Genomic DNA, 72,089 nt, shown 5'->3' with positions numbered 1-72,089 from the left:
TTTTTGTCCATCCCACATGGACACCAGTCTGTACATACTGGCTTCTAAACATCACCATTTTCCGGTCTTTTTGTCCATCCCACATGGACACCAGTCTGTACATACTGGTTTCTATCTCCATCATCATCATCGTTAAGGCTAAGACATACGCGGCGATCGGCTAGGGTTACGATAAACGTCTGTCCTCCCAATGGTGGGGCTTCTACCAAAGGTTCACGCAATTGTGCTGTTCTTACCTGTGGCTGCGATTCGAAACACTTATATACTACCTATTTGAGTAAGGCGAAGCAATAGGCCTTTACAGAAAGTTCGAAAGGAATTATGGGTACTTGGCCCCTCTTGTAGTTCAAATTGAGTCAGTTCAGTTCAGTCAGTTTTGTGTTATAAAAAACACGAACTGGAGGCAAGATTTGGAGAGATAAAGCAGACTGATAAAATGGTGGGCTTTTTTTAACGCGTTTGTTCCTCTAATTAGTTAATATTTAAAATAACTTACTCGTTCTCCTGTGTATCCATCGCTTAAAATGGGCTATGGAAGCCTAGGCTTAACGGTTAAGGTTAGTGACGTCACGTCAGAGAGAATTTTGGTGACGTATGGCTGTTATAATGCGCAGGCGCGGCGGGACAAATCAACAAGGTGCGCAAGCCGTAAAAACTTTCTATAAAGGCCTATAGGCGTATGCTTCATTTCAAACGTCAATATTAGTCAAGTCTGTCGAGAATGATTAATTATTCTTTTTTAAAACGATGTAACGCTCAATAAGGCGAATAACTAACGAAGAAAATGTTTAAAATTAATTATATTAATTTTAGTATTTAAGATAATCTTGTTTCTCAAATCAAAATTAATACGAAAAGGGTTAAAAAGCAGTCTATTTGTTTGTCTGTGTGTGTCCGTCCGTTGTTACACTATTGCGCTGAGTTATCAGTTTGCCTTGTGTTTATGTGTAAAGAAATCCTACCAAAGCTTAATATTCCCTTTTTCCATAATATAAAGTGAATATGTTGAAACATTTTTCGTAATTACGATGCCTTTAGTTGTTTTGTAGCTATAAAGCTCTGTTTCATTTTGATATTCCAAGGATATTTTTAATATTATTATTTGAAATGGCTGTGTATATATTACTTAAAGGGATACTTTCTTTTAATTTCATTGCAATAAATCCTTATAAGGTTAATTTATTTCGATAGATAGACAAATAATGATTTTGAAAATATAGATGTTTTTATATTTTAGTTTAATTAAGAACTTTTAAATTACGATTAAAAGATCCAAAATGCTATTGTTTTGCGATCATGAGGACACCTGGTGAATACAGAGTCGAACCACCGAAAAACGTTACTAGTTCGTCTCTACCAATTTCGACGTCATAAGTCTCTTAGGCTCCGTAGTGTTTTTCCTACTGGTAGGGGGATTCATTCTGTGAGCGCAGTATGATACAGATTGACGGGAGTTCCGTCACTACGCAGGGTAACCCTTGCCGAAATCGCGGTTCGAATTTCAAGACTTATTTAAGTACCGTAAAAAGTCCCCATTAGGTACACCGGCAGTCCAAAAACGAGACTTAATTATTTGAGTTTGGATTTCTAAATTTACAAGACTTGTAGCAGTACCCTTCGAGTCTCTTAATTGGACATTCCATTAAGTCTCTTTTTTGGACACTATAGTAAGATTCTCTCGAATCTCTATTTTGGATACTATTGTAAGTTTCCATCGGGTGTTCATATTTTGATGCTAGAGTAATACTCCCACGAGTCTCTTTTTGGACACTGTAGTAAGATTCCCTCGAGTCCCTTATTTGGACATTATAGTAAGACTCCCCGAGTCACATTTTCGGACACTATAGTAAGATTCCCAGGAGTGTCTTATTGGGATACTATAGTAAGCTTCCCTCGAGTTTATTTTTTTGACACTATAGTAAGATTTCCTCTAGTCTCTATTTCGGATACAGTAGTAAGACTTCTAGGAGTGTCGTATTTGAATGCTAATGTAACCCGTACAAAAATTTTAAGCTGTAATTCATCTGCATACGCGCTTTTTTATCGCTACCACGCTGTAATATGTATACATTAAGGCTACATTTTCTGCAGGTCAAAAAACGCGAAAATTTCACAGCAATTCCAGAACTGCAAATTGTCTGCCGTTTCTACATTTTCTGTTTATTAACTGTTAATTGTCTGTACTGGCAGAAATGTGCAGCGCGATTCTGCAAACGTGATGCAAAAGTAGAAATAACAGCTGCTAGTTTAAAACTGTAATTTGACCACAGTTATAGACGTGTTACAGGTCTGCAAAAGTGATGAAAAGTAGAAATACCAGCTGCTAGTTTAAAACTGCAACTTGACCACATTTATAGACATGTTACAGGCCTGCAAATGTGATGGAGAAGTAGAAATCCAGCTGCCAATTTAAAACTGTAATTTGACCATATTTATAGACAGGTAACAGGTCTGCAATAGTGATGGAAAAGTAGAAATCCAGCTGCCAATTTAAAACTGTAATTTGACCATATTTATAGACATGTTACAGGTCTGCAAAACTTATGGAAAGGTAGAAATACCAGATGCTAGTTTGAATCTGTAATTTGACTACATTTATAGACATGTTACAGGCCTGAAAAAGAGATGGAAAAGTAGAAATGCAACTGCAAATTTAGAACTGTAATTTGACCATATTTATAGACAGGTAACAGTTCTGCAAATGTGATGGAAAAGTAGAAATCCAGCTGCCAATTTAAAACTGCAATTTGACTATATTAATTGACATGTTACAGGTCTGCAAAAGTGATGAAAAAGTAGAAATACCAACTGCTAGTTTAAAACTGTAATTTGACCAAATTTATAGACAGGTAACAGGTCTGCAAAAGTGATGGAAAAGTAGAAATCCAGCTGCCAATTTAAAACTGTAATTCGACCATATTTATAGACATGTTGCAGGTCTGCAAAACTTGTGGAAAAGTAGAAATACCAGATGCTAGTTTAAAACTGTAATTTGACTACATTTATAGACATGTTACAGGCCTGAAAAAGAGATGGAAAAGTAGAAATGCAACTGCAAATTTAGAACTGTAATTTGACCATATTTATAGACAGGTAACAGTTCTGCAAATGTGATGGAAAAGTAGAAATCCAGCTGCCAATTTAAAACTGCAATTTGACTATATTAATTGACATGTTACAGGTCTGCAAAAGTGATGAAAAAGTAGAAATACCAACTGCTAGTTTAAAACTGTAATTTGACCAAATTTATAGACAGGTTACAGGTCTGCAAAAGTGATGGAAAAGTAGAAATCCAGCTGCCAATTTAAAACTGTAATTCGACCATATTTATAGACATGTTGCAGGTCTGCAAAACTTGTGGAAAAGTAGAAATACCAGATGCTAGTTTAAAACTGTAATTTGACTACATTTATAGACATGTTACAAGTCTGAAAAAGTGATGCAAAAGTAGAATTCCAGCTACCAATTTAAAACTGTAATTTGACCATATTTAAAGACATGTTTCAAGTCTGAAAAAGTGATGGAAAAGTAGAAATCCAGCTGCCAATTTAAAACTGTAATTTGACCATTTTTATAGACATGTTACAGGCCTGCAAATGTGATGGAAAAGTAGAAATCCAGCTGCCAATTTAAAACTGTAATTTGACCATATTTATAGACATGTTACAGGTCTGCAAAAGTGATGGAAAAGTTGAAATCTAGCTTAAAATTTAAAACTGTAGCTATTCCACATTTATAGACATATTGCAGGTATTCAATTCAAGTAAAATGTCCTACTTTTGAATACCTGCAATATGGCTCTAAATGTGGTCAAATTACAGTTTTAAATTAACAGCTGGATTTCTTCTTTTCCATCACTTTTTCAGACCTGTAACATGTCTATAAATGTGGTCAAATTGCAGTTTTAAATTAGCAGCTGGATTTCTACTTTTCTATCACTTTTGCAGACCTGTAACATGTCTAAAAAAATGGTCAAATTACAGTTTTAAATTAGCAGCTGGATTTCTACTTTTCTATCACTTTTGCAGACCTGTAACATATCTATAAAAATGGTCAAATTACAGTTCTAAATTTGCAGTTGCATTTCTACTTTTCCATCACTTTTTCAGGCCTGTAACATGTCTATAAAAATGGTCAAATTACAGTTCTAAATTAGCAGTTGCATTTCTACTTTTCCATCACTTTTGCAGACCTGTAACATGTCTATTAAAATGGTCAAATTACAGTTCTAAATTAGCAGCTGGATTTCTACATTTCCATCACTTTTGCAGACCTGTAACTTGTCTATAAAAACGGACAAATTACAGTTTTAAACTAGCAGCTGGTATTTCTAATTTTGCATAGCGTTTGCAGAATTGCGCTACATATTTCTGCCAGGCTAGACAGTTAACAGTTAACAAGCAGAAAATGTAAAAACGGCAGTCAATTTGCAGTTCTAGAAATGCTGTGAATTTTTCCCGTTTTTTGAGCTGCAGAAAATGTAGCCTTAATGTATACATATTACAGCGTGGTAGCGATAAAAAAGCGTGTATGCAGATGAATTACAGCTTAATATTTTTGTAAGGGATGAGCACAAGTTGGGAATCCAAAATAAACCTCTCCAAGTCGAGACGCAATTTAGAGGCTATTTTTAAATATTTAAATAAATATAATTGATATTTATTAATTTAATCGTCATTAATTTACCTTAATTCTAGTTAAATCGTTTTAAGAAGTTTTATACCTAAAATCATTTTAAACATAGCTATTGTTGATGTTTGAACTCAAGCGTAAGCTTCTTTAGCAATTTTTAGAAAGTTGGTATATAAGGCGACTGATTAACAATAATAAATTAGAAAACACGCAATTGCGTGAATCTTTGGTGGAAGCCTTGCCATTTGGAAGCTATCGTTTCTCTTAGCCTTAGGCGATCGTCGCATACACCTCAACCCTAACGACGATAGTGGAGTAGAAACCAATGTATCTCCCTACGAACACGCTTGCTCCGATTTGTCAACTGCAAACGCGGTGACAGCCACACAAAAATACACGTACAGTGTTATACCTCTCCGTGACGACATCGTCACTCGGAGAGGTAAAAACTTTATTAATTTTACAAATTGAAAATCCAAAATTTCAGCACTACAAAGTATCTGAAACGCGCCTGCAATGACCCTGCAAAGTATCTGAAACGCGCCTGCCATGGTCCTGCAAAGTATCTGATACGAGCCTCCAATTATCCTTAAAATATCTGAAAAGCACCTGCAATTATCCTACAAAGTTTATGAAAAGCGCCTGCAATTATCCTACAAAGTATCTGAAAAGCACCTGCCATTATCCTAAAAAGTATCTGAAACGCGCCTGCAATGATCCTGAAAAGTATCTGAAACGCGCCTGCAATGATCCTGAAAAGTATCTGAAACGCGTCTGCAATTTTCCTACAAAGTATATGAAACGCGCCTGCAATGATCCTAAAAATTATCTGAAAAGCACCTGCCCTTATCCTAAAAAGTATCTGAAACGCGCCTGCAATGATCCTGAAAAGTATCTGAAACGCGCCTGCAATGAATCTGAAAAGTATCTGAAACGCACCTGCAAAGATCCTAAAAAGTATCTGAAAAGCACCTGCAATTATTGTAGAAATTAAAGTATCTGAAACGCGCCTGTAATGGTCCTTAAAAGTATCTGAAACGCGCCTGCAATGACCCTGCAAAGTATCTGAAACGAGCCTGCAATTATCCTAAAAATATCTGAAAAGCACCTGCAATTATCCTACAAAGCATCTGAAATTCGCCTGTAATTATCCTACAAAGCATCTGAAATTCGCCTGTAATTATCCTACAAAGCATCTGAAACTCGCCTGTAATTATCCTACAAAGTATATGAAAAGCGCCTGCAATTATCATACAAAGTATATGAAACGCGCCTGCAATGATCCTAAAAATTATCTGAAAAGCACCTGCCCTTATCCTAAAAAGTATCTGAAACGCGCCTGCAATGATCCTGAAAAGTATCTGAAACGCGGCTTCAATGATCCTGAAAAGTATCTGAAACGCGCCTGCAATGATCCTGAAAAGTATCTGAAACGCACCTGCAATGATCCTAAAATGTATCTGAAAAGCACCTGCAATTATTGTAGAAATTAAAGTACCTGAAACGCGCCTGTAATGGTCCTTAAAAGTATCTGAAACGCGCCTGCAAGGACCCTGCAAAGTATCTGAAACGAGCCTGCAATTATCCTAAAAATATCTGAAAAGCACCTGCAATTATCCTAAAAATATCTGAAAAGCACCTGCAATTATCCTACAAAGCATCTGAAACTCGCCTGTAATTATCCTACAAAGCATCTGAAACTCGCCTGTAATTATCCTACAAAGTATATGAAACGCGCCTGCAATTTTCCTACAAAGTATCTGATACGCGCCAGCAATGATCCTAAAAAGTATCTGAAAAGCACCTGCAATTATTGTAGAAATTAAAGTATCTGAAACGCGCCTGTAATGGTCCTTAAAAGTATCTGAAACGCGCCAGTAATGATCCTGAAAAGTATCTGAAACGCGCCTGCAATGACCCTGAAAAGAATCTGAAACGCGCCTGCCATGGTCCTGCAAAGTATCTGATACGAGCCTGCAATTATCCTAAAAATATCTGAAAAGCACCTGCAATTATCCTACAAAGCATCTGAAACGCGCCTGTAATTATCCTACAAAGTAAATGAAAAGCGCCTGCAATTATCCTACAAAGTATATGAAAAGCGCCTGCAATTATCCTACAAAGTATCCGAAAAGCACCTGCCATTATCCTAAAAATTATCTGAAACGCGCCTGCAATGATCCTGAAAAGTATCTGAAACGCGCCTGCAATGATCCTGAAAAGTATCTGAAACGCGTCTGCAATTTTCCTACAAAGTATATGAAACGCGTCTGCAATTTTCCTACAAAGTATATGAAACGCGCCTGCAATGATCCTAAAAATTATCTGAAAAGCACCTGCCCTTATCCTAAAAAGTATCTGAAACGCGCCTGCAATGATCCTGAAAAGTATCTGAAACGCACCTGCAAAGATCCTAAAAAGTATCTGAAAAGCACCTGCAGTTATTGTAGAAATTAAAGTATCTGAAACGCGCCTGTAATGGTCCTTAAAAGTATCTGAAACGCGCCTGCAATGACCCTGCAAAGTATCTGAAACGAGCCTGCAATTATCCTAAAAATATCTGAAAAGCACCTGCAATTATCCTACAAAGCATCTGAAATTCGCCTGTAATTATCCTACAAAGCATCTGAAACTCGCCTGTAATTATCCTACAAAGTATATGAAACGCGCCTGCAATGATCCTAAAAATTATCTGAAAAGCACCTGACCTTATCCTAAAAAGTATCTGAAACGCGCCTGCAATGATCCTAAAAATTATCTGAAAAGCACCTGCCCTTATCCTAAAAAGTATCTGAAACGCGCCTGCAATGATCCTGAAAAGTATCTGAAACGCGCCTGCAATTTTCCTACAAAGTATATGAAACGCGCCTGCAATGATCCTAAAAATTATCTGAAAAGCACCTGCCCTTATCCTAAAACGTATCTGAAACGCGCCTGCAATGATCCTGAAAAGTATCTGAAACGCGCCTGCAATGATCCTGAAAAGTATCTGAAACGCACCTGCAATGATCCTAAAATGTATCTGAAAAGCACCTGCAATTATTGTAGAAATTAAAGTATCTGAAACGCGCCTGTAATGGTCCTTAAAAGTATCTGAAACGCGCCTGCAAGGACCCTGCAAAGTATCTGAAACGAGCCTGCAATTATCCTAAAAATATCTGAAAAGCACCTGCAATTATCCTAAAAATATCTGAAAAGCACCTGCAATTATCCTACAAAGCATCTGAAACTCGCCTGTAATTATCCTACAAAGCATCTGAAACTCGCCTGTAATTATCCTACAAAGTATATGAAACGCGCCTGCAATTTTCCTACAAAGTATCTTATACGCGCCTGCAATTTTCCTACAAAGTATCTTATACGCGCCAGCAATGATCCTAAAAAGTATCTGAAAAGCACCTGCAATTATTGTAGAAATTAAAGTATCTGAAACGCGCCTGTAATGGTCCTTAAAAGTATCTGAAACGCGCCAGTAATGATCCTGAAAAGTATCTGAAACGCGCCTGCAATGACCCTGAAAAGAATCTGAAACGCGCCTGCCATGGTCCTGCAAAGTATCTGATACGAGCCTGCAATTATCCTAAAAATATCTGAAAAGCACCTGCAATTATCCTACAAAGCATCTGAAACGCGCCTGTAATTATCCTACAAAGTAAATGAAAAGCGCCTGCAATTATCCTACAAAGTATATGAAAAGCGCCTGCAATTATCCTACAAAGTATCTGAAAAGCACCTGCCATTATCCTAAAAATTATCTGAAACGCGCCTGCAATGATCCTGAAAAGTATCTGAAACGCGCCTGCAATGATCCTGAAAAGTATCTGAAACGCGTCTGCAATTTTCCTACAAAGTATATGAAACGCGCCTGCAATGATCCTAAAAATTATCTGAAAAGCACCTGCCCTTATCCTAAAAAGTATCTGAAACGCGCCTGCAATTATCCTGAAAAGTATCTGAAACGCGCCTGCAATGATCCTGAAAAGTATCTGAAACGCACCTGCAAAGATCCTAAAAAGTATCTGAAAAGCACCTGCAGTTATTGTAGAAATTAAAGTATCTGAAACGCGCCTGTAATGGTCCTTAAAAGTATCTGAAACGCGCCTGCAATGACCCCGCAAAGTATCTGAAACGAGCCTGCAATTATCCTAAAAATATCTGAAAAGCACCTGCAATTATCCTACAAAGCATCTGAAATTCGCCTGTAATTATCCTACAAAGCATCTGAAACTCGCCTGTAATTATCCTACAAAGTATATGAAAAGCGCCTGCAATTATCATACAAAGTATATGAAACGCGCCTGCAATGATCCTAAAAATTATCTGAAAAGCACCTGACCTTATCCTAAAAGTATCTGAAACGCGCCTGCAATGATCCTAAAAATTATCTGAAAAGCACCTGCCCTTATCCTAAAAAGTATCTGAAACGCGCCTGCAATGATCCTGAAAAGTATCTGAAACGCGCCTGCAATTTTCCTACAAAGTATATGAAACGCGCCTGCAATGATCCTAAAAATTATCTGAAAAGCACCTGCCCTTATCCTAAAACGTATCTGAAACGCGCCTGCAATGATCCTGAAAAGTATCTGAAACGCGCCTGCAATGATCCTGAAAAGTATCTGAAACGCACCTGCAATGATCCTAAAATGTATCTGAAAAGCACCTGCAATTATTGTAGAAATTAAAGTATCTGAAACGCGCCTGTAATGGTCCTTAAAAGTATCTGAAACGCGCCTGCAATGACCCTGCAAAGTATCTGAAACGAGCCTGCAATTATCCTAAAAATATCTGAAAAGCACCTGCAATTATCCTAAAAATATCTGAAAAGCACCTGCAATTATCCTACAAAGCATCTGAAACTCGCCTGTAATTATCCTACAAAGCATCTGAAACTCGCCTGTAATTATCCTACAAAGTATATGAAACGCGCCTGCAATTTTCCTACAAAGTATCTGATACGCGCCAGCAATGATCCTAAAAAGTATCTGAAAAGCACCTGCAATGACCCTGCAAAGTATCTGAAACGAGCCTGCAATTATCCTAAAAATATCTGAAAAGCACCTGCAATTATCCTAAAAATATCTGAAAAGCACCTGCAATTATCCTACAAAGCATCTGAAACTCGCCTGTAATTATCCTACAAAGCATCTGAAACTCGCCTGTAATTATCCTACAAAAAATATGAAACGCGCCTGCAATTTTCCTACAAAGTATCTGATACGCGCCAGCAATGATCCTAAAAAGTATCTGAAAAGCACCTGCAATTATTGTAGAAATTAAAGTATCTGAAACGCGCCTGTAATGGTCCTTAAAAGTATCTGAAACGCGCCAGTAATGATCCTGAAAAGTATCTGAAACGCGCCTGCAATGACCCTGAAAAGAATCTGAAACGCGCCTGCCATGGTCCTGCAAAGTATCTGATACGAGCCTACAATTATCCTAAAAATATCTGAAAAGCACCTGCAATTATCCTACAAAGCATCTGAAACGCGCCTGTAATTATCCTACAAAGTAAATGAAAAGCGCCTGCAATTATCCTACAAAGTATATGAAAAGCGCCTGCAATTATCCTACAAAGTATCTGAAAAGCACCTGCCATTATCCTAAAAATTATCTGAAACGCGCCTGCAATGATCCTGAAAAGTATCTGAAACGCGCCTGCAATGATCCTGAAAAGTATCTGAAACGCGTCTGCAATTTTCCTACAAAGTATATGAAACGCGCCTGCAATTTTCCTACAAAGTATCTTATACGCGCCTGCAATTTTCCTACAAAGTATCTTATACGCGCCAGCAATGATCCTAAAAAGTATCTGAAAAGCACCTGCAATTATTGTAGAAATTAAAGTATCTGAAACGCGCCTGTAATGGTCCTTAAAAGTATCTGAAACGCGCCAGTAATGATCCTGAAAAGTATCTGAAACGCGCCTGCAATGACCCTGAAAAGAATCTGAAACGCGCCTGCCATGGTCCTGCAAAGTATCTGATACGAGCCTGCAATTATCCTAAAAATATCTGAAAAGCACCTGCAATTATCCTACAAAGCATCTGAAACGCGCCTGTAATTATCCTACAAAGTAAATGAAAAGCGCCTGCAATTATCCTACAAAGTATATGAAAAGCGCCTGCAATTATCCTACAAAGTATCTGAAAAGCACCTGCCATTATCCTAAAAATTATCTGAAACGCGCCTGCAATGATCCTGAAAAGTATCTGAAACGCGCCTGCAATGATCCTGAAAAGTATCTGAAACGCGTCTGCAATTTTCCTACAAAGTATATGAAACGCGCCTGCAATGATCCTAAAAATTATCTGAAAAGCACCTGCCCTTATCCTAAAAAGTATCTGAAACGCGCCTGCAATTATCCTGAAAAGTATCTGAAACGCGCCTGCAATGATCCTGAAAAGTATCTGAAACGCACCTGCAAAGATCCTAAAAAGTATCTGAAAAGCACCTGCAGTTATTGTAGAAATTAAAGTATCTGAAACGCGCCTGTAATGGTCCTTAAAAGTATCTGAAACGCGCCTGCAATGACCCTGCAAAGTATCTGAAACGAGCCTGCAATTATCCTAAAAATATCTGAAAAGCACCTGCAATTATCCTACAAAGCATCTGAAATTCGCCTGTAATTATCCTACAAAGCATCTGAAACTCGCCTGTAATTATCCTACAAAGTATATGAAAAGCGCCTGCAATTATCATACAAAGTATATGAAACGCGCCTGCAATGATCCTAAAAATTATCTGAAAAGCACCTGACCTTATCCTAAAAGTATCTGAAACGCGCCTGCAATGATCCTAAAAATTATCTGAAAAGCACCTGCCCTTATCCTAAAAAGTATCTGAAACGCGCCTGCAATGATCCTGAAAAGTATCTGAAACGCGCCTGCAATTTTCCTACAAAGTATATGAAACGCGCCTGCAATGATCCTAAAAATTATCTGAAAAGCACCTGCCCTTATCCTAAAACGTATCTGAAACGCGCCTGCAATGATCCTGAAAAGTATCTGAAACGCGCCTGCAATGATCCTGAAAAGTATCTGAAACGCACCTGCAATGATCCTAAAATGTATCTGAAAAGCACCTGCAATTATTGTAGAAATTAAAGTATCTGAAACGCGCCTGTAATGGTCCTTAAAAGTATCTGAAACGCGCCTGCAATGACCCTGCAAAGTATCTGAAACGAGCCTGCAATTATCCTAAAAATATCTGAAAAGCACCTGCAATTATCCTAAAAATATCTGAAAAGCACCTGCAATTATCCTACAAAGCATCTGAAACTCGCCTGTAATTATCCTACAAAGCATCTGAAACTCGCCTGTAATTATCCTACAAAGTATATGAAACGCGCCTGCAATTTTCCTACAAAGTATCTGATACGCGCCAGCAATGATCCTAAAAAGTATCTGAGAAGCACCTGCAATGACCCTGCAAAGTATCTGAAACGAGCCTGCAATTATCCTAAAAATATCTGAAAAGCACCTGCAATTATCCTAAAAATATCTGAAAAGCACCTGCAATTATCCTACAAAGCATCTGAAACTCGCCTGTAATTATCCTACAAAGCATCTGAAACTCGCCTGTAATTATCCTACAAAAAATATGAAACGCGCCTGCAATTTTCCTACAAAGTATCTGATACGCGCCAGCAATGATCCTAAAAAGTATCTGAAAAGCACCTGCAATTATTGTAGAAATTAAAGTATCTGAAACGCGCCTGTAATGGTCCTTAAAAGTATCTGAAACGCGCCAGTAATGATCCTGAAAAGTATCTGAAACGCGCCTGCAATGACCCTGAAAAGAATCTGAAACGCGCCTGCCATGGTCCTGCAAAGTATCTGATACGAGCCTACAATTATCCTAAAAATATCTGAAAAGCACCTGCAATTATCCTACAAAGCATCTGAAACGCGCCTGTAATTATCCTACAAAGTAAATGAAAAGCGCCTGCAATTATCCTACAAAGTATATGAAAAGCGCCTGCAATTATCCTACAAAGTATCTGAAAAGCACCTGCCATTATCCTAAAAATTATCTGAAACGCGCCTGCAATGATCCTGAAAAGTATCTGAAACGCGCCTGCAATGATCCTGAAAAGTATCTGAAACGCGTCTGCAATTTTCCTACAAAGTATATGAAACGCGCCTGCAATGATCCTAAAAATTATCTGAAAAGCACCTGCCCTTATCCTAAAAAGTATCTGAAACGCGCCTGCAATGATCCTGAAAAGTATCTGAAACGCGCCTGCAATGATCCTGAAAAGTATCTGAAACGCACCTGCAAAGATCCTAAAAAGTATCTGAAAAGCACCTGCAGTTATTGTAGAAATTAAAGTATCTGAGACGCGCCTGTAATGGTCCTTAAAAGTATCTGAAACGCGCCTGCAATGACCCTGCAAAGTATCTGAAACGAGCCTGCAATTATCCTAAAAATATCTGAAAAGCACCTGCAATTATCCTACAAAGCATCTGAAATTCGCCTGTAATTATCCTACAAAGCATCTGAAACTCGCCTGTAATTATCCTACAAAGTATATGAAAAGCGCCTGCAATTATCATACAAAGTATATGAAACGCGCCTGCAATGATCCTAAAAATTATCTGAAAAGCACCTGACCTTATCCTAAAAAGTATCTGAAACGCGCCTGCAATGATCCTAAAAATTATCTGAAAAGCACCTGCCCTTATCCTAAAAAGTATCTGAAACGCGCCTGCAATGATCCTGAAAAGTATCTGAAACGCGCCTGCAATTTTCCTACAAAGTATCTGAAACGCACCTGCAATGATCCTAAAATGTATCTGAAAAGCACCTGCAATTATTGTAGAAATTAAAGTATCTGAAACGCGCCTGTAATGGTCCTTAAAAGTATCTGAAACGCGCCTGCAATGACCCTGCAAAGTATCTGAAACGAGCCTGCAATTATCCTAAAAATATCTGAAAAGCACCTGCAATTATCCTAAAAATATCTGAAAAGCACCTGCAATTATCCTACAAAGCATCTGAAACTCGCTTGTAATTATCCTACAAAGCATCTGAAACTCGCCTGTAATTATCCTACAAAGTATATGAAACGCGCCTGCAATTTTCCTACAAAGTATCTGATACGCGCCTGCAATTTTCCTACAAAGTATCTGATACGCGCCAGCAATGATCCTAAAAAGTATCTGAAAAGCACCTGCAATGACCCTGCAAAGTATCTGAAACGAGCCTGCAATTATCCTAAAAATATCTGAAAAGCACCTGCAATTATCCTAAAAATATCTGAAAAGCACCTGCAATTATCCTACAAAGCATCTGAAACTCGCCTGTAATTATCCTACAAAGCATCTGAAACTCGCCTGTAATTATCCTACAAAGTATATGAAACGCGCCTGCAATTTTCCTACAAAGTATCTGATACGCGCCAGCAATGATCCTAAAAAGTATCTGAAAAGCACCTGCAATTATTGTAGAAATTAAAGTATCTGAAACGCGCCTGTAATGGTCCTTAAAAGTATCTGAAACGCGCCAGTAATGATCCTGAAAAGTATCTGAAACGCGCCTGCAATGACCCTGAAAAGAATCTGAAACGCGCCTGCCATGGTCCTGCAAAGTATCTGATACGAGCCTGCAATTATCCTAAAAATATCTGAAAAGCACCTGCAATTATCCTACAAAGCATCTGAAACGCGCCTGTAATTATCCTACAAAGTATATGAAAAGCGCCTGCAATTATCCTACAAAGTATATGAAAAGCGCCTGCAATTATCCTACAAAGTATCTGAAAAGCACCTGCCATTATCCTAAAAATTATCTGAAACGCGCCTGCAATGACCCTGAAAAGTATCTGGAAAGCACCTGCAATTATCGTACAAATTAAAGTATCTGAAACGCGCCTGTATTGGTCCTTAAAAGCATCGGAAACGCGCCTGTATTGGTCCTTAAAAGTATCTGAAACTCGCCAGTAATGATCCTGAAAAGTATCTGAAACGCGACTGCTATTTTCCTACAAAGTATATGAAATGCGCCTGCAATTATCCTAAAAATTATCTGAAACGCGCCAGTAATGATCCTGAAGTGTATCTGAAACGCGCCAGTAATGATCCTGAAGTGTATCTGAAACACGCCTGCAATTGCAATTATCCTACAAAGTATCTGAAACGCGCCTGCAATGATCCTGAAAAGTATATGAAACGCTCCTGCAATTATCCTAAAAATATCTGAAAAGCACCTGCAATTATTCTCTAATGTATCTGAAACGCGCCTGTAATTATCCTACAAAGTATCTGAAATGCGCCTGCAATGATCCTAAAAACTATCTCAAAAGCACCTGCCCTTATCCTAAAAAAGTATCTGAAACGCGCCTGCAATGATCTTGAAAAGTATCTGACAAGCACCTGCAATTATTGTACAAATTAAAGTCTCTGAAACGCGCTTGTAATGGTCCTTAAAAGTATCTGAAACGCCCCAGTATTGATCCTGAAATTATCTGAAACGCGCCTGCAAATTTCCTACAAAGTACATGAAAAGCGCCTGCATTTATCCTGCAAAGTATCTGACATGCGCCTGCAACTATCCTAAAAATTATCTGACAAGCGCCTGCAGCTATCCTAAAAATTATCTGAAAAGCACCTGCAATTATCCTACAATGTATCTGAAACGCGCCTGTAATTATTGTACAAAATATCTGAAACGCGCCTGCAATGATCCTGAAAAGTATCTGAAACGCGCCTGCAATTTTTCTACAAAGTATATGAAACGCGCCTGCAATTATCCTACAAAGTATCTGAAACGCGCCTGCAATGATCCTACAAAGTATCTGAAACGCGCCTGCAATGATCCTACAAAGTATCTGAAACGCGCCTGCAATGATCCCGAAAAGAATATGAAACGCGCCTGTAATGGTCCTGAAAATTATATGAAACGCTCTTGCAATTATCCTACAAATTATCTGAAACGCGCCTGTGATGGTCCTAAAAAGTATATGAAACGCGCCTGCAATTATCCTAAAAAGTATCCGAAACACGCCTGCAATTATCCTACAAACTTAGCAATTACCGACTGTAACATGCATACAAAATATCTGGAAGGTACCTGTAATGAGCCTACAAACATCCTGATTTCTTACGGTAGTTACTATTTCCCCTTTGTTTTCTAGCTGTAAGGTAGCTCTTTTATGACTCTAGAGTAGCTAAATTTTGTATACTGCTGTACTGAGTTTTCCAACGGAAGATATTTTTTCTGCAAAACGTCTAATATGTTCTGCATTGCTCTCTGGAATGCATCTTAATTTTGTCTGAAATTGAACCTTTTTCAGGTTTATTCCAGTATTATTCCAGAATATTCTAGTTTAATTGCAATATATTGCAGATTCGAAATAATCTACTTAACAGCAAAATGCAGCCGTAAATTTTTGTACGGGAAGATTTCCTGCAGTCTTTTTTTTTTGGACACTATTGTAAGATTTCATAGAGTCTTTCATTTGGACACTATAGCAAGATTCCCTCTAGTCTCTACTTCGGACACTGTAGTAAGACTCCCTGGAGTGTCGTATTTGGATGCTATTGTAAGATTGCAGATTTGTGTTCTCAATCAAGTCTAGAAAGAATCGCTTTCCAATCTCAAAAACTAAGCCTTATTTGGTGAGATTAAAATGTGTCTTATAGAAGTCCTATAATAAGTCGCAGATTTGTGTTCTCAATCAAGTCTAGAAGCAATCCTTTTACAGTCTCTAAAACTGAGCCCTTTTATGTAAGACTAAATTTAGTCTCAAAGGAGTCCAATATGAAACCATTATATTTTTTAACAATTTTTGAGACAAGTTTGGTACCCAAATATCCTTGATCCTTGTTTTAGACTTACTTTATACTAAAATAAGACTCTCATTTTGGTAAGGGAACGCTGCCGACTTTCGGCAGGGCATCGGCGATCCCATACGTTCGCCGAGGCTTAGTGAGTTTAAACCAATTATTATCATTGCACCGTTTCCGTTAGAACTTAAACACTGTTTATTTCTTAACGTGGTTTTAATTTTATTCTCTCGGTTTAAATACTAGGCATTTTATTTTAATAATAAATCACAAAATATTCTAAAACTCGTCAATCGTAGTTTATTTTACACGTTAACTCCATAGAAGCGTAAAACTCAAGGCGCCAAACATTACAACTGCTCATGCGCGGCCATAAGTGTGAAAAGGCTAATTCTCGTTCCTACTACTTTTTACTCCTAAAACGACAGTTTTCATTCCAACTACTAGCAACCAATCAGAGGCCGAACTTTGAAGATGGCGACCGATTTTAAATCTGGCGTTCAAAATTTTAATTTTTATTCACGTTTATTTTAAATAATAAATGTTTCTCGCGATTTCTACTGACCCCCATGTTTTTAGGGGTGGTTAATTTATAGAAAACCAATGTTAGTTTGACCAACTCAGATAAATTCGATTCTATCCCTTTAAGCTATACTACAGCTTATATAGAACAATCCTTTGCTTTAGTGGTTACAAGAAGAACGCTAAGGCTTAGACTTTGTCGGTTAAACGGTATTATCCGTAACAGGCTTGTTGATCTAAAGGACTCAGTAAACTATTGAGGCCCCAGGTGAAAGTGAAGTAAACTATGGGTTGTTATTTTCGTGTCTGAAATGAAGAGACATTAACGGTTCAGAGGGATCCGAAAGTTAAATACACGTCAAAATAATAAGGTTCAGATTTTATAATAGAAGAAAGCATCATGGTGGCTATTAGATCAGTGAAAGGGCTAATCGGTTTGTAGCTACGGAGTTTTCATTCTTGTTTTGGTGCGCTTTGACTTTCATTCGGTCTAACCACAAGTCTGTTTTTGTGATAGTTTGAACGTTAACACTCATGTTGGCAAACTAAGAATATCGTTGAGGTGAATCGAGACAATGGTGTTTATGCTGCAAGCCAGTTGTGAATGTAGCTATGAGAATATAGGGTTAACAGTTGAGACGTAGACAATTGGGGCTTTTTAAACAGATGAAGATTATATATCTTTCCCAAAGCTATACGCTTCCTTTAATTTTTTTCCACGGACTGATTTCCATGTGTCCAAGACATACCTTTATCGGAATTAAAATGTCGTCTACTTTACTGTATATTCGCTATGCTTGGGATACTGCTTTAATAATTTTTGAATTTTTACTTCAAAAAATGAGAAATAATTCTATATCTACGTTAATAAGTTTGTAGTAGTAGTCCTACTCTTGACTCGGAGAGGTAATATTTTGGTTTTTCCAACTTGTTATCTTGTGATTTTGGGAGCGAAAATAGCTCGCGTCTGTGTCTGTCGGCGCGGTGGAAATTAAGCCTTGGCTAAGAAGTTTATCGATGGTTTCAAGTTTTCTACAAAACATTTAAACGATCGTCATTAATGTTTTGTTGTAACATGTGTGAGTGAGAATTCCGTGGTTAAATTAAAACGGTTTGAACAAATATATTTCCAGTATCTTTAATATAAGAATTCTATCGTGTTTCTACGTCCACCATAGTCGCCATTTTTCTTAACGACGGAGATCCCAGTCAACGGAAGTTTTGGAACGAAAACCAAGGAGCATAGATACCACTACAATCTACTGTAAAGTTGTAAGTCCATCAACAGGCTAGTCCTTTCTACACACTGAGGAACTAATGTCAAAGAAACAATAGTTTTCACCATGTTTTTGATTGTTTAATGCTGTTATCCAGAAAAACCTCTAACAAGCCTTAATATATACAGGTAGTCGCTGTTTTTCGAAATTACATTACCTTAATTTTAAATATACAGCAAAACATTGTTTTTTTTTATGTTAACGACTGTGGAAAAAACAGCTAGTTTTTATTTCTCAAACGGAAGTGCAGGAAATGTTATTATTAATAGATCGTTGCTGTTTTCCGAAAAAAAGTATTCTGCCGTGAAGAATACAGTAGTGTATAGTTAAAAACACAGATAGTTACACTATTAAGTATAAATTAAACCTATATTTTACTGTATAATCCACCGTAAATTAAAGTTTTGCATACTATAATTTGAACATTAAGTACTTTACTTTAAACCTTGAAGCACTTTATTTTAAACCTTGAAACGCTTTAATTTAAACCTTGAAACGCTTTAATTTAAACCTTGAAGCAATATAACCTAATCTTACCTAACCATGCTAAGCCTTTTGGAAAAGGTCCGTGTTTATTATGAAAGGATAGTGGTCGGCATTTGGATAGGATAATATCTGTTTGTTTTATCTTTATCCATAATTTGAAATTATCCACGGGAAGTCTATGATTAATGCAATGAATTGACGAATAATTATCTGATTATTATTCATGGATAACTGATTAACCAAAATTCTGTGGATTATCTTGTCCAAACGCCGACCACTATGAAAGGACCCATATGAAAATAAAAGTATTTTGGAAAGTCAGTGAATTGCTAATTTTAAAACCAATTTTTTTAACTTTGCAATCTCTTCTTCATTAAAATTTCAATCTACTTATTTCTAAAATTGACCGAAAATGTACAAAACGTGTTAGGCGACATTCTTAAAATCGTTATGCGACACTCTTAAAAGTTTTATGCGACACTCTTGGAGTGGCGTCGCTAGGCTTTTTATGGGGGCTATAGCGCCCCCAAATTTCAAAGTTAGCCCCCTCAAAATAATCCGTACACTAACTTCTAAATCGTCGACTTTAGTTATACAGTTAGAGAAATTTCCGCTTCAAAAACCTCGTTAGTGTCAAACTGTTCCAAGTTCTCGCACTTCCAGGGATTTTCTTTTCTTTAAATATGGTAGAGTAGATTAGGTCAAACGCGTTTCTGGTGCTCGAAAAACTCTTCGTGAAAAGAGATTATTAAATTTAACGAATACGTCTGTATATACTGCTGGGATATTAGGGCCTCCAAAACCAATTTAATACCCGATGCATTTATATAAATTTATAACTTTCTGCCTTTTTCAGAAGTTATTAAGTCGGTGAAATTGACCAACTTACCATGCGGTTTCAAGCTGGATTTGAAGTCGATCAAGTGGCCAACTTTTTATGTTGTTTCACATTAATGCAAGAACTACCCTTGTTTGTTAGAACTGTCCTCTTATGTTCTCTCAAGGTTGAACCTTGCTAAGCATATAGCGCTATTTGCTGACAAATCAACCACTCAGGAAGGTGTCATGCGACACTCAGAAAGCGTTATTTAAACTCGGAAAGGTGTTATGCTGTACCCTTTAAGGAATTGCACAACACTCATAAGGGAGTAAAAATTAACTTTTATTTCGATATAAGAGTTAAAAAGGTGTTAAACTGAAACTCTGTAGCACCATTTTATTCTTATCTTTGACACTAATTGCTCAAATAAGTGTTATTAAACCCTTTCTGGGGTGTAAATGAACACCTGTAATGGTGTCAAATTTGGACCCATATAAACTACTTTTAAAGGTGTTAAAGCACACCGAATTTTCTTAGAGTTTATAACAGCAACCAGTATAAATCTACCCTAATGGACAGTCTGTTAAAAACAGCTAGTCGTCTTATATAAATGACAAGTTGCATCTTAACCAACAGAGCTTAATGTTTTTAATAAAGGTTTGAGTGCTTTTAGTTTAACAGCAAGGAGCGTCTTTATCAAAATAAGCTCCGGGATTTAAAACTGTTCTAAGAGCTGTTATTTTTACAGCAACCCTATTTTTTTAGTGTACTATAAGCGGTTTGAAACAGCATGATGTGTTTTTATTTTCACAGCAAACTACGCTTTAATCCACAGTGCTTAGTGAGTTTAAAACCACAAATTTTGCTGTTAGTTTTACAGCAGCAGAAATTTCATGTAACTGTGATTTATTGGTAGTAAAACAGCATATAGTGCTGGTTTTTTCATTGACCCCTACAATATAATCAACGGTTAAGACTGTCTTTGAAACAACCTCTGAAGCGGTTATTTTAAAAACTACGAACACCCCTGAATACACGAACAATTAATACTTAAAATAGTTAGTTCCACTGTTTAGAAAAACAGTATTGTTGACGGTATTAAAAACAGGGAGGATGTGCAATTAAATTAACATCATCTTGATGGCATACGCTATTGCCATTACCATAGTGTTTATTTTACAGCATTTTTATTCTGTGTGTATACGCAATGACAGAATTTTGTTGTTCGCGATTTTTACCATTACCTCTATGGCCGGTTTCGTACTTCCCCCCCGAAGGGTGGTTATTATGAACTCCTGCCCGATAATATCTTAATGGGCTGTTTTCGTAGAACCATTTTCCTCGAATCGTGACCTTAAACTAAATTGCTTATATTTTCTAATAACAAAAAAGCCTTTTACTTATAAGTAGAATCAAAAACTCGTTTATTAACAACCAATCGTCGATTGACCCGACTAATTTTTATGTTACCTTAGTTTTTAAAGGTCTGTCAATATCTCAAGAAGCTCCAACGTTCATCCAAGAACCGCCGGTGACGGTGGACTTTGCGAACTCGACGGGGGCGGTGATTCCATGTTCGGCGCGGGGAAATCCGGCTCCGGTCATTAGTTGGATCGTGGCGGAAGGAACGAACAGTTACTCGAAGCAAGCGGCTATCGACGTCCCCGGACTAAGACACGTCAGGCAAGATGGCGCCTTGGTCTTCCCGCCTTTCAACTCCGATAACTACAAACAAGAAGTTCATTCGGCCACCTACAGGTGTCTCGCTTACAATTCCGTCGGGGTCACTGGAAGCCGGAATTTGAGAGTCAGAGGAGGTAAGAACAATTTTGACTTAATTGTGTTCGCGACTGATGGCAAAAATTCCAGTAGCGGAAATTTAAGGACCTTCATAAAAAATATTATAGCAAAGTATAGTATTAAGTTTATGAAAAACACCAACCTCGAAGCAAGTAGTATATCGGGCCCACACCACACCCCATCCCCTAAGGAGACCTAACTTAGCCATTTCCCCTAGCTACTAAGTGAGACAAATATGATTGGCTCACTGCGCGACACTCTTAAGCCAATAGTGTAAAGAGAATTTTTGACCATATAAGCAGACGACAAAACAAATCCGTTTTTGAAATTACGGTCACCTCGTGTAGAACCTAGTTCTCGTGAAGAAGAGAAGATTGGAAATTAATAAGATATTGTGGCGACAGTCATTATGGCAACCAGGGTATAAACAGTGTCTTGTAGCAACCATATTTGCTAAAAAGTATACCTAATTTTGTTATTTTAACACTTGTGCTGCGTTCGTCGCCGTCAATAAATAAAAATTCACTTACCAAGGCTTAAGTGAAGAACTCGGTGCAGGTTTCTATAATAACCCCTAATATATACATTATCTAGTAATCAGTAATAAAAACCCAATATATCAGCGAAGGGAAAAGAAATAGCAATTGCTCCCACTACGGAAAAATATTACTGTTTAGGGCTTCGTATGATGTTGTTCAAATGATATTGTTTGAAATGGGAGCTATAGAATTGGCTCAATCAAAACATGTACGTTGACTTCTACCGCCAGATTCCGGCGTAAGTTAAAATTTCTTCCGTCGGCTGCGTGATTTCCGCCGGGTTTTTTCGGTCTAGTGGGAATCTAGCTTGAACCGAAAACACGACCGAAACACTGCGGTAAAACAGCTTTCGGTCGGACAGATTTTCTGTTCTATTTTTTACGCAGAGGCCGACGTAAAATTATTTTAATAACCAATCAAAATTCTTTGCGGAACGAAGCTTCTTTTGACGTCATAATAGGGGAAATTTTTATCCCCCAGTTCGAGTTATTTTTAACTCGACGCCACTCGCCATTGCCCATTGCCACATTTGCAGGTTACCAACTTCAGAGCCTGAATTCTCTAACCGGAATTGATCACAAGTGGCTTTTGCCAGGTTTATAAGTTGTAAACTTTTGAATTTGAATCCCTCTGACCTGCTTTTGGTAGAAGTAAGATCCGGAATTAAAATAAAAATCAGAGGCCAAGGCTTACGTTTTTGTGGCTCCGAGTCCTAATTCCAACTCGTGCCACGTGACTATCGGTTGACCGCCTTTTTTGGCCGGAAGGGGATAATAGAAGAAGGATGACACTCCTCTTAATGCTTTAGTTTTATAACGTCATTATTCACAGGCTCACCCTTTTAGTTTGCTTTCCCGCTTATCAAACTACAAATGGGCATCGCACCGTAAGGTGAATTCTATAATTGTTTGGCACTAAATCCCCAGCAATCATCCCACAAACATCGTCTTGACGGGCACGAGCGCGTCTTGCCAAATATTTAAACGCTAATAGAGTAATGATGAGGGAACTATTTATCGTGTATGTGATTCGGTTTAGTAACCTTGCTCTAAATGTTGCGAAGAATGACGTTACACTTACCCCGCTTTGTGGTACACTTCTCTCGAAGAGAAGTATTATCTACTTCTGGTAAAAGTAAATTTTTTGACGCAGCGCCAAAGTTTTTCGGTGACGTGCAAACCTAGCTTTGATTTGTCAGCGCAGGAAATACTCGTCTTGTTATGGGTCTTTTAAAATGAATAGACTGTCAAACTTGCACGAAGTCCAAATATTACGAGTATTAATTATCTTCGCTTCACATCAAAAAATATGCGAGCAACTCGAGAGCTTGGTAAATTCTGAGAAAAATTGTTAAACGTCAAACAGGCTTTAACGACCTGGAGAGTTCACGGTGCGTAACCCTTTTATCAGCGGGGCACGAAGCGTCACGTTTAAAACTGACAGTTCTGGCGTCACGATTGACTGATCAACGCTGTTCGTCATCCTTGTACACCAATTAGATCCCTTATAGAATAGACCATAAACCATCGATTTTGTTAAAGCCAAGGGTCAAGTTTAATGCTTGGTTTTCATAAAAGCACGTGACAATTCATATTTGTCTATCGGTCATTTTTGTGCCATTATTTAAGACGGAGAACTCCATAGACTCAGCTAGCCGAAATGAAAAAGCACGATTGGCTGTAGTCTGCTAGTTTGGCCTTACCTTACCTTGGATATTAAGAAGATATAAGAGACTGTCAGGCAAGAAAAAATAAGAATGGAAGTAACAGAAAGCGTGGAATTATGGGGAACGTGAACGTGTGATTCATCCTTGAAGGAGAGAGTGGGATGGAGGGGTACTGGAGTTGGGCCATGAACACGAATGAAACTCTACCTTGCACACGTCCCAACCCTTCGATAGGCGATTGTTATTGTGCTGCCGCGTAGCGCCATTGTATTTGTATAAGAGTTAGCGTTTATTTTTAAGACACAGAGGGCATCCTTGAGGTTTCATACCGTACGACTGTTTTAAAATGCTGAGGGTGGTGGTAGCACTTGGTTGCCGAAGATGGAGGTACAGAAGTTACTTTATAGATATGGAGTTTTCGACTTAATCCCACTCTCCTTTAATATTCACCTTGCTTCAGAGACCAAAAAAAACATGTTTACTGCCCTCCTTTCCCGCGGTATACTACGAGTAAAAAGTCGTCTATGCAAGCGGAAGTAAATGGACAAACCGAGTTTCATTTACAAAGAGGGTTTCCTCTACGAATCCTATCATAATCTTCGAGAAGCGGTGGTCCCGAATGCCTCTTGAGCCCAAATATTTTGGGTCGGAATGAAAAAAAATATGGCATGTACCATTACTTAAGGAACTGTTACTTGGTTTCAACGAGTACATCGAGAGAATTTTATATGAATTTGTCAGTTGACCCTCTTTTATATTTTTGGCTTGTCAAGGGCCTAGTCGGCGGTACACTAAAGAATAAATTCAATCACATCAGCGCATCGTGAATTCAAAAGTGTCCCAACCACTAAAAAACACTTTTTGACATTTCTCCTTTGATGACACTTCAAAAAACGAGTAAAAGCCCAGGAATCTGACATTTTTGATTCCTTTCAGGCTGAGTTCAATTCCAAAGAGAAAATCACCAGTAATTTAAGATAAAATACGATATAATATTAGAAATGAAAAAATATATTTTAAAAAAATATAGAAATACTAGCTGTTACCCTCGGCGTCGCTCGCGTGTAAAAAAAACTTCAATCAAAATGATATGAAGAATGGGTAGAGTTTACTAATGACTAATATTTTTGTAGCACCCTAGGAGAGAAGGCACTCGGCATTGCCCGTCAGACCGTCGGGACATTTTTTTATTACTTTTCATGCAGACATTTTTCCATAAAAAGGGTTAAAATCTTTAGTTCTTTTTGGAAATGTTGATACCCACGCTAAATCGCTTGTGTTTTTCTAGACGCGAGACTCGCTTGACAAGCGTACGTCAATTTTGAGGCTCAATTCATTTTGGGCGAGATCACTCGTCTGCAAATTCGATACGCCTTTGATGTGAGGCACCGCCATACTTTGGTATTAAACCATCCATCAAGCTAAGCTAGCCTAGGCTGTCCAACTCAAATAGCAAAAATTTTTTACGCAAGCTGGCAACGCTAAAGGTTTACGACAAGGCACCAACGACCATTTGAATGTGGACACTGATCCAAGCACGTACTTCTCTTTTATTGGAAATTATTGTAAGGAGATGAAATTGCCATATAATTCCTGAAACGGTCAAGCAATCAACCAGCCTGTTTGACGATGACTTTACAGTTATTGACGACCTGATAAGGTGCGTTCATTCGCACCTACCGAGAGATTTGTGACTGATTTTTATCGCTGAACGTGGTTTAAAATTTTGAGTCGCAAAGTCTTAAGCAAAGTTATCATAGTTCCAGATTCTCAGATTTTCGATTTGCTATTTTGTTTTAAGGATACTAAAAATCAAAATTTTCTACAAATTGCGTAATGATAAGGATAGTGGCCCTATCGTTAAAATGGACGGTGGTAAACGATGCCTAAAACGAAGCTTGATTGCATTTAGTTCCCAGCAAACTTCGGGATTCGGGAGTGATGGCGTTTTAGCAGTTTCCTAAAGATCAAAAGATGAATATTAGAATCCATCTATTGGGAACCGCAATTATGAATTCTGGTATCTTACTTCTTATAATAAGTTTCCGTACTAATCAATTTTCTGGTGAATGTCCTGATTTGAATGGTCGTTGCCTGCGCATGGTAATTTACGATAGAAAAATGAAGCTCGCGGTGGAGGATACGCCTATAAAATTTCCAACTGGAAGATAGCAAAGTGCGAGGTTCTTAAAAGCTTGCTTAGGGAATTATATGCTAATCAGATAGGAGTTCGAATAGCGAAGCTAAATCGCACCCAGCTCATGTTCGTGATATACTTTCGACGCCTAAACTTCATAAATTTATTTATAAGCTAATATATTTGCGATCCAAAATATTGCTGCTTTCGAATATCAGAATTATCAAGAATGTGTTTTAGCCACATCGTATATACGATGGGCTATTAGTTTGACCTAGTGTGTAGAAGAAGAAGATGATGATGTTTCGTTCGTTATTTTTAAATAGTACTTCGTTAAACCACTTCTAGGTGGCGCTGGCTCCGTTCGTTATTTTTAATTAGTACTTCGTAAAACGACTTCTAGGTGGCGCTGGCTCCATAATTTTTTTCAACGATTATGAAATATATAATATTTATTTTCCTCTCCACCACCACCACCGGTATTCGAACCCGGGACCTACGGCATGCCAGCCTGATACTATACAGTCGCTTGTTGAAAGAGGGTTGCAGATATAGTAGGAGAGAGAACGAAAGTATATATGAGCGGTCGGAGCTGTGCATGGTGACTCGTGAGCTCCAAGAGAGAGAGGAATGGGAGGGATATAGACCACGTCCGACAGGCGAGGATTCTAGAGATTGACAACTTTTTGGTTTCTTCTTAGCTACAAGGTATCGATGGGACTAATAGTTTTACCCGAAGAGTAGTGCATGGTAGTAGTAGTATTAGTAATTAAATTAGTAACGGGCTTTGACGATATGCGATTCACTTTGCCAAGAGACTCATCCATTGAAAAATTATTCCCCCTGACCGGTATATTAGGATATACTTCACTATGAGTATATTTATTGTAGTATGGATAGCGGGAGTACGTAAACGATGTGGCTTAATTATGGGCTAGACAATCTTGTTTTCTATCTAGTGGCTTCAGCGTCATAAAAAATGCTGCAAAGTTTGGATATTAAACTCTATAAAGGAAGGAAAAACTAGGACAGTGGTTTCCTTATTAATACAAAAAGCACTTAATGCGCAATTAAGCAATTGGATCATTAGGATTCTAGGATATTAAATTTTTTCTGAAGATCTCCGCATTATTTAGAGTAACGTAAGGGAGAGTCTGATACAGGGGTTTTTTTTGGATCAGTCGGCCATAAGTTAAAGGGCGTGTTTTTTGGGTCAGACTCGGTGAAAAATGTCAAAGGAATTGGATATAAAACGTTAAGTTTCAGAGGTACGGGCTCCCAAACATTGACCCCTAAACCAAGAAAATTGGCACACATGTGGAGTAAGACATATTAGAGTGCTCATCTTGTTTAGACAATTTCACTAGCCTCTAATCTAAGAACGTTAATGAGCCTTTATCTAGCAGAAGAACCCGTTTAAAGGTAGAAGGACGACTAAGCTGGTTATATAAAGTTGTTCAAAGTATAATAGCACAAGAGAGGACATTTAAATAACCATGTTAACTTGGTACGAATAAGTTACATTTACTGGAAACTCATGTGTTATTACAATTGAACTGCTTTTACATTACCAGCGTATGCACACTATACCTTTAAACGTACACTGCTACTGGCACTGGATAAAAGCTCTTCAACTTCCTTTGATTGGAGTCTATTGAAATTGTCTAAACAAGATGAGCAGGCTGACATGTGTGATAATTTCTCAACATACATTTGTACCTACGTTAATAAATGAACTTCTTCCGAGGTTAGAAAAAAGATAAAAACTAAAAAAAATTAATTGCTTTTTATAGAGAGTAAAAGAATGCTTGTTCCGAATATCCACTAAGGTAATGAATAGATATTTTTGTCATAAACACAATGCACGTCGCTTCATTTTTCTCGTTTTACACAAAAGAAATTGATAAAAAGTAGCTAAGCTCGTTTTCCATCTGCCCCAGAAATGGGTATCCCATAGTTCGTTGCCATGATTCGTTCGGGATTTCGTAATGCGTACACGCTAATTATACCCTTTCTTCCCCCTTAAGTTCAAACGCGAGCCAACAAATTTTCTTTTGACTAACGACCCTTCAGCTCGTGTACTTTTTCATCGCTATTAAAATACGAAGGAATAACTTGGTTGTTTTACAATTGGTTAGGGCAGCGGGTTTGATTATTTTGCGCAATTAGTCAAAGCAGTTGAATGCGAGGAGAAATATTACATAATATTCTTGAGCCTTGGTCAAAATATTTCATTTCCGTTTTATTTTACCCGCTAGCTTCAAGCAGTCTCATGAGCTATATATATATTTTTTGCTAGTTTTTAAATTAATAAATTGTGGAATTTTATAATTTTATACCCTCGTGGTAATCAGTCTTCAAATTTCAAAGAGAAGCAAAACTACGCCCAAAGAACAGTTGCCAAGTAAAGTAAAAGATAAGTGGGCAAAATGGATTCGCTGAAGTAACAGATATTAAATTTTCAGTTTTAAAGACATGGGTATGAATTTGCTTATCATCGTTTTTTCATCATAATTCCATTTACCAATATTATTTACACTCTACTTTCGCTCCCAATTTTATTTCTAGGAAGAAATTGGGCTCCTCAGGTGTCTTTAAAGGGATAATAATTACGACTTATATTTGTTTTTGATGGTTTTAAATACTAGGAGTTGTTAAACATTAAGCTTAAGGAGTTACATTTGGTTTTTTGAAAGTAGATATATATGCATCACTGTTAATTAAAGTAAGAGATTATAAAATGTATACAATTAAATAATTCGCAAATTTCATGAAATATATATTTTGAAATTGGTATATTGATGGAAAATTTAAGATTTGTAGTTTTTTTTTCTTTCAAATTATCGATGTTTTATAATCATGTTTTTAAAATTGATCGTGCTAGTCCCTTCTCAAGTATCACTGCAACCATGAGTTAATAATATGTTAGCTCCCTATAAGTTACTCAGGCAATTCATTTTTATACTCCAGCGTTTTCTCCGGCGCCGCCGGCTTCCCAATTATATGCGACGCTCTGCGGCCGCCACGTGAACGAAAATCTTATTTACTCTTCTTTCCGGTTTTTCCCCGGAAGCGCGTGTAGTGAAAGCTAGCCAATGATATCGGAGCTATTTAAGCAGCGGAATATTTCGCTCAGTAGCCTCGGTTAAGAAAACAGATAAGAGATCAGCGGATTGGATTTAGCTCAGTTGTATAATTTTCTGGTTTCAAGTCACAATAACAACTCTTATCTTTAGCATTCTTGATCAATATCGGTAAATTGCATTGAGTTCCTGCATTTTTTGTCTTAATACTGACACAAACGCCATGATTTAATGTTAAATTGTTAAAACATAAACATTCACGACTAAAACACTCCCTTGGTGAAAAAGCAGCCGACGACTCGAGTTCGTGGAGCCGTTCGAGCGGGATTTTTTAACGACAAGAGAGAGCGCAACATTCGGATTTTTTCCCGCGCGGGCGAAATGGGAAGAACTCTCTGGATACATTACGCCTATGGAGCCTGAGTAACTTATAGGGAGCTAACATATTATTCACTCATGCTGCAACACAAGATAATAATACAACTGCAAGGGTGCCAGTTTCGCACAATAGAACGTTGTAATTCTACACAGGACCGTGTTTTTTACGGCTCGGAAATGCAATGTTTTCTTCAATTTCGTCACCCCCACACCATATTTTTAAAGAGTGATAATTTTCAAATTTCGAGTGAACTTGATTTACCTGAATAAATACAAATCCTTATTTACGTCCCCGGCTAGCCTATCTTTAAACACTGAGCTCTGCGAAGTTCCGAATGTCCTTGATATCCTATAATCCTAACGATACTTTTGCTCGTGCTTACAGCACATGCACGGTATAGCATCTCAAAGTTTTCCTATCCCCCAATCGGGTTTATAAAATTTATTATGGTTTCAAATGTTCCATGGCTCTTTTACTTGAACATTAGCAAGAAGGGGAGAGCTCTGCCGAGCTGTGTATTAGGCGTATTTCTCGAAATATCAAAGATATAAAAACTCTAAGCTCGCCGAAAGTGGATCGAGAAAAGCCGTTCTAATATATTCGGGTCACGAGGGTCTTGGGGCATCGCTCGCCCGCTCTAAATGAACTTGGCCATATAACAAAACACTAGCGATAGGATCATAAGTAACGTATCAACAATAAGAATGAAAGGCAATCAAAAATTAATGAAGGTCACGAAGGTGTGTTAATTTCCAAGTAAAACGATTTAATTAAACCGAACTTCTTATTTTATTTCGCGGCTAAAGAAATGTAACTTTCCTAGAAGCAATGAACACTTGGAAACTGAGGTGAGAGAACCACCACCCTCCAAGGAATTTTATATCATAGTGGTTAACCCATCTTCATCTGGTTTCAGGCCATAACCCCAACATATATAAGTTGGTAGGATATGAACCTTTTATGGGAAATTTAACATTTCGGATATCAGTGGGAAGTAGATATCATACATAACGTTGTTATGTTAGTTAAGATCCTTGACTGTTGGGTTGTCCACCCGAGTTTAAATTTTACACTCAAAAGAAATCGGTTAATATTAATTTGATGTTCTCACCAAAACTTTGTTACTGTAAATCAGGACAGCACTTTATAATAAATGGTGTGGTAAACGAGGAAAGGGTTTTTAAACCACTACTAGGATCAGGGCAATTCGTGTTTTGCTCCGTCCATCGCCACACTTCCGACCCCGCCCCTCAAAGTATCTTATCTAGCTAGATTGAGGTTGCATAACGTCTTGCTGTCAAGTTCTTATTAAATAAAGGTTTTAATGTGGTTTGGTAAATTGAAGATATGGTTACGAAACGGTTAAAGATTTGTGTAACATTGAAGTAAGGTTAGATAAACGAAAAACCATTGTATGAATATTTAGTTGTTTTAAGGTTAAGTGAATGGAATGGTTAGGGACGAAAATTAATGGTTATGGATTGATGTTAGTTTTCATCAGAAGTATATTGAAGAAATAGTTAGGAAAACACTTTTTTATTTCGATAACAATCTTTTCGGCTTTTAATTGTACACACATCCAATAAATACTCTCCTTGCCTTGATTGACTCTTGGTAATATAACCGTCTTTTAATTATCCGCTTTTGAATATTTAATTTCGTTATATGTCTCCTACTCGCACTGCAGTTTTGATTTCCATTTATATTCAGAATGGAATTGGGCGTCCTCTTTGAATAATTAATAGATTTTATACCAAAAGCCTTATTTCCAGGAGTAGCAACTTCTTTTTCAAGTTGAATGTGCCCGACTCTTAAAACTTACTTCTTCTCTGCTCTTCTTTAAAATTTACACGAGCTGGTGTTACATGGAAAACGTGCCTATTTTTCGCAGTTGAGAATAAAGGCCGGTGTTGAGGGTAAAAATTGAGAAAAAAAGAAAAAAATTTAGCCTGCAACACGCGCTTTTGAAAACTAGTCTTCTTGTAAATGGAAAGTATCTACATTTATTCCTTAAGCCAGATTTTCGTCTTGTTCAGCATGACTCCGTTAATGTGACAGCGTTCTCTGGGTGTGGTCTAAAACGTCTCGTTTCTTTCACTGTCAAATTATTTAACTCTTCTTTTCAAAGGAAAGCTCAGGACACGTAAGTGGGAATTTTCATAGGAGTCTAGGTTTATGCTATTTTCATTTTGTTTCCATATAGTAAGCCGAACGCGTCAAATCCGGAAACACTATTTTTACCTAATCTCGGATATTACATTACTTTTAATAGCGTTGCTGCTAATGGCCACGTTCTCTCCGTGTTCAAATAAGCTTTCTCCCCTTCTCTATAAAAACGAATTTAAATTTCATTTGTAATTTGTACTCAAAATTTTATGGGTTTGGGAAACGGACTGTATTTGATATGATTGGCAGTCATAAGTCAGGAGCCAATAAGAACTCATCCATGAAATAATTTTGATTCCAACGAAAACATTAACATTCACAAAAATAGACTAGGGCAGGCCAGGCCTCACACAGTAGCCTCTCCACCGTGAAACGTTCCGAGATCCCATGTAGAGCAACGTGAATCACGTGGTGCTCCCCAAAACGCTGTTCTTAATATACTCACACTTCCTATGTCGTAACAAGCATCTTGGAATGGAAAGATAGGTCCATAAGTACACGTATCAATTCTTGGCATTTCTTGCAAATTTAAGGCTCCATTGCTCTATTCTTATGAAATTACAATCCTCGTGATTTTCCGATTGAATTGTCATTGTAAGGGGGCTTCCTATAAAGTTTAAGCTCATTGTTATTTGGAAACCCAGTTCCATTCTGGGTTAAATCCTTCGCTTTGCCATATTGTAAAAAGGCGCTTTTCGAACAATTGCTTTAAAGATTCTCTCAAAAGATAGTCGGATATTTAAATTGGGCTTAGGCCAAAGAGAGTTCGAGCTACCTGACGCATTATTGGCAAGCGGGGGAGGATGCTTAGACCTTCGTGAAGGCCGAGGTTTAAGCCCCGCATTCTATTTATATAGGTAGAAAATATTTTCCATATTTCTCTTTTTGTAAAGACTCGCTTTGGACGGAGTTTCCGGAAGTTCGACGTCGGCGGCTTTTCGAATCGATGAGCTAAAGAGCTGACTAAACGGAAAAACCAATTCCGAACTCACCATTTTTGCCAATAAAAGAAATAAAAAAAGTCGAAACTCTCACATTTATCTGGTCTTCTTCGAATGGCAACCACCCAAAGTTTTTCTTTAAAAACTGCGCCCTCTACGTTTAAAGGAAAAGTTATAAAATTGATATATAGATGTATAAACCATAGTTTTCCCTTGGAACTGACCTCATTCACTAATCGCCTGATATTACTTTGTCATTTGTTAAAGAACACGAAGAAAAGAAATTATTACTACTAGACTTATAAATGGGTATCTCGAAAAATACATTTGGTCCCATGGACGCTTTTGAGTGGATAAAGTCTTGACAATTTGCTGTTCAAGCTATCATTTTCGAGTTATGTTTGTAGTGTTTTATGAATGACACTTTAAATAAAGTAAGAAACAAGGACTCGCGTTCAATGCCAGTTGTTAAAGGTCTCAATTTCAAAATTCGAAAACAAATTTTTAACGAATATTTAAAGGGAATGCGAATTTACAGTTTCATACCATATTTTACCACGAAAGTGGTATTATGTTACACTTTCAAGTCTCTACCTTCAAAATATCAAGTTTTTAATAAAATTAAACCAAAGTTTTAAAATCCATTGAAAATTCACGAAAACTTATTTTCGATATATCAATAGTTTTGTCTTGTCGAGCTTGTTCGCCCATTTGATGACATCACTATGACGCAAGGAAAAAAGCCGCGTGAAATTTATACGCGTCTCGACCTTCTCGCCAGTCTAAACTCTGGGTCTGATAGCGGAGAGAGTGGCACCATATCACGTGAAAAAATATATCTGTGACGTCAGCCTACTGGAAACGTTTTAGCCTTTCATAAAAAGTGGATTTCAAATAATTTCATATGAAGCATTTTCAAATAACCAGAAATGGGAGAATTAAAAGCTTGATATTTTTGAATTCACAGAAATTAATTCTATCGTTTGTTATATAAATCGGAGGTTTTTCAAACGAAGCTTCTCATTCCCTTTAATTGAATTTACGATATTCTAATTACCCGAATGCCTCGAAAGCTGAATTGGATATTTTTTGACAAGAGAAATTTGAAAAGATAAGACAAAAGTAAATACGGTAACAGGGTCAGAAAGTGCGTACATACGATTATTTTGCTACATCTGTTAATACAAACTCCATGTAAAAGTAATTCTACAGGGTGGAAGAAATCAGACTAACAGCTACTAGAGAGCTGCAACTCCGTGGAAGAACTCCGAAACCCGCTGGGTTCCGCGTTTAAGCGATGGGAACTCCAGGAGTTGGAAATGTTTTTCTGAGATAAAATTGGAGTTGGGTGGCAGTGGAAGTTTTCGTGTGCGGAGTTGGGAGGCAATGGGAATAATGATAATTAAAATTGCGGAGTTGGGAGGCAATGGAAAGTTATCTTAAAACATGGAAATCTACGGAGTTGGAAAACTTAAGTCTGGTAAGTGGTAGGGCTCCAATTTGTCTTCAGAAGCTTCGTAGGAAATTCTTTTTTCACCCGTAACCCCACGTGACACGTCCACTCAGTGAGTGTCTCACACAATGGGGCCGCGGGCGCTTTCCTTTTCTCTTAAACCCATTGACAAGAGTCTCCTTTCTAGCTTTGAGGCATAAAGTAAGGCAGTAGGTATATTGGCAGGCACAACTAATAACAGAATTGACTCTAGTTTTAGTATTTCTTGATTCGTAAAGTTCGTAACCTTGTCCTTCAAAATAGCATTTGCGAAGCGAAGCAGTCCGATTTTAATTAAATAGCTAATTTAAGAAACTAAGCGTAAAATATGACTCAACGACAACGCGTAGCGCCTTTTTCCCCAAAATCTTAAGTTTTAATGTCTAGAAGAATTTTTTGAGTAAATATTATTCCTTATTTATAAGCACTCGTGATATCAATCTCAGGCCAAGTTTGAAAGAAAACTAATGAGCTACACGTTTTACTTGAACTTTCTATTTTTCCAATTCTAAAGAGTAAAGAAATCTTCCAAAGACTAGAAACTAGAAAGGTTTTAATGGACGAAGTTAGTAGTTTGAGAAAATTTATTTTTCATGGAAGGAGTTGGGAGGAGTTTAATAAATTTTAATTTTCATGGAAGAAGTTGGGAGGAGTTTAAGAAATTTTAATTTTCATGGAAGGAGTTGGGAGGAGTTTAAGAAATTTTAATTTTCATGGAAGGAGTTGGGAGGAGTTTTACATTTCGCTTGGCGGAGTTCTGGGGAGTTGAAACTTTTGATTATGGCATTGGGAGGAATTGGAGTCATTGTTGCGTATTGCCTTGGAGTTGGAAGGAGTTGGAGTTTAATATTTTCATTTTGCAGCTCTCTAACAGCTACCTTTGTGGACGACCCCCAAAACTGCCGAAAGATACCGTGAATATACTACATTTAGACCTATTAAACAGGGTGTAAATAACAACGCCTTGGGATTCACATCATTTTATTAAAGTGATAATTTTAAACGTGATAATGGGGAGTAAGTCTGAATGCTACACACATTGAATTGTCATAGCCCTACACTTTAGCCTATGAACTTAGGCCGCACACTGAAACGTACAGTACAATCTGTTTTGCAAACATATCAGCGTAGATGTTCAATGTGTCTTCCATCGTGGTGAAGGCACTCTTCAAGGCGGCTGTCCAGGTCCTGCAACACGTTTTCCAGCATTTGTGGTCTGATACTGTTAATTTTCGCTCGAATCCGGTTCGTCAAGTCGTCTACATTTAACGGTTCGGTGCTGTACACTCGCCCTTGACATAACCCCATAAGAAAAAATCAAGTGGTGTAAGGTCAGGAGACCTTGCCGGCCACGGAATTGGTCCGCCTCTGGCGATCCAACGACCGTGAAAGTGTTCGTCTAGCCATTGACGAACTTGAACCGACCAATGTGCTGGTGCTCCGTCCTGCTGAAACCTTAGGTCTCGAAGCACTGCTAATGGTAACTCGTCAGTCGTTTCACTAAATTCGCGACGCAGGAAGTTCAAGTACGTGTTCCCGGTGATGTTCTCATCGAAAAAGAACGGACCGATAATTCTAGTGCCAATAATGGGTATCGTTCCTTTCAACCGAATTCCCAATGGACCGAAATCCCATTCGACCGAATATCCCGCAATGATTTTAGATTTCCAGCCCAATGGCTATATTCCCGATGGACCGAAATCCCAATCGTCCGAATATGCCCCTAAAAAATACATGAATATAACTTGAAACACTGTAGCCGTCAGCGATTCGGTGGTGTAGTGGATACGAAGTTGGACTGCGAAGCGATAGGTTGTTGGTTCGAATCTCCGAAAGGTATGTTAATAATATTAAAAGTAAATGTTTCGTGATACTAATTAAAACGCTCACTTTCATTCCTTTCAAGGCAAGAGATATATAGAATTAATAAACAAATTGTGCTTAAAATGAAGTTCAGTCTTAATGGTAGTTCCATCAATGTCTTTAAATTTTAAATTAAAATTTTAATATTTTGGTTTCGGGTGGGTTAGGTTAGGTTAGCTTAGCTTAGCTTAGGTTAGGTTAGGTTAGGTTAGCTTAGGTTAGGTTAGCTTAGCTTAGGTTAGGTTAGGTTAGGTTAGGTTAGGTTAGGTTAGGTTAGGTTAGGTTAGGTTAGGTTAGGTTAGGTTAGGTTAGGTTAGCTTAGGTTAGGTTAGGTTAGCTTAGGTTAGCTTAGGTTAGGTTAGGTTAGCTTAGGTTAGGTTAGGTTAGCTTAGGTTAGGTTAGGTTTGGTTCCAATAAAACGTTGACACCTTTTCCAAAATATGCTCCTTTTAATTAGCTACCACCTTTTGCAAAATATTCTCCCATTAAATAGCTACCACCTTTTCCAAAACATTCTCTTATTAATTAGCTGCCACCTTTTCCAAAAGATTTTCCTATTAAATAGCTCCCACCTTTTTCAAAACATTCTCCTATTAATTAGCTGCAACCTTTTCCAAAACATTCTCCTACTAATTAGCTGCCACATTTTCCAAAATATTCTCCTTTTAATTAGCTACCACCTTTTCTAAAATATTCTCCTATTAATTAGCTGCCACCTTTTCCAAAAGATTTTCCTATTAATTAGCTGCCACCTTTTCCAAAATATTCTCCTATTAATTAGCTGCCACCTTTTCCAATATATTCTCCAATTAATTATCTGACATGTTTTCCAAAACATTTCTATTATTGCTAATAAATTGTTTTAATACTCATATAAATAATCTTTTTACCTCCAAACAAGTTTGGGTTGGGTTAGGTTAGGTTAGGTTAGGTTACGTTTGGTTAGGTTAGGTTAGGTTAGGTTAGGCTAGGGTAGGTGAGGTGAGGAGTGCAGTAATACATTTTCAACTCACATTTATTTTAACAATAATAAGTTGTGAAATTAAAAATATATTTAATGCAAAACCACACAGTATGTCTTCTTCCAGTTCAATAGAATTTCGGTCCAATGGGACTATAATAAAATCGCACCTTTGGCTACGTTCGATCGAATGGGACCCCAAAAAAACCCCCTTCTGTCGAATGGGAATTCGATTCAATGGGACCAAAGCCAATAATGCCCACCCAAACATTTACTTTCCATCGAATTTGATGGTACTGTTGTCGTAACTAGTGGGGATTTTGTTGGGTCCAGTAATGGACGTTATGCCGGTTAACCGTACCATTCCTATGCAATGTCGCCTCGTCGGAGAAAAGGACCTTGCGCAAGAATAACGGATCGGCTTGAAAGAATTCACGCATGGTCAGACACAAATCTTGCCGTCTTAAGTAATCATCGTCCGTTAAGGCTTGATGGAGGTGGATATGATATGGCCGGTAGTGGTGACGATGTAAAATAGCAAGAACGGTGAAATGGCTCAGTCCGACCTCTTGTGCGACCGCTCTACTACTTGTGTGAGGATTACCTTCAAACCGTGCTAGGATGTCCATCTCCCTACCTTCATCACCGACTATACGGTCTCGTCTACGTGCGCGGTCGTGCACGACGAAAGTACCGACATCACGAAGATTGTCTCTAATGTTAACGACGGTGCTACGAACCGGATATTGGCGGTCTGAGAAGCGTTCGGCATACAATGCTGCCGCTTTTTGCACATTACCGCGACATTCACCCAAGATAAACATCATGTCCAGTTTATCGCTGTTAGAATAGGGTGGCATTCTTCTACGTGACAGAATGAACAACACTAATAAGAAACTAGCGGCATTGTAACTCGCGCACTGTGATTACAGAATGTGTGTATGTCTCCTTGGCCAAACTACGGGCTATGGGCATAGACATAGCCCGCGTTTTGGCCTACCGTAGATAAGGATCCCATACGTGGGATCTTTAAAATAACCCGTGGAGAACTGTAGGTCAGAATTGCCTGTGTAACTCTGATCTACAGTACTCCTTTCTGAAGAAACCTCGTATGGATGTCTTATCTACTGGTATGCTTTTTACAGTAATGTTACACTGAATGGCGTGGCATAGCCGGCCCTTAAGAGATACAACGTCGGCCGTGATAGTATTAATGTAACAAACACCCTGTTAAAGATAAATTAATGTACACAACATAGCAGTAATGATTTCGTCGTGCAGGACCGTGAACGTAGGAGATCCGTGTAATCGGTAATGAAGACAGAGAAGAGAATATTCTAGCACGTTTCGAAAAAAATCCTCGTAATAGTGGTAGATCGGTTGGACTAAGCCATAAAGATATTCTTGCCATATTACATCGGCACCATTTCCTACCCTATCATATCCACCGCCATTAAGCCATAAAAGAGGACGATTTAATAAGACGGCATTACATTTGTCTTACCATGCTCGAACTATTAATTGCAGCCGATCCACTATTCCGGCAAACGGCGCTACGTATTTTCTGACATTTCACAGGGATGGTACGGTAAACCGTCTTATCATGCATTACTGGTCCCATCAAAAAGCCTATTAGTTACGACACCATTACCACCAACTGCGATGGAAGGTAAATGTGTGACTTGGCATTCATGGGTACCGACTTAACGGATCCTTCTTCGATGAGAACATTACTGGTGGAACGTACTTGGACGTCCTGCGTCACGAGTTTAGTTAAGCGATAGACGCATTACCATTAGCAGTAATTCGTGAGCTTTGCCACCACATTGAGCGGTCAGTGTTCGTTAATGGCTGAAAGAACTTTTACATAACTGTTAGATAGGTAGAGGTGGACCAATTCCGTGGTCAGCAAGGGATTATGTTAAGGGAATATCGTAGTATTAACGTTGTTAAATAAGGTTGCTTGGGGTTAAGTCATGAAGTCACGTAGTTCCGAGGCTGGTAGCCTTCAGACATGTTCCATATTAAACCATCTCTTTTGCTTACAATGCTACGTATTTATTTACACCCTGTATACGAGTTCTACTCTATAGTATAATGACGTCACCCGACGGCAATATTGGTGGCCGTCAACAAAGGTAGCTGTTGGTCTGATTTCTTCCACCCTGTATTAAACAAAATTTTTTCTTTATCACTATTTATTTCAATTTTTCCCCGTTTCAAATTTCATTGTGAATGAAGTTGAATCTAGGAGTTGTGATACTGTACCTTTTTAGGGTTTTTACTTTTCATCAATAAAGGAGTATTAATGTAGTGAGCGGGTTATGATGGTAGTTTATGAAGGACCATTCCGTTACGCTTATGTCGATATTTTCTTTAGAACGATTATTTTACCAAAGTTATAACTCTTGCCTGCCCCTCCCCTACTCCCGCTCAATCGCCCGTTTTTCTAAAAGGCTACTCTTAACCCGCTTTTCTGACCTTCGATCCAACTAAAGTGCGTTCCAATTTCCTTGCAAGCCCGAAAGTCGTTTTTCAAGTTACCAAATCATACTAATAATAGCTATGTTTTTAAACGAAAGTTTTGTATTGTTAAACGCTATAGAGATTTTGATCACATTTGGGATTGAATGAAATTATAAAATCACCAATATGCCAACTACTGACAATTAGAAATTAGAACACATATTTTGACTATGGAGTATACTTATATGCGAGGAGCTACGGGAACGTGACGTCAATATTGGTAGTCCAAATGGTATAGCATGAGCTGAAGACTTCCAATATGGTTGTCAAAATTGAGGTTTGAGACTGGATGGTTTGATGTCACGAGAATTTTCGTAATAGCAGACTATACTGGATACTATAAAAGGGTGGTGGGACTGAACTCCCCACCCACCTACATTTAAACACTGATTACTTTGAAATTAATTTCGAGTGGCCACCAGAAGCCATCCTAATTTCTAATGCAACCCCGTGTAATAAATGTAAAGTGGCTTATACTAAGACACTTTTTTTCGAATTCGGTTACTAAAAGTCACTTGTTTTAAATCGGTTACTAAAAGTCACTTTTTTTAAATCGGTTAGTAAAAGTCACTTTTTTTAAATCGGTTACTAAAAGTCACTTTTTTTAAATCGGTTACTAAAAGTCACTTTTTCAAATTCGGTTACTAATTTTTTTACTATTTGTCACGGTTTTTGGATTTTTCAGTCTTTCGGTGTTATTTATTTTTTCTACCAGAGCGTTAAACCTAATATATTTGACTGTATGACGGTTTAAACGGAAAAATAACGAGATCACAGTTGATCAAACCCCAAAATCGTGGAGCTCGAATGTTAAACTTAATATTTAAAATCAATCCAATTCAAATGAATGTTTTCTTTTTGATTTAAAACGTCACCAATTGCTTTGCATTCTGAGCTGTGCTCCAAAATGGTTTAATTGAATTTCGCCGTTGACCTTTCCTTTGACTGGAAATATCTTAGCCCATATATTGGGCTTAATTACGACACCGACCTTTAAAATATCTTTTATCACAGAAAATAATTATAAAAGTTGGTCATCTTTGAAAACATTTCATTTCAAGTGGCCCTTTTCATAGCTTAATTTGCCCCTATTTAGTCACATTTTGCTTACTATTTTTAAATTAATTAGTCATTTATTCAACTAAAATTGAGCGTATGAGTGAGTATAAGCGCCGTGTAATATTAAATTTGAAAAACCTTGATATACTAGGCCTAGACCCGTAAGAATCGGCTTGCACGTGCATACCGTGAGATTTGTATTGGCATAACTCTCTGTTTAACCATCCTCCGAAGATCCTTGGTGGATTTGCAAGGTAATCGCGTGTTGAAAATAACTTTCTTAGTGCTTGCTAAAGCGTAAGTTCCTGAAAAACTGTTGCTCAGCGTCCCATTTAAGAGAATTTTGCGTTTAGTTGTTCACTGATTATCAGTCGTTTAAGCCGGCATTTTGCACGCATAGATAAGCTTATGGTATAGATAACCTAATGGTAACGACTTTTAAGTCATTGAAAAAATCTCTTAGAAGTTAAAATAGACTTTAATTCAAAAGCCATCAAGTATTTTGGAATAAAAATAAGAAAGTGCCATTAAGGTTTTCAATCACAATTGATAAAATAGTAACATTGAGAAGGCGTTGGTATACGCAATGTTAAATCTGATATAGGTAATATAAAAGAGCCTACACTGAACAAGAAAATAGAAGTATTTTAGTGGAGTATACATTTCAAAGGGAGCATTCGAGACACATTTAGAGTTTGACACCCGTTATCCAGTTACTGGAGAAAGGGAATCTTCACCAAATAATATTATTGTACAGCTTCCAAAATACGCATCAGGAAAATTTTTTGATTTCCAAACATAGTACAAATGGCTCCAAAGAGTGAAACGTTTCGGTTTTATAAATTCGTCTGGGAATAGCTCGTGCGATTTACTTTGAACTACTTGGGATTTTTCTTTCGAACTTCTCGTGATTTCTCGAAGTTAAATTCTAAAACTGAGCCTTCATTGGGTTACCGGAAGACATACTTAATCTGATTTACGCGTATTTGAAAAGGCTTGGTCTTTCATTTCAGTTTAACCAGAGGGCTTTTATTTTGCAAAATTTTTTGGACATGAACAAAATCTTATTCTGTTCAAACCCTGCAATTTTGAACATTGTATTTAATTATCGCCATTAGGTTGAACCATTACTAAAAATCCACTTTCTTTTCAATCGCCTATAGATTTCTTTCGTTAATCTTAGCGTTGAAGTTACTGTAGTTTAAACTTGAAACGATTATCTGTTAAGAAATGTTTACTTCACCCCGGGAGGGATGTTTCCTTTTTCTTTGTTCACTTTAGGGGACGAAGCAAGTCTCGATTCGTTATTGATTTGGTCGGTGGGCGATCGATCGGAAGCGATGAAAGGCTTCTCCATCTCGTGTTGTAATAGCGCAAGCGTCCAGCTCATTGTAATCCCGGTGGTGCGAGGGAGTGAGCCAACAATAAAACAAGACCGTTAATCAAGTCATGTTTGGTGAATTAGACAAGCTTTTAGAAAGAGTTCTCGAACAACGCCAGACAGTCCATGCATACGGGTCACTCCGTCCTCTCAGCTAGCAGCTACGCTTTGGGAACAACCCAAATGTCACGTGGCTTTTGTTTTTATGTTTTTACGCTCCGAACACTCGTTATCTCGTTTTGGGTTTAAGTAATCCGATATGATAAGAGCAGAGAAGCATCCTTTTTTGTCTCTCTTACCACGCTTTTAACCTCAACAAGACCCATGTCAAACCATTACTTTGTAGGAGACAGATTGCTGTAGAAATTAGAAAAAGCTAGAACGAAAGCAACGAAAAGTGAGGCAACGTAAGGATTTAATTTCCTTTGAGTGTCAATGCAAAGTGAGGTTGTGAGGAAAATCTTGGAAGTTACGTTCTACGTTACTGATGTCGGTTCGGTGCACTTTTCTTTGTTTTAATGCTGATAAAACGTCCAACATGATGACGAGATAAAATACAAAAATATCGCCAAACCAAAACAGAACTTGTTGAAAGGTTACTAGAGTTTTATCTTATTAACGTTTAACTTAATTCAAGATTAGTTAAGAATCTATTCTAAAACTTAAAAACTCGGTGAGTAACCTTATACTTTGGTTTTAACAGTATACACGAACTTAAACTTTGCTTCTACGTCGTAACTAGATCGAAAATGAGACAATTGCTTGCTAGGTCTTTATCTGGCTTTCTTTTTAAAATGATTCCAATTAAGAAACATATCGCTTTTACCATGTTTTGTTCTCTTTGTGGAAGTCTGAATTTTGGTATGGGTAACAAATATATTTTGCCACCTTCAATTTCCTTAATTTGCTTAAGTACTTCCAGTGCTTATCAATAAAAGTCCTGACTGATTGATAACCCTTCCGCTTTACCAATGAAGCTGAAACTAATTTTTCTTGAACGTTACTCTCACGTAGATCCCAAGAAAGATTTTCCAGTCCGCCTTCATCTTGGACAAATGGTGGCCAGATATATAAACTATACCTTCCTTAGAAGCTCCTTCCTTAGATTTCAGTCTATTTTTTATTATTTAGTAAACTGGTTTGTTAAATATCCCATAGTTGAGCTTTATGGGTTTTGGAGTTGAATAGGCCTACGAGCATGTTCTAAAATGACGCCTTGAAAGCTAACAAAAGTTCCCAAGCCTGGTTCCATTTTTGTTAGTTACAATGCAAAACTCAAATTTCGTGCCTGAGCAAATCACCACTACACTGTAAAAAATAATGGTGCATTCTTACACTATATATGCTGTTCTTTTCGGTGCCAAAATTGACACCATTTAAGGTGTACTTCTACACCATTTTCATGATAAATTCACGCCTTTTACAAATATTATTTGCAAGTATGAACGAAATATTAGGCATTTATACGCCATTTATAGTGCTTTTTATCATCTTTTTCAGGAAATCTTTTGAACTCTAATATTACTACTTAGTTTAATGGTGTTAAATGTAGGCAAAGTTACGCCACGTATATCACATTACTACACCAAATGAAGTGAAGGTGTTAAATATTTTTTCTATATTTAGCACCACGTTTAAGGTGTAAAACAAAGCCATTAATACACCATTTCAAGTCTCTGTTCACTCCATTTCAAAGCCCTATTTACTCCATTTCAGAGCCTTATTTACTCCATTTCAAAGCCCTATCTAATCCATTTCAAAGCCCTATTTACTCCATTTCAAAGCCCTAGCTATTTACTCCATTTCAAAGCCCTAGCTATTTACTCCATTTCAAAGCCCTAGCTATTTACTCCATTTCAAAGCCCTAGCTATTTACTCCATTTCAAAGCCCTAGCTATTTACTCCATTTCAAAGCCCAATTTAATCCATTTAAAACCCCTATTTACTCCATTTCAAAGCCCTATTTACTCCATTTCAAAGCGACTATTTACTCCATTTCAAAGCCCTATTTACTCCATTTCAAAGCCCTATTTACTCCATTTCCAAGCGGATATTTACTCCATTTCAAACCCCTATTTACTCCATTTCAAACCCCTATTTACTCCATTTCAAACCCCTATTTACTCCATTTCCAAGCCCTATTTACTCCATTTAAAAGCCATATTTAGTCCATTTCACACCTCAATTTACTCCATTTCAAACCCCAATTTACCCCATTTCAAAGCCCTATTTACTCCATTTCAAAGCGACTATTTACTCCATTTCAAAGCCCTATTTACTCCATTTCCAAGCGGCTATTTACTCCATTTCAAACCCCTATTTACTCCATTTCAAACCCCTATTTACTCCATTTCAAACCCCTATTTACTCCATTTCAAACCCCTATTTACTCCATTTCAAACCCCTATTTACTCCATTTCAAAGCCCTATTTACTCCATTTAAAAGCCATATTTAGTCCATTTCACACCTCAGTTTACTGCATTTCAAACCCCAGTTTACTCCATTTCAAACCCCAATTTACTCCATTTCAAACCCCAATTTACTACATTTCAAACCCCAATTTACTACATTTCAAACTCATATTTACACCATTTCAAACTCATATTTACACCATTTCAAACTCATATTTACACCATTTCAAACTCATATTTACACCATTTCAAACCCATATTTACACCGTTTCAAACCCATATTTACACCGTTTCAAACCCCTATTTACACCGTTTCAAACTCCTATTTACTCCATTTCAAGTCCCCTTTTAACAATTTCAAGGCCCTGTTCACCCCATTCAAAGTTGATTTTACTACGGCAATTAACAGATTGTCTTCCATTCGGCTGAAAAACCCCGCAATTTGGCGGATTTTGGATTCGGTATATTATGATTAAAAGTTCCCGATGGAAATACAGTAATTCTCGGGAACACGAAGACTCTATACCCGAGATAATCTGATTATCTAATGAAGGTTAGGTAAAATGAGCAATAATTCCATGTATTTTTTTAAATATTAAGCAAAATTTAGAGTTTAGAAGAACGAAATATTTTCAAATCGAAGAAATGTACCTTGACAAAGCGATTAGCAAATTGTCATATTTAAGTCATATGCATTATGTAACACTGTAATGAAGTTTGAACATAGAATGAGTACCCAAAATCTATTTTCTAACGTAACATAGTTCCTCTAAAAACGCTGTCACCGATAAAATGTTTATTATTGTTGAAATGGTTTTTCAATTTTTAGCATTTATAGGATATGAATATATGCATACGCTTATTATCACGAGTTCAAATACTTAATTTAGGAACCGCAGGTCTCAAAGACGCCTAAGCAAAACTAACCTATGCCTTTCCTAACCCTAATCTGATCTATAAAACAAGCAATATTTTGGAAAAGGAAGATGCTTATTCTTCAAAATCCTTTATAAATATATAGCGTTATTGTTCAAGGACCTAAAGAAATGGAGCATTTTTTCGAATAAGCCCGCTTTTATGAAGCTAGATTCCCACTCCACGGAAAAGACGACGGAAATCAGGCAGAAAGGGGTTCGACCGACGGAATTTCCGTTCGGTCGGGCGTAAGTTCTGTTCTATTTTTTCGGTCGTGTTCGGCGTTACGCCGGTATCTCAGCCAATGAAATTATCCCACTGACAACGTCATAAATTTCAAGAGAGCACGCACACGCGAGATCGATTGATAGCCGCCATTTTTTGTGGTTGACCAACGCTTATCGGAAACATACCACCAAGAAAGAAAAATAGAATTAACGGAAGTAAAAAGAGATAAGATGTTAATAAGGAAAAGTTTACTGAGGAAGCTAGAAAATATCCCTTCTAGTACGATCCAAGCGACAAGGGGACAAAGAGTGTGAAATAGATGTTGAGGAAACAACTCAAATCTGTCACGTGACCCAAAAATATCTACCGCCAAACTGAAAATTCAGTCGTAGTTTGAACGGTCTACCGCCGGACGCCAGCGTAAGTTAAAATTTTTACCGTTGGCTGTGTGATTTCCGCCGGTTTTTTTCTTTCGAGTGGGAATCTAGTTTAATGCCTAAGAAAGAAAGGTGTTTTTTAAAAAGTAACGTGTGCTCTTTATTAATACCGATCTGACTCCACTAGTTGTTACCCAAGAGAGATCATTTGGATAATTTTAACGGCATTAACTTATAGTCGTGTTAATTCGAGCTTGATATAATAGAAAAGCCTTCAACGTGTATATACACAATAGGAAAGGTAGTGAAGTCCCACCGAACACGACAATAATGATCCCAGTAAATGGGGTGAATAGGGGTTTGAAATGGGCAAATAGTGACAAAAAAAGGGGTAAATAAAGACTTGAAAAGAGGTGATTAGGGGCTTGAAATAAGGTAAATATACACTTGAAATGGGTTACATTTAGACTTGAAATGGGATAAATATAGATTTGAAATGGTATAAAAAAGGACTTGAAATGAGGTAAATAGGAGTTTTCAATGGCGTAAATAGGTTTAAAATGGGGTAAATATAAGGAATTGAAATGAGGTAAATAGGGGTTTTGCAATAGTGAAAATAGGACAAGAAATAGGGTAAATATAGACTTGAAATGTGGTAAATATAGGCTTGAAATGGGGTAGATATAAAGTTGAAATGGGGTGAATAGGGACTATAAATGGGATAAATATAGATTTGAAATTGGGTAAATAGGAGTTTCGCAATGGTGTAAATAAGGCTGGAAAAGGGGTAAATAGGGACTTTAAATGGGGTAAATAAGGGTTTTGCAATGGTGTAAATAGCGGTTTTGCAATGGTGTAAATAAGGCTTGAAAATGTGTAAATAAGGGTTTTGCAATGGTGTAAATAGCGGTTTTGCAATGGTGTAAATAGGGGTTTTGCAATAGTGTTAAGAGGGGTTTTGCAATGGTGTAAATAGGGGTTTTGCAATGGTGTAAATAGGGTTTTGCAATGGTGTAAATAGGGGTTTTGTAAAGTTGTAAATAGGGGTTTTGCAATGGTGTAGATAGGGGTTTTGCAATGGTGAAAATAGGGTTTTGCAATGGTGTAAATAGGGGTTTTGTAAAGGTGTAAATAGGGGTTTTGCAATGGTGTAAATAGGGGTTTTGCAATGGTGTAAATAGGGGTTTTGCAATGGTGTAAATATGGGTTTTGCAATGGTGTAAATAGGGCTTGAAATGGGGTAAATATAGACTTGAAATGGTGTAAATATGGACTTGAAATGAGGTGAATAAGGGTTTGCAATGGTGTTAATGGATCTTGAAATGGGGTAAATATAGACTAGGAATGGGCTAATTAAGGACTTAAAATGGGGTAAATAGGGGTTTGCAAAGGTGTATTTTCGTATTATTTTAACACCATTTAATGGTATAATCGAAGGGGTTATTTTAATCCATTTATGTATAATTTGAGCAACTTTTATCGAATGATGTTTTATGAATCCGTTTTTTGCACCATTCACTTTCGCTAATGGTGTTTGTAAAATATCGCACTATTTTCATACAATTTCAACACATTGTTTATAAACATTCAGAAGTTGCATCAAGCAATTAAGTCTAGTTTATAATTATCATCCGCCATAGAATGACGTAAGCATCTGTTTGTTCTACAACCATAACTATAATAAACCCTGGTTGAAGCTTCTTGGGTGAAACCACCAATGGGAAATCTATCGTAAAAGCGATCTGCTCTACACAATGACTACGGCAGGGGTTAGGTCAATGGGGGTGTTAGGCTTGTAGAGCAATCTCTGGTAGTCAGTCGGGGTACTTTGTTGAGAAAACAATGATCGAGGGAAGAAAAGAAGTGCTGATGGTACGCAGCAGTCATCACGCGCTACTAGTTGAGATAGCTAATGGCGTACGGGCGGGTGGAAATCCACTGGGAATCCACACCATAGGGATCGATCTAGCAATGTTAAGAGGGGGACTGTTGTTCAACAATACGCTGCCAAAGGAACATCCCAGACTCATACGTCTTCCTTGGATGTGCTCGCCGTCTATGCTGCTCCTTTTAACAGACGCTGCCGAAAAGGACATTGATAGTTTCAACGTATACCTTGGGGAGGTCATTAGTCGCCAGTCTGAGAGTTGGATGGTCAGAATCCCTTTTGGACCATCTTGGAACACGTAGACCCGAAATCGAGATCTCTCATAAGTTTGAAATTCACTCAATAAACTAAGTGTTTAACAGTAAACAGGATTTCCGCTTAACCAACTTGTTAATTTTGCTGCCAATGAAAACTAAAAAAGAAGCCAATAGTTATAAATACCTAGTAATATAGAATTTGAAGGCCAACCCTTTATCAATAAATCATAGGGCAGCGAACCTTAAGTAAGTTAATTTCATTAGAAATGGCATTCCTACTATTGGAAATGTAAGACTTATTGCTATTGTGGTTTTTATTTTATACAAATTTGTGATGGTAGGGATTAGTAATCGAAGCGTTAAGATACAGCCTAAGGGTAGTCGCCTTGGAAGCAGGCGAACAATAAAACCACGTGGACCCAACCTAATAATTTAGTACTTAGTTAACTTCGGGAAACAAGGCTTGTTCGCCAGTACTTGAGATGGCGAAACATCTAAAAAGAAGTGACCTTGTAGAAAGTTGACAATCGCGTCTGTAATTTCTCGGAAAAAAATGTTCCCGAAAGTTAACATTGAAATGACTGCTTACTAATTGGAGAATTGTCTTTGAATACCTATGTTAGACATAACTCTTAAAGAATATCCGACTTAAATTGGGTTCCAATTTCTCAATAATTCTATTTCACGGCATATATCGAAAAAAACTATATTTTCGATAAGTCAAAAGTTGGACTGGAGTTTGTAAGGATTTAAAACGCAAAAAGATATGATCTCGAATGAGTCCATTGTCGGATTACGCGTGTTTGAGCGCCACAGTTCTGATGTTCTGATCGATTCTAATATCCTAACCTCCTAAGCCAAAGCCTTATTATCCTGTTCTTTACAAATACGAAGCAATCGTCCACTTTGCCAGGGCGAATGAAAACAACGTCGGATTGACTTATTATTAAAGGCACAAGTGAGATGAGACTAGAAGTGACGGGCTCTAGCATTGGTAATAGATCCTGGCATTAATGAACAAATTTGAGTATTTTACGCCGCTTCAATCGCATCTACGCTAGAGAGAAAAAAATTGGTCGAGTTCCAAAAAAATTTCTTACCCCCTTCCCCTCAACCTAAAGCGGCGGAACACGGACGCGGGTGCTTGAATCTAGTTCGGCCGTCTACCACCGCGAGCGTCTCACGTTTTGGAGGGAAAATTCTGAAACCGCCACTAGAGGGCCAACCGTTGGTGTGTTATCAAGAATATTCACTTTCGCCGAGTGAAGAATTTGATTAGCTCAGTACTTCTAGTCTCATCTCACTTCTGTTAAAGGCTATCCGCGAGCGAGATAGTGCGCTGTATATGTAATTTCTTGCGGTGCCAAATTTAAAAGGTCCGGTTGGTGCCTGGAGAATTTTTGAAATCACCAATTGGTAAGCACTGGGGAAATCGGAGTCGTAATTTACTGCATGTTTCTAAATGTACACCTCCCTTTGGCCACAGTCTACCCTCTGATTACTAAATAGTAAATTACTATTCCAATTTTTTCCCTTTCAAACAAATGAAAACTTCGCCTAATTTCTTCCACACTGTAATATTTGAAGTTATTTTTGAATAATCATATTTTGAAAATGCATTCAATATTTTATGGAACATGTTGTCTCGAATATACACGCTTGTGTTCCTTTCGTTTGTGGATTTCCCATTCGCGCTTCGAGCGTGGATGGGAAGAAGAGTGTATTCGCATAGTGATATAAAGGCATCGTCATCACTGGAGATAAATCGAGCAGAATTCCGATTGGAATGCTAATAGCGCGCGAGGGCCCGCCGGATCATTACGGCATCATCATCCTCCTTCTCCAGACTCTCATTCAAAGAGAAACAAGATTGACAACGCTCTAATCACTCTTAAAGGAAAAGTTCAGGGTACCTAACATTAGGCCTCAAATTAACGGCCTCGTTTAGAAGATATCGAAATGATTGATAAAAAAAATTATAATTTCCCTAATTACGATTAAAATCCAATTAATTGACCAAAAAATTGAAGAGAGCAGCCGCGCCATTTTTTAAAGCCACGTGAAAAACTCGCACACACGCCGTTATTGGCCAAATGGCTAGCGAATAGGAAAGTTAGATTTCTCTACTGCAGACCAGGGTTGTTGATTTTTTTTGATTTAAATCGGATTTTTTTGATTTTAATTGATTTATTTGATTTTTTTGATTTTTATTAAACTAATAGGTAGTAAATTACCAACATGAAAACTTTTGAGTTAAAATTAACCAAAAGCAAAATAATCATGACATTTAAACAGCTATTGGATATTATTACAATTCATATGCTTGTATAAAAAGACTAGCTTGACTGCTATTTCATTTCCTAGCCTTTCCAGCAAGACAAACTAGAGTTCTGGGAAAAACTTACATTGAAATATACCAAAACCATGATTATTTTTAATTTTAGGTCTTTTCTAGTTAAGTTTCTTCTCGAGTTTCTTAAACTACTTCTTGGAATCTTAGAAAAAATTTTTTAAAAATAAAAATATATTCTTGATTTTAATCAAATGATTTTTTTAAAAAATATCTCTTGATTTAAATCATGATTTAAATCAGTGATTTCAATCAAACTGATTTAAATCAAACAACTCTGCTGCAGACGACGATATTTATTGATATATTCAAGGTTGACTTTCAGCATAGCCCACTAGATCACGCACATCACGACGCAAGCTGCTCGCGCTATAGAAGCCCGTTCAATCGGCCAAAAAGTGCAACTTTTGAATTCTTGGCGAGAAATTCGAAGTCAGCGAAAATTAACATTAAGTTCTATGGGATGAGGAAGGTTTTTTGGCCAGATCCTCTGTCCTATTGATCGAAATGACCTGAAATTTCAATGAGACGTGTGTTTTGACGTGTTTTATTAATCTTAAAAAGATTCAAGCTTCTAGAGTGGAGAGCTTTTTTAAAAAAAAGTTTTTTTCATAGCCAATATGATGGGTTCAGTGCTAAGACTGAATATATCTTCTGATCTACTGGTCCAAATGTCCTGAAATCTTAATGAGAGGTGTGTTACAATCGTTTCTATTATATCAAAAAGGATTCAAGCTTTTAGAGTGGATAATTATTTCAATAAAAATTAATTTCCAATGTCATAATTGTAAATTAAGAACTTAATGCACTATATCTTTGGATCTACTGGCCCAAATGTCCTGAAAATTTAATGAGAGGTGTGTTAAAATAATTTAACTTTCACTCCCTTTCCAAGATTAAACGTATTGCTTAAACATTACGCTAAAAATCTTAGAATTAAACAAAATTATAGGCCCTAAAGCCTAAAACACACATATTTTGGGGAAGTTCAGAAGAACCCCTGTTTTTCTGGCAAAAGCACTTTATTGTGTAAACGCAATTTTGGTTCAAAAATGTATTTATTGCAAATATCACATATTTTACAAAAACCAAAAATTAAGCATAGAAAAATCATGATTAAGAAACGAACTGAAAAGGGTTGGTGAAAAGTATCTTAATACCAGTTGCAGTTGGTAAAAAACAAAGATTTAGTGGAGAGATAGTTTTAAATTATAATTAATTGTCAAAGAGGTCCAAGAAGAAAAAGCTTCCTCGCAGCGATCCTATGCTTGTTCAAAGACATTCTGAAGCTTCTTGAGTGGTGCTTGATCTTAGTTTTGAAGCTTTGTTTTAGCATTTGTCAACTTTTCTTATTTTGACGATATACTTTATATTTTTATCGATTAATCTTTTAAATGCCCCGCCCAACAAGTAAGGATAACAATTAAAAATCGCCAAGGGTTTTCGAGACATCTGCCCCTCTGCATGTTTACAAATCATGGAAAATTGGTTCAAGAGGTCTATGATTTATAATCTATTAATCCCCAAAAAGCAAGTTTTGGACAAGTAGAATGGGGCTGGTTTTTTTATCGCGGAAAAAGGTTGTAAGTACTTAATTTACAATTATGACAAGGGATATTAATTTTTTTATATATATAATCGATTGTAACATACCTCTAATTAAATTTTCGGGACATTTGGGCCATTAGATCCAAAGATATAGTGCATTAAGTACTTAGTTTAAAATTATGACATTGGAACTAAATTTTTATTAAAATAATTATCCACTATTAAAGCTTGAATCCTTTTTAATATAATATAATAGATTGTAACACACCTCTCATTAAAATTTCAGGACATTTGGACCAGTAGATCTGAAGGTATATTCAGTCTTAGCACTGAACCCATCATTTTGGCTATGAAAATAATTTTTTTAAGAAACCTTTCCACTCTAGAAGCTTGAATCCCTTTTCGAATAATAAAACAAGTCAAAAGACACGTCCAATTAAAATTTCAGGTCATTTCGATCAATAGGACAGAGGATCTGGCCAAAAAACTTACCTCATCCCATAGAAATTAATGTTAATTTTCGCTGACTTCGAATTTCCCGCCAAGAACCCAAAAGTTGCACTTTTTGGCCGATTGAACGGCTTCTATAGCGCGAGCAGCTTACGTCGTGATGCGCGTGATCGAGTGGGCTATGCTGAAAGTCAACCTTGAATATATCAATAAATATCGTCGTCTGCAGTAGGGAAATCTAACTTTCCTATTCGCTAGCCATTTGGCCAATAACGGCGTGTGTGCGAGTTTTTCACGTGACTTTAAAAAATGGCGCGGCTGCTCTATTCAATTTTTGGGTCAATTAATTGGATTTTAATCGTAATTAGGGAAATTATAATTTTTTTATCAATCATTTCGATATCTTCTAAACGAGGCCGTTAATTTAAGGTCTAATGTTAGGTATCCCTTTTCCTTTAGAACGAAAATAATTAATATAAACGGTTTCCATTACAACTTTGAACACCCTATTAAAAACGTATAACAGAAAATGATTCAGTAAGAGCAGCGTATGATTCATGTTGCCTCTGAGTCGAAGAAAAAATATATTTACTAATCGCCTCCCGAATATGTAATAGGTTAAAGGTCGCGTATGAATATTAGTGCGAGGGCAAACCAAATAACGTTTTCTAAAAAGGTTTGGCTAAGAAGTGTATGATCAAATGGAAGCAAAATTATTCAAAGGGCTTCTAATTCCTGAAAGCCGACTTGACTACTTTCGTCGATATTAAACTTACAAATGATGTTATAATATTAAAGTAGAGGCTGAATGGTTTATTTTGAAGGAATCTAGAGAGAAAGCGAGGTTTGGCGTGGTGAAAACCATAGTGGGCACTACGAAAGTCTTTAATCTAACTCCCATTGACTGCTACGCTTTCTCTTATTTCTATTTTCCTTTTGGTTATGCAATATGTTTTAAATGGCACTTTCTATTATTAAAGGATAACGTGAGAAAACCAAATAGTATTTTTAAATAAGGGAACGGGAAAAAAATTACCATCTAATAGCGTTTTACATTGGGGTCGTCTGAGAGCACTCCGTATTTTGTTGACACGTCATCGCTCTAGCTCGGAGTCGGAGGACCTGATCTAGTTGCTCCCAATAAAAGACGAGAGTTTCTTCAGAGCGGTTTGTGACGTCATCAGGCGCGCCATTTTGGTTGCTCCCTCTCTCATGCCGGAGCGGTTGGGATCAATCCAGGAGCAAAACCGGAGGGAGCGACTGAGTCAGTGGAAGACGCTCGTCTTTCTGAACGAAAGACTAATGTTTTTTACGGAGTGCTCTGGGTGCGCTCGGATCACCATAATGGAAAACGCTATTAATATTCGAGCAAATAACGAAACAAGAATTAGATTTTATTTACGAGAAAAACAAGATTTCCGCTGACAAACTACTTATTTCCCCAATTAGATCTGACTTTGGTTCAACCGACCCCTTGTGAGACACAGAAAATAGGTAAAAGAACCAAGGAGTAATATATTACTCTTTTAGAGTTGCCCATTTTCCGGTTTTAACACTAAACCAGTATGACGGGGAACAAACAATTTCTTTAGATATTCACCATTACGTAAATGAATGGGAAATGCGTATCATGCTTATTAGGTTATTTATAATATTGTCAATAAACACAGCAGTAAGGTAATGTATTATCCTCTCGTAGTGGGCTTTCGGTGGATGGCTCTAAAAGGTTTTCCTGGAAACAAAAAGAAGATAGGGAAAAGAACGTAAAAAGAATTTGGCGTAAGAAAAGAAGGTAATGAGCAGATCGTAGCCTAGATTTGGAAATCTGAAGAAGAGCCATTTGGAATCCATTTGGTGCAGCTTTTATCTCTCGGCTCACCAATGAACACCAAAGATATCATTGGCCAAACTGAAGCCAACCCACATCGTTTGCCCATACAAAAGTATTACCATAAGTTAATAAGATATGTTTCATAAGTCTGACACTGCCCATACGTCGTAATGCTAGAGACTTCCAGAGAGCTATTTCGAGAACGACAAGCGAGAACTGCAGACTACACTCGGTTAGTTTTGCAGTCCATCTTCCCTGACCAGGCGTCGCTTTACGAGAATCAATGACCTACGTCATTTCATGACAAGCTCTCAGTAACGAGTGAAAAACTTATGGAAGATATCTTATGAACTTACGGTATTACTATACATGCATGCACGAGATATCATAGACCTATCTTTACTTTTCGCTTCGGAGCTTTTTCTAAATGTAGCTACTCGATTCTTGGCCGGAAACCTTTTCTGTTCTCTTGGCCCCCGAAGTAAGTCGCGCTAATTTCAAATACTCGTTTAGTTCATGCTTGACCTCATTTAAATGAATGGTATTAGTAAAGGCAAATAGAATGACAAAGTGAAGTACGGATGCAAGCATTTCCTAGTGACTAGTATTCAAGTCTTGACCTCTTTCTGTCAACCTTCCTTGGGAAACCAATCAGCACTCGTTTTACCGGAAAGTTGGAGATGTTAGGTTTAGTGGGACTGACCGTTGGTACCAATGACAAATAGAACTGGATGGATAAAAGTTTAACATAGTGTCCAATATGAGTTTACGAAACAAAGTCTCCACTCTCTAGTTTCTTTGTTCGACCAATCAGCATTGTACTTTATTGAGGCATTCGGTGCCTGAGAACATTTTTATTTGCTGTTGATAATAGATTTCGCACGGCAAATATGGTTGCTAAATAAAACTCTTTTTCCCATGTGCTCGGCTTTACTATTCATCGGCTAGTTTTCCTTAAACATGTTATTTTGCCTTTTTTGGAAGCAATGTTGTTCTCTAGCATACTTATATCGGTTAAATAGCTTGGTACATACCATCCTAAAGGCAATACTATTCACTCTGATGGATTTGAAAAAAAAATTAACTTAAGCTGATTGTTTCGACATTTTGGAATATAATTATCTGGAAGAACTGTGTTAAAATTTCCATCAGACCGCTATCAGACCCAGAGTTTAGATGGCGAGAAGCTCGAGACGCGTATACCTCGCGCGTATAGGATTTCCGGGCTTTTTTTTCCTCACGTCATAGTGATGTCATCAAACAGGCAAACAAGCTCAACAAGACAAAATGGTTGATATATCGAAATTGAGTTTTCGTGATTTTCTAATGGAGTTTAAAAATAAAAACTTTGGCTCAATTATATTAAAAACTTGATATTTTGAAAGTAGAGACTTGAAAGTGTAATATAATATCACTTTCGTGCTAAAATATGATATGAAATTGTAAATTCGCACACCCTTTAAAAGTGATTAACTAGTTCTATGAAGTTATTTGCACTTTGGGGTCGAAAAAATGGACGCGGTCGAGGGAAAACCAGTTTCTTAAGATAAATATAATCTTTGAAGAAGAAACAATGGATTTGTTTGGGTTAAAGATATAAAGGAATGGTAGCCTTATCTTATTTTTTATCCTTTTACGGGGAAATCTATTATAGATGACCACGAGCATCGCATCAGACATTTATATGGTTTTTCTATCTGAAACTACGCAGAGCATGTTCTACTCTGGAGTATTGTAGGCCTTGTCTAGGTTTTTCAAGCTATCTTTCTACGACCTGACTAATCACTCCAAGCCGTAGCTTCCCAGAGTGATAAGGTGATGTAAATTATGGATTGCCGTTTCGGAAAGTAGTACACCACTTATTTTTTTTCCAATATTACGCGTATCATTAGTAAGCAATGGTAACGGTGAAAAATGAGTTATGGTAAATAATATTGTAAGAATTGCGATAATTACGAAAAGTTTTCTGTATCTATATAAATCAAAGTCCTGACAGACTGACTGATAATCAGCGCCCAGCCCAAACCGCGTGCCCTAGAGGGAAAAATAAATGGAGGCCAGAAATGTAAAAAATCTACTCTATGCAACATAGTCCGCGCGTTTCAACCGATTTCACAAACATTTAGTACACTAGTTTCCTTTAACCTATAGGCGGGCTGAATGGTCTTTTGGGTTCGGATTGTTGCCATCTTTTTAAATGGCGGCCAGAAATTTAAAAACTCCACATGAAAAGTAATAAAAAATGTACCGACGGGCTGACGGGCAACGCCGAGTGTCTTCGCTCCTAGGGTGCTACAAAAATATTGGTCATCAGTAAAATCTACCCATTCTTTACATAATTTCGATGAAAGTTCTTATTACACGCGAGAGACGCCGCGGGTAACAGTTAGTCTATTATAATTTTAAAGCCTAGAAGAAAAACATACAATTGATAATATCGATATATTTTAAAAAGTTTACTATTTTTTAACATTTTTGAATTTTATACAAAAACGTAATTATCATTATTTACCACTTGGTAGATACGCCTTTCAATTTCACCATTTCTTATTTATAATTTTTTAAAGAGGTGTCTTAACATAAATAATGGATGGCGAAGATACTTTTAAACATTAGAAAAACTTATATGAAACTAACTTTCATAATTAGATTTGCTAGATTTCAAGCTACCAAAGACTATACAGATAAGGAGATTTTGAGCATATGAAGATGAGACGCGTAATTTGAATTTTTATATTCTTTTGATACCGTGGTTTTTATATGCAGATAAAGCTATTAGAAATATTATTCGTATAATTTAATCTGTCCAATTATATTATGGTTGACTTAAGAAAAATACGTTTTTGTTATATTTCCAGTGAATGTTCAAAGTTACGCGGTGGACGTTTACGACGAGTTTGTGATCGCTGGCAACACTGCCGTTTTGAGATGCCACATTCCTAGATTCATGAATTCATGAAGGACTTCGTCACCGTCAATGCCTGGACCAGCGACGCCACGCAAGTCATTCCTGGTAACGCCTTATCAGGTAATACGTTCCTTTCATTCTACCAACGTTTAAATACATTAGAGAAGCTAGTGCAGAGCGTGCTTTTACCCAGCACTTGGGTTATGCAGGGAAAAATTAGGTCAGCAGCATTTTCATAATTAGTCAGTGGTAGCGCCACCTTTGAGGTTTTTCAGTAGTTTAAAAAATTTTACATTTTTTATTTTTGTGAAGTTGAACTAAGTTACATAATTTTTTAATCTTCGGTAACTGTTCATTGAAGTGTGATAAAGTTAAGAGGGTTTTACCTCAAATGTGAGAGTTTCGGGAAATTCTATAGCTACATAAATTCTTGGCATGTATACCTATTTTCCCTTCCTCACCCAACAGCGGTTGTTTTACCAAAGCTAGGTTTGATTATGAAATAACTACTACGGTCGTCAGGCATATTCATTAATGTATAATATGGTAGTTATTGTTGTTGAGGAGGGTACGCGCCCTAGCACCGATGCCAAAGGCATATTGTGCATCCTCATATATAGGCCTTGAATAGGCCCGTAGCTGCAGCGTAGCGAAGAACTCGCTCCACCGTAATAGAGGAGACCCTCAAGGGTTCCAAAGTATGTGAATCAAAATATGCTAGTCTAAGCGAGGCGAAGCAGTCGCACTCGCAAAGTACGTGAGCGGATGTTTCTTCCTTCTCCTGACACGACCTACAGAGAGGGTCGTCGGCCAAAACCCATCAGATAGAGGTGCCTATTAAGCCGACAGTGCCCGGTCAAAAGACCGGTGGCCAGCCTAATATCCCATCTGCTGAGCGAAATTAGGTCTCTGGCACGAGACCTGCAGGGACCATTGACAAAAAGTTTAGTCTGTCTCTGGCCCTCCATGTTATGCCAGAGTTGGTTTTGTATGACAGTCAACCTGTCATGCAGACACCGTTTGACGTGCCTGTAGGGGATGGGGACGGCCGGCTCCGGCCCCAAGAGCTTGGCCTCCGCACCCCTTTTCGCAAATCTATCGGCTTGCTCATTGCCATGGTATCCGCTGTGCCCTGGCACCCAGTACAACAGAACCCTGTTGCAGGATGCCAGTCGCGCTAGCAGATCAAGGCAGCTGCGCACCAGTTGAGAGGTAATCTGACACTGGTTCAGCGCGTTCAGGGCGGCCTGACTGTCAGAATAAATTCTCACAGTCCGTCCGGTGTACCCTTTGTTAATGCAGTAATCTGCGCAATAACAGATCGCGGCAATTTCCGCCTGGAACACACTAGCGAAGGTACCCAGGCAAGCAGAAAAGCCGACCCTTGTGGTTTGGCAGTAATAGCCGGCGCCAGCGCCGGAATCAGTCTTGGAACCATCGGTGAACCAAATAGTTTCACCCCCAGTGCCAAGAGGCAGCAGGTTAGTCCACTCTGCCCGACTGGGAAAGTGGATGCTGAAAGGCTTAGTGAAATCAAAACTGGTAACGGTTTTGTCAGAGCACATCGTAAGCGACGGCTCAAGTGCGGCGTACTCCCGAAAGAGCTTCGTATGGCTGTAATCCCAAAGTCTTGGAACCCAGCAGCCACTAATGTTGAGCCTGTAGGCTCCCATGACAGCCTCCTCCTCAATGAAGAGATGAAGAGGAAGCATGTCAAGGAGCACCTCCAGGGAAGCAGTTGGGGTCGATCTCATGGCCCCCGTTACACCAATGCAGGCAAGCCTTTGAAGCTTGCGCAGGGCAGCCTGCACCGTCTTAAGCCGGACCCTTGTCCACCAGACAAGTGCCCCGTAAGATAGTATGGGTCTGATGATCCCAGTGTAGAGCCAGTGTACAGCCTTGGGGTTGAGGCCCCAAGTCTGGCCGACAGAGCTCCTGGTCCTCCAGAAGAGCATCTTGGCCTTCTTAATACACCGATCAAGATGCGGCTTCCATGTGAGTCTGCAATCAAAGGTCACCCCCAGGTATTTCACCTCGGAGGACTTTGTCAGGACCTGGCCAAAGAAAGAGATATCATTGAACAGATCCTTAGTATTCTTCCTCGTAAAAGGAACAAGGACAGTTTTATCAGGATTAACGGTGAGGTTAACCGCCTGACACCATTGCTCCACGCTAGAGAGAGCAGATCTCATAAGCGCGGTAACAGTATCCGGGAACTTCCCGGTAAAGACTATCGCTACATCGTCCGCATACCCGAAGCACCTACAGCCCCCAGCACCCCCGAGCCTCCCCAAGAGTTCGTCCACCACCAGGCACCACAACAGGGGGAGAGCACTCCACCCTGAGGGCAGCCCCTGCTGGTAGTCACCCCTAGAGAGTCCCCAAGGAGGGACGCCGACACCTCGCGGTCGGTAAGCATGGACTTGATCCAGCGGCCAAGAGTGTCGCTGATGCCAAATCTCTTGACAGCTTCAGTAATAACCGAGCTAGAGACCTTGTCAAAGGCCCCCTCAATATCGAGGAAGACGGCCAGTGAAATTTCCTGAAACACGAATGCCCTATCCAGGCAATTCGTAAGGCCGTGAAGGGCCGTCTCAGTGGATTTGCCTTTATGGTAGGCAAATTGTGAAGAAGAGAGAGGAGTTACCGAAAGTACCTCGTCTCTAATGTACCTGTCCACCAGCTTCTCCAGAATTTTGAGGAAGAAGGAGGTCAGGCATATGGGCCTAAATGCCTTCGCCTCGAGATAGGAAGCCTTCCCGGGCTTGGGAATAAAGATGACCCTAGAGCGTTTCCAGTCACGAGGTATGTGACCGAGAGCAATGCAGAGTCTGTAGATCTTGCAAAGCGGAGAGGCGATGTGGTCTAAGCCCTCCTGCAAAAGCAGAGGGAAGACCCCATCGGGTCCCGGAGACTTGTAGGGCTCAAAACACCGAAGCTTGGGAATCGTGACAACCTGTCTGGCTACAAGCCAGTCTTCCCTCTTAGCCCTGTGCAGGACAGGGTAGAGTGAGTCGGGGTTTGTTGGATTGATTAAAGTAGAGTCAGGAAAATGGACCTCCAGCATGTGCTTGAGAGTCTCAGCCCCAGACTAAGTGTACACACCCTCCTGCAGCTTAATAGTATTAAGCCGATGTGTGTTGTCGTGCGCTAGGATCTTCATGACCCTAGCCGTGGCAGGGACATTGGAGACTTGCTCACAGAAGGTCCGCCAGGAGTCCTTCTTAGCAGCTCTAATGGCCCTGTTGTAGGTGTTAAGGGACTGCCTGTATCCAGCCCAGTCACCCGTGCGCTTGGCTTTGTTAAAGAGCCTGCGCGTGCATTTGCGAAGCCGGCTGAGATCCGCGTTCCACCAAGGGACAAGCCTCGAGCGGTTAACGGTCTTAAGTGGGCAGTTCCGGTGGAATGACTCCATAATGGAGCACTGTAAGTCACCAGCAGCCCTATCAAGATCCTTAGGTGAAGTAAGTTTAGGAGTGTGACCCCCTCCGTAGCGTAGGATTAGGTCTTCCCTATAGCCGGCCCAATTGGTCCGTTTTGGATTGCGTATCTCCGTCCCCGCCGGGACAGAGGTAGTCGCGACAGTAAAGCAGATGTGCCTATGATCCGACAGAGACGGCTCATTAGACACATGCCAGTTAGACACGGAAGACACGAGGTTTTCCGTGGCTAGCGTGAGGTCAATGACCTCCCTTCTATTAGAAGTAACAAAAGTAGGTTCATTGTTTTGATTAAGAATATGGAGTTTACAACCAACTAAATATTCTAGTAAATCATCACCTCTCCTGTTTCAGTCAGAACTGCCCCACGTGATGTGATGAGCATTGGCGTCGCAGTCAATGATTAGTTTGTACCCTCTCTTTTCACATTGATCGACCAAATTGATCACCTCAATTGTCGGGAGAGAGTCCGCGTCGTGGGCAAAGTATGCAGAGGCAGCCGTGATAGTCAACTTGGCATGCCCAGTGGCCAGGACTAGCTTCACGGCCGCCGTGTCCTGGGACGTGTACAGCGGTAGAGAGATACAGCAAAGATCCCTCCGAACCAGAATACACGCCCTAGGTCTAGCAGCAGTTTGGTCATAAAATAGTGACCCCGCCGCGTCAAGACCGAGGATTTTGCCATGGAAAATCCACGGTTCTTGTATGAGGGCCAGATCAAGACCCTCTATAGCGAACCTCTTGCAGAGTACCGCAGAGGCCGCCTTACTATGGTGCAGATTGATTTGAATTGCACGTAGCGTCCCCATGGTCCTTAAGAGAGGGGTTCAGAAGGGACCTAGCTACACCTCATCGGTCCCGAGAGGGCTAGTGGCACCTCCCCCCCCTGACAGGCAAGTTCCCAGTCCTTAGATCCTCCGCCTCACCAGGACCACTAGAACGCACATCGGCTGGATCCCGAAGGGTCCCATCCGATTCTTCCAGTAGGGTGGACCAATCCATGGAAGAACAAGCTTCCGAATGAGCCACCCCTTCCCTCTCTGTGCCTAGAGCGACACCAGCGAGCTCCACAGCGAGATCCCCCATCTCGCTAGTCCCACCCCCTGCCGTAGACTCGGCTACAGTGGTTTTGGTGGTTTTCGTGTTCTGAAGGAGTTTAAAGGAACCCTTGTCCACTCCAGTAAAGCCCACGAAACCAGCTTTCTTAATGGCTTCCAATGAGCAGTACCCAGTACCGTACGGCCCTGTCCACGTACGTCCGGATACATTTCCAACGTTCAGTGGCAAAACCTGCATTAAGGGTATTTAGGCGCCGAAACAGCACCTCCGGCTCTTTTGTGATCTGGTCCTTGGTGCGAAACATTACCTTAAACGGCTTAGGGAGTTCGCTAGCTCTCATTACTGAGAGCACCGCATCCCCCACCACCGAGTAGGCTAAGTTGTCCTTCAACCATTGCCCAGTGAACGAATCCTCACAGGAGTATACTAGGGCCCCGGTCGTCAGGCTAAAGTTCGCAAGACGCGGTAGAGGGCTCCCCGAAGGTATCCCATCCAGCGCCCCTAGAATCGCCTTCTGAATTGGGCCCACGTCTTCCTCCGTGATGACCGCCGTCGGATAGCCTTTTTTGACAATGGCCATCTTTTCTGAGCTGGCGGCGTCACTATAGGACTTAGCCTTTTTCGACGCCGCCTGCGAGATACTGGGTGAGGGAGTCGAATCCTCCGCTCTGGGCCTCTTCATTGGGTTGTCACGAGCCGCCGCACCCCCAGCGGGGGTGGAGACCGTTTCAGACCCCGATTTGACCTTTTGCCGAGCAATCTGTCGTTTGAGACGACGACGCACGGTACGTTTCGAGGGCTTGCCAGACGCACGCACCGATGAATCGGCACGAGTATCGCTGGATACAAGCCCTTGTAAAGTGTTATCAGTGAGGGTTCTGCCCTGAGCAGACCCCTGCACCGTAGGTTTGTTTGGTTTAGTTTTAGGTAAGTGTTTAGAATCCATAAGAATCCCACGAGTAAGGGGGTAAGTAGGAGGTCACCACCCGGTAGTCCCCCACCCGGGTGGAAGGCTAGATACAACGGGGTGTCGCCTGGTGCCCCGAGGGGATCGTTAGCGATACCGTAGTTTTACTTCCCCAGTACCACGCAGCCTTCGGCACGATACCTCAACACCTTGGCTTGGGAAGGATGCGTATCCGCTTAGCCCACACAACGTAGTGGTTACCAGCTCTCACCACCGAGGAGGTGTGATACATCGCATTGTTGAGGACCCAAGCTAGCGTGTGGAAAGTTAAGAACGCGAGCGGGAAGCCAAAGCAAGGGGCGAAAGAGAAAACACTCCATCTAGCTTGCGTCCCCAACTTCGAGAGCCAATATGGTAGTTAACTTCCATGTGTTAATATGTATTATTCCAACGGTTTACTCTACGTGGCTAAACGCTTAAAAACTATAATTGTTTTGGGCATGGGCAAAACATAAGCATATGGACATATTGTTAAATCGCGCTGCAAGAGCGTCGTAGTCTTTATGGATCAAGCCCACTCCATCAAGTTAGGCTTTTGATTAAAGTTTAAAAGTTGTTCAATGCCAAAAATTGTAAATCCTTGTGATCGATTGCTCGGTGACAGAGAGTTAGGGTTGGTTTTTTCGAGTTCATCCTTTCCTGGTGATATAATTCTGAGAGTATAAGAAGCTGATCCATAATCGTCTAATTAAGTTAAAGGGAATGTGAAAAACTGCCTATAATGCACATAAAATCGAAACGGAGATATGAGGTTTTCAAGGATCCATCAAGGTCTAAGTAAGAACAGTATGTAGACGGAACTTTAACAAACTAAATTTTTTTCAGTTTTAAATGTGAAGGTTTGTTAGTTTGGATGTTTCTTATTCCAAGCCACTTTGATGGCTAAACGGATTTAGTTTGAGTCGGATTATGAGTTTTTGCGACAAAACTATTGTTAGCAATTATCAAGCCAAACCAGTCGCGAGAAAAAACCTTAATTATTAAATATGGCTGTATTTTAATATTTTTAACTGCTTTTCGATATACGGTAAAAAAAGGAGACTGATTAATTTTGTATCTATGTAAACAATTCTAATATGTTTAAATTGTATTTTGAATTTGAAATACGCATATATTCGAAGCAAAATCATGCAACCTTCACCATGGTCGCGCTTCTGAGCTAGTCTCGCTGCTTTAACGGTCTGAAAACGATATTTACTTCGATGTTGGACGGATCTGCAAATAGGCTTAGTTCACACTGTTCCTTTCCATGGTTTTAGCTGTATTATTTATTAGTTGTCACGTTATTAAAGAAAACTCCCATATGGTCTTTATGTAAGAATAACCTAATAATTCACTGTTGAAAAGATTCGTGGATGTAGACAATGTGGGTCCGGAGAAAAGTTAATGTACTATTGTACTAAAACAAAGGATATCCACGAACGTATATCCTATAATAGTTATAAAATGCAAATACCTTACCGAACCCCGTTGTGGGCGGATGACGTTTCCAGAGTTGTTAAACATGGATGGAATTTGACAAGGAGCCATCGTCATTTCCGGTGGGTGGCGTATCATTATTTTTGAAGTTTAACCGATTAGGTGCCTGAAAAAAGAGAGAGTGGGTCGTTTTCCTCTTGAAGAGATTTATGATGTATGGCTGGAGAAGGATAACGGAAGAGGGAAGTTATTTTATCTGAAAAAGGAAGGCGCAACAACTTCCTTTTGAGGAAATAAACCAGGAAGCTCTCCTAACATTGAATGATATATCGGAAGTCCCAGTTTTAGGAAACGACTCGCGTCCAGCAGATCATCCGCTCTCCATAGAATTAGATCCTAACTCCCAAAACATTCTTGGAACGAAATGGTCGTAACTGACTTGGGCTTGGTCCGGAAAACCCAGAATAATTACGATTTAGAAAAATCTTCTAGGACCAAATTACTTACCTACTTTCGAATTTGAAAACTGTTCATTTTACGTTTAAAAGCAGTTTATGTATTTAGATGTGTAGAATACGAATATCAGGCTCTTTAATGGCAAAAATACTTGAACCTTAAGATAAAAGTTGAAAAACGGCGACGATCCTCGTAGTGATGGAAGTTCATAGCGTCAAATTGTTGAAACGTTTCGGGCGCAGCTTTCTTATACTTAACGGATGCAATGAAGGGGGATTAATAATAAATAAGAAGATTCTTTTGGGTCTCGTTAGTGAGATGATTTGGAATTCGAAAAGCGCCTCCCGGGTTTTGGTACTAGATGAAAACCGCTCTAGACCTTGAAATGTAAATTTGCGAAATAACGCTAGAAAACAATGCAAAAACCCGGTAAAAATATTTTCCGCTGATTTTCTTGCGATTTTAGAAGGTTCTAGCAAGACGGCATAAACAAGAGTTTGCAATGGGAGTCGATATGGAAAATGCTGTTCTGTCGATTTTACGAGACGCTCCGGTTTGAAATGGCGATGGTTTAGAAAGAATGCTTCGAAATGGTTAGCAACAAAATGTTTGCGATATAACTTTCACTCATGCTTGTGAACTTCGGACCAATGCCCCATCTATGTGCGTCGAACTAAATTTCCGGTGCTATCAAGCTTTTTTGAAGATAGGTTTAGTATACTGAGAAGGCAAGTAAATGAAATTGTTGTATTTTTCACTGAACTTTGTCAACAACGTCTCAAGAATCCCATTGATATTTGAAAAGCCAAATTACATTAGTGCCAGATTTTTGATTCACTCGATTTGCTTTTTCTGGTTGCATTCGAATAATACAAATTCTGATTTTCCACAAATTGCAGTAATGAGACAGATCCAGTGTTCCACACGCTATAAATGGAACCTAACCACCTAGAGGGATATTAGACCGACATTTAAACCTCGTGCCGCAACTTAATATTTAGTTCGTTGTAATCTAATTCTCTTTAACATGGCGTTTTGTCAGTTCTAGAGAGGGAAAAACAGTAAGAGTATGGAATCACTTTTAAATATTTTTTAAGCGAATCTTTATTTATGTCGGTTGACTCAATCTTGTCCTGGCGTATCCGCGGAGTTACGTCAAAAGCAATCTATCCCTCGTAGCTGGCATTTCCGGCGTGGTGCTTGTCACAGTATGGTCATGGGGCTTGGCCTCGTGAGCTGAAATCGAAGCATCCAATCTGAGGGGCTTTGTGACCGAGGGGATAATCACTACCAGAGCCTCTGTACACCGATTACGCGTAATTATTTAAGCACTGTCAAGGGCAGGAAATTTAAAGATTACCTGTTATCCTTTTAGTGCAGTCAAAGGTACAGTTGTGTACACCGATTACGCTAAGTGACTGGCCCCTCGAGAAAGACTAACGGATCAGAGTGCCGCTGCCTCTTTTTCAACGGAAGGAGATGCTTTTATATCAGACGACATAAATTATGAACCCTCTGACGCTAAGCTCTTTCTTCCTTCGTCTAATCGCCTTGGGTTCATGGGGAAATTGATTTTCAATGTTTGGGCAAATTTGTGGAAGAATACGCCTCTCACTTTGATTCTTAATTCTTCAAGGAATTCTCGCAAATTTAACTGATTAAAATCAGCTATGATTCTTGAAATTCAAAATATACTAGACTGTTTTCCGTTCGAATCATTTATGCGCGCTACAAAATAATTGATATATAGTTCCTGAAACAAAAAGTTTGGAAGAAGAAGGTATATTAATCTTTAGTGCAGTTCAAAAATTTAAATTGATTTATTTTTTATTCATGTTTAAACAAATTTTACATCATGTCTAGTCAAAAGACAAGATGTTTTTTAACACAAGTTCTATTTGCTATTGTTAGGGGTATTAAAATTTTGACTAATTACTATTGAGACGATATCTAATTATAATTAAATTAAATTAAATTAATATTAAAGTTAAGTTAATTTAACTAATTCATAACGTTCCAGGAGTTGTTTTTTATAAACAATTTTCATTTGAGGAACGTGCTTCAAAAATAGAAAGTGGGGGTATTATTGGAGGAGACTGGGGTGATTGTTTATTAATGTTCAAGAAGAAAGACTGCATGAATAAAGTAGATATCCAATGTGCTGCGTGTACCCTTGAATATTAATCCCATCGCCTTGGTGTCTTTGATGATTCCAGTTTCCAATTAGCGTATCTTTTCAGTTTATCCACTAGCACTTCGATCACCTGTGATTAAATTAACATGGTATAAATATTAGCGAATAATGCCACGTCTTGTTTTGGGCCCAAGGTTGAGGTTCCTATATATAATCTAGGATTATATTGAATTTTGAATGCCCATGTCGTAGGTTTAAAGATCAAATAAAAAAAACTGAATCAGAACGGGTTTTGGTTCCGTTGTCAGCGGAGCACTTAAATTTCAGGGGTCATGCAGAGTCTCAGAGAAATAAAGGTGATCTTAAAAGTGTCAGGCGCGTGACTTCAAAAAGGACGAAGATCAAACCTCATCTCTTGCTTAGACAGGAGCGGAATAAACATATTTTCAATACTCTTATTATGAATAGATTCAATTTATAGTAACAATGCTCATGATATCAGCAACCGTTCAATAAGTCCCGTCTAAAATACCCTCTTTCTGAAATCTTTATCCCCATCTCAAGCTATCGGGAAGCGCATCTTGATTTTTAGGTCGGAGATGCTAACTTATATTTTAGTATATCATGAATAAGTTGTCAAAAAATGACAAATCAAGTGTCAACAGAATTCAAACGTTTAAAAATAAATTTCTTTAAATTCTACTAATTGCACGGTTGGATTAATTATTTCATAGTGCACGTTAAAGTTACAGGGCTCATACAAAACTGGGAAACCAAAAAATGCAGTTACTATGTGACCTTGCACCTAGGAATATCAGGGAAAAATATGGGAAATAAGGCTGGGAATGTCAGGGAAATCAGTTTTCCAAAAGATGTATGATCACGGAGTTAGCCATAGCTACAAACCCATGATTACACGTTCATGAATATACATAATATATCGGAAGAGGATGTTGCAAGTTTGAAATGTCTTAGGGTTGAAATTAAAGGGTGTAAATTCCCTTTCTAATCAACACTGTTGTCTTCTATAGTAATGCACGGGTGTACAAAACACGTCATATGGAAAATGACACTCATTTGATTCCACGTATTACGATATTTTTATTTAAAAAAAAAGAATGCAAACTTAGCTTACCTCTAACTGAATCAAAAGGAGCATGAAAAAGAATAATTGTTGAAAATTGAGAAATAGTGAAGAAACCCTACTCCAAATAAATATAAGCTTGGCAAGGAATGCATACAGTTAAAAGGAATAATTATGTCCCCGTGTTAATTTTATTAGTTTTGCTGGATTTTAAAAAAACCAATTTATTTTCACTATTTCAAAATTAATATATTTCTGATGGTATATTATCCCCTTTTTATGCGCTCAATGAAAAAGTTGAATTTCACTTACACAAGGCAGCTTATCATTGTGCATGAAAAATTCCGTGTAAAAGATAATTAAAATTAAAGTTTTCTTCGCTTTTTTACGCACTTAGTGAAAAAGATGAATTTCACTTACTTAATTGAGCTTATCATTGTGAATTCATGGTACGTGTAAAAGATAATTAAAATTGAATTTTTTTCCGCGTTTCATGCAATATATGAAAGAGATGAAATTCACTTACCTAAACTTTATCGTTGTGAATTAAAAATTGCGTGTAAAAGATAATTGAAATTAAATTTTCCCCCGCGTTTTTACGCACTTAATGATAAAGATAAATTTCACTTACGTCCGACTAATCATTGTGAAATAAAAAGTGCGTGTAAAAGATAAGTAAATTAAAATTTTCAATATAAATACTTTCCAAATACAATTAAAACCGCATATATTTATTTTCTTTTTGTATATTATCAGGAATGTATGGAGGGGTTGGAATGGCTAAGGTCAAATCCTAATCGGCGTGAAATGATTTTGGAAACAACTGGCGTGGCTTAATTTACGCTAGTGACGTCATAGGACTCATAGCCTGACGTAAAAATCGTATTTACCACTTAAATTATTTTCATTCATTCATTGGCTGCCAAAAAACTTGTTTGCTATTATTCTCCACCCTCTACCCTAGGTCCTCTGCCTAGGCTGAGAGAATCGAATATGAACGCGAACGGCGGCGAATCAGCGCATTTAACTTTAAAAAATCTAAAAGGTCACTTCTTCCATGCCTCTTTTAACGAGTCATGACATTTTTCGCCTCCGGTAGACAGCTAAACAGACGTAGGGGGAGGAGCTAAACTTCTAAAAAAAAAAAAAGGGACTCGCCCTATGTTTCCACCATCAACGGTACAACGAGAGCCCCCTTAGCCATTCAAGCCCCTCCATACATTCCTGACATTACCTATTATTTGAGCAAGTAAAATACTAAGCCGAATTGTGGCCATTTTTCTAAACCTTGTTTGAAGTTGTTCCCACTTTTCAAACAAGATTTCCATCTCTTTCTACTTTCATTTAGGTGTTATTTGACGTAAATAAGCATTTTAAAAGCAAGATTGTTTTAGAACTTTCTTTCTAGCAAGTGAATTCGCCAACTCCGCTAGCACGAGAATGGCAATAGAGAATGCAGCAAAGAGGCGAAACATTTTGTTGGAATACATCTTGCAGAGAAGTTATATTACTGATCGGCTATAATAACTGTAAAATTATCGGCACCTATAGCAAACTTAGTTATGGAACACGTGGAAGGGAGTATCTTACAAAAAACTAGTATATAGGATTATATAAAACTATGGAGGAGATACATGGATGACATCTTTTTAATCAAAAGTAAAAATTTAGAAACCAGTAAATTATTAGATATAGTAAATAAAACGTTAGAAAATATACAATTCTCATTTGAAGGAGAGGAGAATAGAAGTTTACCGTTCTTAGATATCTTATTTAAGCATAATAATGAAATATGTATATGCTCTATGTATCAAAAACCGACCCATGCAAAATCATTTTTAAATTTTAGCTTGGGAACTTGCTTTTATTTTGTCAACTTGCTTTTATTTTCTCAGCTTGGAAACTTGCTTTTATTTTCTCAACTTGCTTTTATTTTCTCAACTAGCTTTTATTTTCTCAACTAGCTTTTATTTTCTCAACTTGCTTTTATTTTCTCAACTAGCTTTTATTTTCTCAACTAGCTTTTATTTTCTCAACTAGCTTTTATTTTCTCAACTAGCTTTTATTTTCTCAACTAGCTTTTATTCCCTCAACTTGCTTTTATTCCCTCAACTTGCTTTTATTCTCTCAACTTGCTTTTATTTTCTCAATTTTTTTCCCCAACTTGTTGTTATTTTGTGCTAGTAATCCTACAAACTTTATTATTTTCCTTCGGAAGTAACTATATTTAAAGCCAAATTTGAAACTCGCAATGTCTTTCTTAAGATGGGTTCTTGGAAATATTCATAAATGTCGGTACTCAAAATCAATGTACTGAAATCGATGACATAATGATTGACCAATTTAGTCAATTATTTATTCAAATACATTTTTTATTTCGAATTGCATAATTATAATGTTATAAAAGGCATCTTCGTAATTTAAATATTTTCCCCTTGAATACTATTTCCATGGCCTTAGTGTCCGAAGATTCCGGATTCCCATTAACGTATCTTTTCAGTTAATCCATTGCCACTTTGACCACCTGTAATTAAATTGATTTTGTATAAATATTAGCAAATCATGCTAAAACCAGGAAATGCCATTGAAGTAAGTTGTTTTTCTAAAAATTCAGGAAAAACTAAGGAAATCTGGGATATTTTTGAGGCTTGGGTAAGTTTGCCACGAAGGGGCTGTTCCTTGTAAAATAACCAATCCCGAAGTTATTACTCCAAAAAGTCTCTTCCGCAGTCGGTGGCCTTGCAAGGTTGCACCTGGGAATATCAGGGAAATATACGGGGAATATCAGGGAAATATACGGGGAATATCAGGGAAATATACGGGGAATATCAGGGAAATATAAGGGAATATCAGGGAAATATAAGGGAAATATCAGGGAAATATATGGGGAATATCAGGGAAATATATGGGGAATATCAGGGAAATATATGGGGAATATCAGGGAAATATATGGGGAATATCAGGGAAATATATGGGGAATATCAGGGAAATATATGGGGAATATCAGGGAAATATATGGGGAATATCAGGGAAATATATGGGGAATATCAGGGAAATATATGGGAAACAAATATGGAAATGTTAGGGAAATATGTTTTCCGAAAGTTGAGTTAGCCGTAACCACAAACCTATTATTACACGTTCATGAGTATATATTTCGAGTCGGAAGAGAGTGTGCCAAGTTTAAAATGTCTTGGCGTTGTAAAATTAAAGGGTGTAAATTCCCTTTCTGTGAATGTACTTCACTAATCAACACTCTTGTCTACTATATTAATGCGAGGGTCTACAAAGCACTTCGTGTATTAAATAGGGCTGTGCGAGCCGTGGTTTTTGGGTTCTAGTCGAGCCTCTAGATACTTATCGAGCTTCGAACCTTAAGCTTCTTGGTGAAAAACTGGTTTCGAGCTTTTATCGAGTCTCTAATTTCTATGGCTAGCCTTAACGACTATCAATTTTAGCTCTTAATTTGCAACGCTATTGATTTATACTTTCAATTACTTTCCTTAATAAAGAAAAATCCCTATTAATTGGTAAATATAGCAAATAGACTTTTATTTGACTATAATTACACTTTAACCCTTCTATCACTTATCGAAAATACCGATGCTCACTGACAATCACATTGATAAAACAAATAAAGCGTATTTCTCTTTGCCCAAATTTTATGGATTTTATTCGCCCTAGGAGGATATAGGGGTGAAAGAGTCTTCGACTGCCTGTTCTCAGAGCTCAGGTTTCGGCCTCTCCGACGGGAGATTCGTGCAGGCGCACCTAGTTACATTGGTTACGCGCATCACGTGACCACGCAAATCCAATTCAAAAAAATAGCGGGTTTATCATGCTAGTTTAGGCCTTTGAAGCAACGCCGCCTATATTACGTGTTCACTACACATGCCCAGTGATATTTTTTAATTTTATCGGGCGTTAATTCGACCTTCACACAGGCTTTAATCCACCTTAAACACTTATCTACTAGAGTTTTTGGTGTTGGGAAAGAGTAAAAAACCGTTACCTTTACTTCAGTTATATCTAAGAACCATAATTTACTATTAATAAAAAATAAAATAATGATAAATGTTCCGTTAAAGCACTAAAAAATGCAGCGCCTTTAACAAAAATTAAAACAAACGAACAGAAGACGCCCGATGACGATGAGCGCGGAATAAGGTGCGCGGCTAAGAATCTCCCAGAACGGACGATAATCTGTAAGCGCGTTTCAATGGGAAAACGGGCAGTCGAAGACTCCTTCACCCCTATATCCTCCTAGCCGCCACGAGCGTCTCACGTTTTGGATTGAAAATTCTGAAACCGCTACCAGAGGGCCAACCGTTGGTGGGTTATCAAGAATATTCACTTTCGTCAAGTGAAGAATTTGGTTAGCAAGGTACTTCTAGTCTCATCTCACTGGTAAAACTTATAAAAAACTTTAAGAGCTAATCAAATGCGCGCTTACAAAAGGGGTACGATTTTTACCATAAAACCTTGCAATAATAAACCCGTAATTTAGTTTTTCCTCTTTTTATGCACTCATAGAACAATATGAATTTTACTTACCAGTTATAAATTCTTATCATTGAAAATTAAATGGTTCGTGTAAAAGATAATAAATACTTAAATTTCTCCGCCTTTTAATGCGCGTAATGAAAAAATTGAATTTTACTTACTCACAACTTATAATTGTGAATAAAAGGTTCGTGTAATAGGTAATTAAAATTAAAGCTCTCTCCGAATTTCCATGCACTTTAGGAAAAAGATGAATTTCACTTACACTCAACTTATCATTGTGAATTTAAAGGTGCGTGTAAAAGATAATTAAAATTAAAGTTCACTCCTCGTTTTTACGCACTTAA

General features: G+C 38.2%; 1 protein-coding gene and 1 long non-coding RNA gene across 3 annotated transcripts; one reads left to right on the top strand and one right to left on the bottom strand.

Moving 5' to 3' along the window:
- Positions 1–12,764: 12,764 nt before the first annotated feature.
- On the bottom strand, positions 12,765–14,814 carry LOC149713565 (uncharacterized). 2 transcript variants are annotated; one of them, XR_016369184.1, is made up of 3 exons: positions 13,902–14,814; positions 13,439–13,574; positions 12,765–12,939 (listed from the first exon to the last, which is right to left on the bottom strand). It is a non-coding gene; the product is annotated as an uncharacterized LOC149713565 (long non-coding RNA). The 2 variants fall into 2 exon arrangements; XR_016369190.1 differs by lacking the exon at positions 13,902–14,814 and adding an exon at positions 13,607–13,692.
- A 4,779-nt stretch (positions 14,815–19,593) lies between these two features.
- LOC149713564 (cell adhesion molecule Dscam1-like) lies at positions 19,594–56,946 on the top strand. Its single transcript, XM_089843958.1, has 3 exons — positions 19,594–19,673; positions 20,916–21,340; positions 56,631–56,946. The coding sequence occupies exons 1-3, from the start codon at positions 19,594–19,596 to the stop codon at positions 56,729–56,731; spliced, it is 606 nt and encodes a 201-aa protein (XP_089700084.1). The 3' UTR covers positions 56,732–56,946.
- Positions 56,947–72,089: the final 15,143 nt, after the last annotated feature.

This window comes from Phalangium opilio, unplaced genomic scaffold (genome assembly GCF_054372755.1).
Source record: "Phalangium opilio isolate 3A_F unplaced genomic scaffold, DU_Popi_V2 ptg000009l_1, whole genome shotgun sequence".
Taxonomy (NCBI): Eukaryota; Metazoa; Arthropoda; class Arachnida; order Opiliones; family Phalangiidae; genus Phalangium; species Phalangium opilio.
Note: the sequence above shows the minus strand (reverse complement) of the source record. Positions and strands in the feature narration are given on the sequence as shown.

What these genes read in the sequence shown, in the direction of transcription:
- LOC149713564 (XM_089843958.1), top strand. Translation starts at nt 19,594, where the DNA reads ATGCGGTTTCAAGCTGGATTTGAAGTCGATCAAGTGGCCAACTTTTTA. An exon ending in TTAATGCAAGAACTACCCTT is followed by an intron (nt 19,674 to 20,915) that starts GTTTGTTAGAAC and finishes ATAACAAAAAAG; the next exon opens with CCTTTTACTTATAAGTAGAA. An exon ending in GAATTTGAGAGTCAGAGGAG is followed by an intron (nt 21,341 to 56,630) that starts GTAAGAACAATT and finishes TTATATTTCCAG; the next exon opens with TGAATGTTCAAAGTTACGCG.